General features: G+C 37.2%; 2 protein-coding genes across 2 annotated transcripts in view; both read right to left on the reverse strand.

Moving 5' to 3' along the window:
* Nucleotides 1-11,911: 11,911 nt before the first annotated feature.
* Nucleotides 11,912-46,040, reverse strand: LOC128653577 (pancreatic secretory granule membrane major glycoprotein GP2-like). Its single transcript, XM_053706959.1, has 11 exons — nucleotides 45,898-46,040; nucleotides 42,107-42,121; nucleotides 35,326-35,493; nucleotides 34,978-35,079; nucleotides 28,051-28,271; nucleotides 27,265-27,419; nucleotides 21,456-21,707; nucleotides 21,051-21,210; nucleotides 19,760-19,823; nucleotides 19,528-19,560; nucleotides 11,912-13,233 (listed from the first exon to the last, which is right to left on the reverse strand). Exons 1-11 carry the CDS (start codon nucleotides 45,944-45,946, stop codon nucleotides 13,172-13,174), a joined length of 1,281 nt encoding a protein of 426 aa, XP_053562934.1. The 5' UTR covers nucleotides 45,947-46,040; the 3' UTR covers nucleotides 11,912-13,171.
* Nucleotides 46,041-71,767: 25,727 nt separating this feature from the next.
* Nucleotides 71,768-72,089, reverse strand: part of LOC128651770 (pancreatic secretory granule membrane major glycoprotein GP2-like) — a 19,319-nt gene continuing 18,997 nt past the window's right edge. The window contains exon 11 of the mRNA XM_053704757.1: nucleotides 71,768-72,089. This exon is cut by the window's right edge and continues 301 nt beyond it. The gene's annotated coding sequence lies outside the window, so the exon portion shown is untranslated.

Below are 72,089 nucleotides of genomic sequence, written 5' to 3' on the forward strand. Positions count from 1 at the left end.
AGCACCCATAAAATACCTATTAACCCCTAAACCGAGGCCCTCCCGCATCGCAAATACTAAAATAAAATTATTAACCCCTAATCTGCCGCTCCGGACATCGCAGCCACTATAATAAACATATTAACTCCCGCATCGCAAACACTAGTTAAATATTATTAACCCCTAATCTGCTGCCCCCAATGTCACCGCGACTATACTAAAGTTATTAACCCCTAAACCTAACCCTAAGTCTAACCCTAACGTAACCCTAACCCTAACACCCACTAACTTTAGAATAATTAAAATAAATCTAATTAAAACTTACAATTATTACCTAAATAATTCCTATTTAAAACTAAATACTTACCTATAAAATAAACCCTAAGCTAGCTACAATATAACTAATAGTCACATTGTAGCTATCTTAGGTTTTATTTTTATTTCACAGCTAAGTTTGTATATATTTTAACTAGGTAGACTAGTTAGTAAATAGTTATTAGCTATTTACTAACTACCTAGTAAAAATAAATACAAATTTATCTGTGAAATAAAACCTAACCTGTCTTACAGTTAAACCTAACATTAAATACAATTAACTAAATTACAAAAAAAAATAAACACTACATTACACAAAATAAAAAAGAAATTATCAAATATTTAAACTAATTACAACTAATCTAATAGCCCTATCAAAATAAAAAAGCCCCCCCAAAATAAAAAAACCCTAGCCTACACTAAACTGCCCAGCCGGGAGAAGTCTTCATCCAAGCGGGCAGAAGTCCTCAACAAAGCCGGGAGAAGTCTTCATCCAAGCGGCAAGAAGTCGTCCTCCAGGCGGGCAGAAGTCTTCTTCCAGACGGCATCTTCTATCTCCATCCTTCCGACGCGGAGCGGCTCCATCTTCAAGACATCCGGTGCGGAGCATCCTCTTCCTACGGTCCCAGCCGTACACTGAAGGTTCCCTTTAAGGGACGCCATCTTGGATGAATTCTATCAGCCAATCGGAATTAAAGGGTATAAAATCCTATTGGCTGATGCAATCAGCCAATAGGATTGAGCTTCAAACCTATTGGCTGATCCAATCAGCCAATAGGATTGAGCTTGCATTCTATTGGCTGTTCCAATGAGCCAATAGAATGCAAACTCAATCCTATTGGCTGATTGGATCAGCCAATAGGATTGAATTTCAATCCTATTGGCTGATCCAATCAGCCAATAGAATTTTTTCACCTTTAATTCCGATTGGCTGATAGAATTCTATCAGCCAATCGGAAATCAAGGGACGCCATCTTGGATGACTTCCCTTAAAGGGAACCTTCATTCTTCAGTCGCCGTGGAAAGAAGAGGATGCTCCGCGCCGGATGACTTGACGATGGAGCTGCTCCAGGCCGGATGGATGAAGATAGAAGATGCTGTCTGGATGAAGACTTCTGCCGGCTTGGATGAAGACTTCGGCCCGCATGGATGAAGACTTCGGCCCACTTGGATGAAGACTTCTGCCGGTTTCGATGAGGACTTCTGTCGGCTTCGTTGAGGATGGATGTCGGGTCTTTAAAAACTGTAAGAGGATCTTCAGGGGTTAGCGTTAGGTTTTTTTAAGGGTTTATTGGGTGGGTTTTATTTTTAGATTAGGGCTTTTGAATGGAAAAAGAGCTAAATGCCCTTTTAAGGGCAATGCCCATCCAAATGCCCTTTTTAGGGCAATGGGCAGCTTAGGTTTTTTAGTTAGGATTTTATTTGAGGGGTTGGTTGTGTGGGTGGTGGGTTTTACTGTTGGGGGGTTGTTTGTATTTTTTTTTTACAGGTAAAAGAGCTGATTTCTTTGGGGCAATGCCTCACAAAAGGCCCTTTTAAGGGCTATTGGTAGTTTAGTTTAGGCTAGGTTTTTTTTTTATTTTGGGGGGGCTTTTTTATTTTGATAGGGTTATTAGATTAGGTGTAATTAGTTTAAATATCTGATAATTTATTTTTTATTTTGTGTAATTTAGTGTTTGTTTTTGTAATTTAGTTAATTGGATTTAATTTATTTAATTGTAGTGTAAGGTTAGGTGTTAGTGTAAGACAGGTTAGGTTTTATTTTACAGGTAAATTTGTATTTATTTTAACTAGGTAGCTAGTAAATAGTTAATAACTATTTAATAACTAGTCTACCTAGTTAAAATAAATACAAACTTGCCTGTGAAATAAAAATAAAACCTAAGATAGATACAGTGTAACTATTAGTTATATTGTAGCTAGCTTAGGGTTTATTTTACAGGTAAGTATTTAGTTTTAAATAGGAATTATTTAGTTAATGATAGGAATTTTTTATTAGATTTATTTTAATTATATTAAAGTAGGGGGTGTTAGGGTTAGACTTAGGGTTAGGTTTAGGGGTTAATAACTTTAGTATAGTAGCGGCAACGTTGGGGGCGGCAGATTAGGGGTTAATAACAGTAATGTAGGTTGAAGCGATGTTAGGGACAGCAGATTAGGGGTTAATAATATTTAACTAGTGTTTGCGATGCGGGAGTTTAGGGGTTAATATGTTTATTATAGTGGCGGTGATGTCCGGAGCGGCAGATTAGGGGTTAATAATTTTATTTTAGTGTTTTCGATGCGGGAGGGCCTCGGTTTAGGGGTTATTAGGTAGTTTATGGGTGTTAGTGTACTTTTTAGCACTTTAGTTATGAGTTTTATGCTACAGCTTTGTAGCGTAAAACCCATAACTACTGACTTTCAATTTACGTTATGGATCTTGTAGTTTTAGGCTGTACCGCTCACTTTTTGGCAGGACAGGCAGACTTGTAATACTGGCGCTATATAAGTCCCATTGAAAAATGACTTTTTGAAAGCTGCGGTAGTTACGTTGCGTTCCTGCCAAAAAAGTGTGCGGTGCAGCTAAACCTGCAAGACTCGTAATACCAGCGGTAGTGAAAAAGAGCCTTAACGCTGCTTTTTCACCCATACCGCAAAACTCGTAATCTAGCCGTATATTTTTAATCATCAGTATTTATTAATGAAATAATAGATATTAAACAAAACAACAACAATATATATATATATATATATATATATATATATATATTTATTATTTGATTGTATTGTAATTTTTTTAGATTTTATTAATGTCAGAATTTAAAATAAATTTTATTTGTTTTATTTTTTTACAGAGATTGACAAAATACCAGACTGCATAGTTATTGAATGTCTCAGTTCTACCAAAAAAATGAAGATCAAATCCTACTGTTTCTCTTCCTGTGTTTCCTAAAACACATGAGAGAATACGTATTTGACTTAAACAAAAAACAGTACAAATCTGACAAATTGGAAGTGATGGTGCAATTGGTCTATGATACCAATAAGGCTACTAGATATAGAATGTGTTTGTTACATTTCCATCCAGACTCTTATTATACACATGGAGTCAGTAGATATTTAAACAAAACAGCTATACCAACTATATTTCATGAATATTTAAATCTGGAGCATCTTCTCAAGCTTCAACAACATCTAGTATTACATCAGATACTTCTAACTATATCCTTCTACTTCAACAAGTTACCCGCTATATATATATATAAATATATATATATACACACACAAGACAAAGAAAAGACTTATGCCATGCGTGTGGAAAACATATCAATGTTAAAAAAAATAGATGCCTCAACAAATACAGACCAGAAAACCCATAAAGACCAATTGACAGATTTCAACCGTTTCCATGGAACCTTCAGTGCAAATGTCCAAACTATATCAATGTTGAAAGTCAAATCAGCCAATAGGATTTTAGTAGCTCTCATCCTATTGGCTGTTTTGAACAGCCAATAGGATTTCAGAAACTCTCATCCTATTGGCTGATTTGAATTGGAAGAATCAAATTAGCCAATAGGAATGCAAGTTACGCCATTTTGAAATGGCTACCTTGCATTCAACTTCAGTGTATGGCGGTGACCGTATGAAGAGGACGCTGCATGCAGGATGTCTTCCAGAATAGCTTCGCTCCACAACGCCGGGATGAAGATAGAAGACGTCCCCAAGATGGATGAAGGTGTTGCCGCCTGGATGAAGACTTCTCGCCGCCTGGATAAAGATGGATGTCCAGATTTCAGGAACCATGAGTAGATTTTATGGGGTTAGTGTTAGTTTTTTTTTTAGTTTTTTGGGTGTTTTTTTTTTTTTTAAGATTAGGGATGGACACTTGTAAAAGAGCTGAATGCCCTTTTAAGGGCAGTGTAAAAGATCTGAATGCCCTTTTAAGGGCAATGTCCATACAAATGCCTCTTTAGGGGCAATGGGTAGTTTAGGATTTTTTAGAGTTAGGTTTTTTTATTTTGTGGGGTTGGTTGGGTGGTGGGTTTTACTGCTGGGGGGACTTTGTATTTTTTTACAGGTAAAAAAGCTGTTTAACTTAGGGCAATGCCCTACAAAAGGCCCTTTCAAGTACTATTGGTAGCTTATTGTAGGTTAGGTTTATTTGGGGAGGCTTTTTTATTTCTATAGGGCTATTAGATTAGGTGTAACTGTTTTTATTTTTGATAATTTAGTTTATTATTTTTTGTAAGCTTAGTGTTGTTAATTTTTCGTAATTTAGTGTTTATTATTTTTTGTCATTTTAGATTTTTAAATTTTTTTCATAGTGTTAGTTTTTTAAAATTTTAATTTAGGTTTTTAATTGGTAGTATTTTTTTATTTTATTAGAATTGTTATGTTAGGTTAATGTATAGTTTAATGTTAGGTTTATGTTTAATAGTTTAATTTAGGTTTTTAATTGGTAGTATTTTTTTATTTTATTAGAATTGTTATGTTAGGTTAATGTATAGTTTAATGTTAGGTTTATGTTTAATAGTTTAATTTAGTGTTTTGTGATGTGGGGGTCCGACAGTCTAGGGTTTAGTAGTTAAGATGTGGGGGGATGGAGGTTTAGTGGTTAATACTTTATTATAGCGTTGGCGATGTGGGGGGCCGGCGGTTTAGGGGTTAATAGGTTTATTTAGGTGTCAGCTATGTTGGGGAGCGGCAGATTAGGGGTTAATAAATTTTATTTGTGTTGGGGAGTGGCGGTTTAGGGGTTAATATATTTAAATAGTGTTGTTGATGTGGGTGGGCGGCAGATTAAGGGTTAATAACTTTATTTAATAGTTGCGATGTGGGTGGGCTGCAGATTAGGGGTTAATAGGTTTAATATAGTGTTTGTGATGCGGGAGGGTGGTGGTTTAGGGGTTAATAGGTAGTTTATGGGTGTTAGTGTACTTTGTAATAGTTTAGTTATGAGTTTTGTGAAACATTTTTGTTTCGCAAAATCCATAACTACTGCTCTCAGATGGCGGTATGGATAGGCTGTAACACAAGCATTCTAGCTGGACTGCACAACCAGTAATACCGGCGCTATGAAAATCTCACACAAAAACGTAATTTTTTGAGTGCGCAATGGACGTTGTGTTACAGGCTAAAATGCTTGCAGTATAGCTATACCGACACGACTCGTGATATGCGTTCCTGGCCATTCCAGCATAATGGCCAATTTTCAGCATTAAAAGCCATACCGCACTGTAACACAAAACTCGTAATCTAGCCGATTGACTATAAAAAAGTATTTAAAGAAATATATATTATAATTTTTGCAATAATAATCAAAATATATATCTTTCTTTACCAGTCGACTGAAATAGGAATTCACCCTAAGCATTATTAATAAAAAAGTAAGTAGAAACGTCTGAGCATATTTGTTAGAATTACATAGAGGGGATATTGTGTATGCCTATTTATTTTGGTTAGTTAATAGGATGGGTGTTGAGCATTGGAAGACCATTGGTTTCATCTATTGGGTCACCTCCAAAACCCCGTCATACACCATTCACAATTCTGTCCTAGGCTTCACTACAACCCCACTGTATACATTTATTTCATGTAATTAACAAGAGTCCATGAGCTAGTGACGTATGGGATATACATTCCTACCAGGAGGGGCAAAGTTTCCCAAACCTTAAAATGCCTATAAATACACCCCTCACCACACCCACAAATCAGTTTTACAAACTTTGCCTCCAAGGGAGGTGGTGAAGTAAGTTTGTGCTAGATTCTACGTTGATATGCGCTCCGCAGCAAGTTGGAGCCCGGTTTTCCTCTCAGCGTGCAGTGAATGTCAGAGGGATGTGAGGAGAGTATTGCCTATTGAATGCAGTGATCTCCTTCTACGGGGTCTATTTCATAAGGTTCTCTGTTATCGGTCGTAGAGATTCATCTCTTACCTCCCTTTTCAGATCGACGATATACTCTTATATTTACCATTTCCTCTACTGATTCTCGTTTCAGTACTGGTTTGGCTTTCTACAAACATGTAGATGAGTGTCCTGGGGTAAGTAAGTCTTATTTTCTGTGACACTCTAAGCTATGGTTGGGCACTTTATTTATAAAGTTCTAAATATATGTATTCAAACATTTATTTGCCTTGACTCAGAATGTTCAACTTTCCTTATTTCCAGACAGTCAGTTTCATATTTGGGATTATGCTTTAATTATCTTATTTTTCTTACCTCAAAAATTTGACTTTTTTCCCTGTGGGCTGTTAGGCTCGCGGGGGCTGAAAATGCTTCATTTTATTGCGTCATTCTTGGCGCAGACTTTTTTGGCGCAAAAATTCATTTCCGTTTCCGGCGTCATACGTGTCGCCGGAAGTTGCGTCATTTTTTTGACGTTATTTTGCGCCAAAAATGTCGGCGTTCCGGATGTGGCGTCATTTTTGGCGCCAAAAGCATTTAGGCGCCAAATAATGTGGGCGTCTTATTTGGCGCCAAAAAATATGGGCGTCGCTTTTGTCTCCACATTATTTCAGTCTCATTTTTCATTTGCTTCTGGTTGCTAGAAGCTTGATGTTTGGCATTTTTTTCCCATTCCTGAAACTGTCTTATAAGGAATTTGATCTATTTTGCTTTATATGTTGTTTTTTCTCTTACATATTGCAAGATGTCTCACGTTGCATCTGAGCCAGAAGATACTACAGGAAAACCTCTGCCTGCTGGATCTACCAAAGCTAAGTGTATCTGCTGTAAACTTTTGGTAGCTATTCCTCCAGCTGTTGTTTGTATTAAATGTCATGACAAACTTGTTAATGCAGATAATATTTCCTTTAGTGATGTACCATTGCCTGTTGCAGTTCCCTCAACATCTAAGGTGCAGAATGTTCCTGATAACATAAGAGATTTTGTTTCTGAATCCATAAAGAAGGCTTTGTCTGTTATTTCTCCTTCTAGTAAACGTAAAACGTCTTTTAAATCTTCTCTCTCTACAGATGAATTTTTAAATGAACACCATCATTCTGATTCTTTGGACTCTTCTGGTTCAGAGGATTCTGTCTCAGAGATTGATGCTGATAAATCTTCATATTTATTTAAGATGGAATTTATTCGCTCTTTACTTAAAGAAGTACTAATTGCTTTAGAAATAGAGGATTCTAGTCCTCTTGATACTAATTCTATACGTTTGGATAAGGTTTTTAAAGCTCCTGCGGTTATTCCAGAAGTCTTTCCTGTTCCTAATGCTATTTCTGCAGTAATTGCTAAGGAATGGGATAGATTGGGTAATTCATTTACTCCTTCTAAACGTTTTAAGCAATTATATCCTGTTCCGCCTGACAGATTAGAATTTTGGGACAAAATCCCTAAAGTTGATGGGGCTATTTCTACCCTTGCTAAACGTACTACCATTCCTACATCAGATGGTACCTCGTTTAAGGATCCTTTAGATAGAAAAATTGAATCTTTTCTAAGAAAAGCTTATCTATGTTCAGGTAATCTTCTTAGACCTGCTATATCATTGGCTGATGTTGCTGCAGCTTCAACTTTTTGGTTGGAAACTCTAGCGCAACAAGTAACAAATCGTGATTCTCATGATATTATTATTCTTCTTCAGCATGCTAATAATTTCATCTGTGATGCCATTTTTGATATTATTAGAGTTGATGTTAGATTTATGTCTCTGGCTATCTTAGCCAGAAGAGCTTTATGGCTTAAGACTTGGAATGCTGATATGGCTTCTAAATCAACTCTACTTTCCATTTCTTTCCAGGGAATCAAATTATTTGGTTCTCAGTTGGATTCTATTATTTCAACTGTTACTGGTGGGAAAGGAACTTTTTTACCACAGGATAAAAAGTCTAAAGGTAAAAACAGGGCTAACAATCGTTTTCGTTCCTTTCGTTTCAACAAAGAACAAAAGCCTGATCCTTCGTCCTCAGGAGCAGTTTCAGTTTGGAAACCATCTCCAGTCTGGAATAAATCCAAGCCTGCTAGAAAGGCAAAGCCTGCTTCTAAGTTCACATGAAGGTACGGCCCTCATTCCAGTTCAGCTGGTAGGGGGCAGGTTACGTTTTTTCAAAGAAATTTGGATCAGTTCTGTTCACAATCTTTGGATTCAGAACATTGTTTCAGAAGGGTACAGAATTGGTTTCAAGATGAGACCTCCTGCAAAGAGATTTTTTCTTTCCCATGTCCCAGTAAATCCAGTGAAAGCTCAAGCATTTCTGAATTGTGTTTCAGATCTAGAGTTGGCTGGAGTAATTATGCCAGTTCCAGTTCCGGAACAGGGGATGGGGTTTTATTCAAATCTCTTCATTGTACCAAAGAAGGAGAATTCCTTCAGACCAGTTCTGGATCTAAAATTATTGAATCGTTATGTAAGGATACCAACGTTCAAGATGGTAACTGTAAGGACTATATTGCCTTTTGTTCAGCAAGGGAATTATATGTCCACAATAGATTTACAGGATGCATATCTGCATATTCCGATTCATCCAGATCATTATCAGTTCCTGAGATTCTCTTTTCTAGACAAGCATTACCAATTTGTGGCTCTACCGTTTGGCCTTGCTACAGCTCCAAGAATTTTCACAAAGATTCTCGGTGCCCTTCTGTCTGTAATCAGAGAACAGGGTATTGTGGTATTTCCTTATTTGGACGATATCTTGGTACTTGCTCCGTCTTTACATTTAGCAGAGTCTCATACGAATCGACTTGTGTTGTTTCTTCAAGATCATGGTTGGAGGATCAATTTACCAAAAAGTTCTTTGATTCCTCAAACAAGGGTAACCTTTCTGGGTTTCCAGATAGATTCAGTGTCCATGACTTTGTCTTTAACAGACAAGAGACGTCTAAAATTGATTACAGCCTGTCGAAACCTTCAGTCTCAATCATTCCCTTCGGTAGCCTTATGCATGGAAATTCTAGGTCTTATGACTGCTGCATCGGACGCGATCCCCTTTGCTCGTTTTCACATGCGATCTCTTCAGCTCTGTATGCTGAACCAATGGTGCAGGGATTACACGAAGATATATCAATTAATATCTTTAAAACCGATTGTTCGGCACTCTCTAACGTGGTGGACAGATCACCATCGTTTAATTCAGGGGGCTTCTTTTGTTCTTCCGACCTGGACTGTAATTTCAACAGATGCAAGTCTCACAGGTTGGGGAGCTGTGTGGGGATCTCTGACGGCACAAGGAGTTTGGGAATCTCAGGAGGTGAGATTACCGATCAATATCTTGGAACTCCGTGCAGTTTTCAGAGCTCTTCAGTTTTGGCCTCTTCTGAAGAGAGAATCGTTCATTTGTTTTCAGACAGACAATGTCACAACTGTGGCATACATCAATCATCAAGGAGGGACTCACAGTCCTCTGGCTATGAAAGAAGTATCTCGAATTTTCGTTTGGGCGGAATCCAGCTCCTGTCTAATCTCTGCGGTTCATATCCCAGGTGTAGACAATTGGGAAGCGGATTATCTCAGTCGCCAAACGTTGCATCCGGGCGAATGGTCTCTTCACCCAGAGGTATTTCTTCAGATTGTTCAAATGTGGGGGCCCCCAGAGATAGATCTGATGGCCTCTCATCTAATCAAGAAACTTCCCAGGTATCTGTCCAGATCCCGGGATCCTCAGGCGGAGGCAGTGGATGCATTATCACTTCCTTGGAAGTATCATCCTGCCTATATCTTTCCGCCTCTAGTTCTTCTTCCAAGAGTAATCTCCAAGATTCTGAGGGAATGCTCGTTTGTTCTGCTAATAGCTCCGGCATGGCCTCACAGGTTTTGGTATGCGGATCTTGTCCGGATGGCATCTTGCCAACCATGGACTCTTCCGTTAAGACCAGACCTTCTGTCTCAAGGTCCTTTTTTCCATCCGGATCTGAAATCCTTAAATTTAAAGGTATGGAGATTGAACGCTTGATTCTTGGTCATAGAGGTTTCTCTGACTCCGTGATTTATACTATGTTACAGGCTCGTAAATCTGTATCTCGAGAGATATATTATAGAGTCTGGAAGACTTATATTTCTTGGTGTCTTTCTCATCATTTTTCTTGGCATTCTTTTAGAATACCGAGAATTTTACAGTTTCTTCAGGATGGTTTAGATAAGGGTTTGTCCGCGAGTTCTTTGAAAGGACAAATCTCCGCTCTTTCTGTTCTTTTTCACAGAAAGATTGCTATTCTTCCTGATATTCATTGTTTTGTACAAGCTTTGGTTCGTATAAAACCTGTCATTAAGTCAATTTCTCCTCCATGGAGTTTGAATTTGGTTTTGGGAGCTCTTCAAGCTCCTCCGTTTGAACCTATGCATTCATTGGACATTAAATTACTTTCTTGGAAAGTTTTGTTCCTTTTGGCCATCTCTTCTGCTAGAAGAGTTTCTGAATTATCTGCTCTTTCGTGTGAGTCTCCTTTTCTAATTTTTCATCAGGATAAGGCGGTGTTGCGAACTTCTTTTGAATTTTTACCTAAAGTTGTGAATTCCAACAACATTAGTAGAGAAATTGTGGTTCCTTCATTATGTCCTAATCCTAAGAATTCTAAGGAGAAATCATTGCATTCTTTGGATGTTGTTAGAGCTTTGAAATATTATGTTGAAGCTACGAAATCTTTCCGTAAGACTTCTAGTCTATTTGTTATCTTTTCCGGTTCTAGGAAAGGCCAGAAAGCTTCTGCCATTTCTTTGGCATCTTGGTTGAAATCTTTAATTCATCTTGCCTATGTTGAGTCGGGTAAAATTCCGCCTCAAAGAATTACAGCTCATTCTACTAGGTCAGTTTCTACTTCCTGGGCGTTTAGGAATGAAGCTTCGGTTGACCAGATCTGCAAAGCAGCAACTTGGTCCTCTTTGCATACTTTTACTAAATTCTACCATTTTGATGTATTTTCTTCTTCTGAAGCAGTTTTTGGTAGAAAAGTTCTTCAGGCAGCGGTTTCAGTTTGAATCTTCTGCTTATGTTTTTTGTTAAACTTTATTTTGGGTGTGGATTATTTTCAGCAGGAATTGGCTGTCTTTATTTTATCCCTCCCTCTCTAGTGACTCTTGTGTGGAAAGATCCACATCTTGGGTAGTCATTATCCCATACGTCACTAGCTCATGGACTCTTGTTAATTACATGAAAGAAAACATAATTTATGTAAGAACTTACCTGATAAATTCATTTCTTTCATATTAACAAGAGTCCATGAGGCCCACCCTTTTTTGTGGTGGTTATGATTTTTTTGTATAAAGCACAATTATTCCAATTCCTTATTTTATATGCTTCGCACTTTTTTTCTTATCACCCCACTTCTTGGCTATTCGTTAAACTGATTTGTGGGTGTGGTGAGGGGTGTATTTATAGGCATTTTAAGGTTTGGGAAACTTTGCCCCTCCTGGTAGGAATGTATATCCCATACGTCACTAGCTCATGGACTCTTGTTAATATGAAAGAAATGAATTTATCAGGTAAGTTCTTACATAAATTATGTTTTTCTCACCCCTTATCTGCCAGTAACACAATCATTTAATGCCTATGTGGCAGCAACACACATTGAGCTGGGATTGTTACAGTGTGTTACAGTAACACAAACAGACCATTGATACTCCCCTAGTTTATAGTAATACACATAACAATAATGTAATTCCTTTATGCTGGTAAATCAGAAATCTGTGATTGTACACTTTGTTTTTAATGAAAATATCACACAAAGTACAATAACTCAACACATTTGTGCCAGCAACACACATGGAGCTGAAATGGTATCATCTCAGCTGACAGAAATGCAGATAGATCAGTGACTCCTATCAACTGAAGTACGCAAAAAGAGCAGTAATTTAACCCTCTTTGTATCCAAGAATACATAGACCAGTGATTTACCCTTCTTGATTTGCAGTAACAGAAATAACAATGATCTACTCTTTTATTTTGTGCAAGCAACACACACAAATCCCACTTACCCATCACAACACAGATTATGGATTTTACACATGGTTAAATGAGGGGGGATATGGGATGGGGACTAAAGCCTTACATGAAAGGCAGCATAGCTCTGAGTTTCATTAATGCACCCTTTATAACATCCACTCCAGTCTGTGCGACAGTACTAGGCTTCCACTGCAGACTGGATTAGGCATTGGCCTTCTTAGCATGGGGTGGGTACATTCAAGTGGTCCAGGAAATTGATGTAATTTTTCCACTGCTGCTGAAGCAGACATTGAGAGGGGAGTATGGGCATGTATTATGACATTTCTATGTTTTGTTTTTTTCTTCCGTATGTTTTCATATATGGAGAAGAGAATAAACTGTGTAGGAGGAAGTGCTGAGCTTGAGGAAATTGATAACCTTGGTGCTATTTGTGTGCGTGATTGTATTCCATTTGCTCTGTTTGTTGTAATGTCAGCCAATGGGGTAAACTGATTTCACTGTGTTACTGGCATACAGTGAGCTTAAAATCACTGCTAAGTACCAGTAGCAATAATGGAATAAAATCACTCTTCTTTGTTTGCTATTGGCAGTCAGTAGTGGTAAAACCACTGCCCTGTGCTTCCTGTTGGCACACAACAAGGGTAAAGTCACAACATATTATTTTTTATTTTAGACATATGTATTATAAATATAAATGAATTTATTTGTTACAATTAACACAAAACTCTTCTTAGTGGTAAATGATCTTATACAGATTTTGTAGCATATATCAAACAGATTAATATACATTGAATATAATCTCAGCAGTGTCTACTAATATATGATAATCGGTAGAAACCTGGCTTCATGGTCCGGAGCAAACTTTCTGGGGATCAACATTAATAATAGAAAACAAAATACTTTTTTCATTGTTAGGTAAATAAATATAAATTATTTAGGTAGCTAGGCTAAAAGGCTTATATAGTCCCTTTCCACAGTTTCTCCCATAAGATAGATGAGTCTTTTTCAGATGAGTCTGTTGGACCACAGTGCTAGCAAAGAGCTGACCAGAAGGGTCCAGGATACAGCTGGAAAGAAGAAAAAGAGGAAGTTATATTACTGAAAATGAAGTTGAAGAGATGCTAATAAATAAACATGCATAGACTGTATCATTACAAAGAGGTTTTATGTATCACTGCTTACTCGAACATAATACAAAAAAGGCAGCTGGTTAAAATCTAAAGGTTTCACACCTGTAGGCACCTTCATGAAAACACATACTAGGCTGTTTGTTAGGGGACACCTTCCCCATAAACACCAGGAATCACTGTAGGCCTAACCTCTAAATGGCCCTTGGTAGAATGGTTAAATCTCTGCTCTCTGTTTGTTACTGGATATAAAAGAGTTAACTCTTCACACAGTGTGTGTTTTTGGCTATATGAGTTTAAATCTCTGATGTATGTGTATTACTGGCAGAATTGCGATTAACGAGAACAAAGAATTGCAGTATAATGTCTGAGGGGCCTAGTTATCAAGCCGTCAACCTCAAATACGCTGGAATTCCGCAGCGTATTTGTGGCGAGGCTGATTCGCCTTAGTTATCAAAGGCTTGAGACCGGCAAAAGTAGAATTTTGTGACGTAAGCTTCGATCCGCCGGACTCAGTCCGACACAGATCGATTCTTACGTCACTCCAGATGTTCCGCACACAAGTGCGGCACAATCTCACTACTTTTGCTAGTTATCAAAAAACTAGCAGGTACGCTCGGCACTTTTCTGGCCCAGAGTACCTGGTTTTCAAAGCGCCAGCCTGGAGGCGGCGGATCCCATAGGAATCAATGGGAGTCTGACCATAGCGAAAGTACAAGTTCGCTGCTGCCCGACATCCCATTGATTTCTATGGGAGATGTCTGCACCTAACACCCTAACATGTACCCCGAGTCTAAACACCACTAATCTGTCCCCCCCTACACCGCCGCAAGTAAATAAAGTTATTACCCCCTAAACCGCCGCTCCCGGAGCCCACCGCAAGCTACTCTATACATATTAACCCCTAAACCGCCGCTCCCGGAGCCCACCGCAACTATAATAAATGTATTAACCCCTAAACCGCCGCTCCCGGAGCCCACCGCAAGCTACTCTATACATATTAACCCCTAAACCGCCGCTCCCGGAGCCCACCGCAACTATAATAAATGTATTAACCCCTAAACCGCCGCTCCCGGAGCCCACCGCAACTATAATAAATGTATTACCCCCTAAACCGCCGCTCCCGGAGCCCACCGCAAGCTACTCTATACATATTAACCCCTAAACCGCCGCTCCCGGAGCCCACCGCAACTATAATAAATGTATTAACCCCTAAACCGCCGCTCCCGGAGCCCACCGCAACTATAATAAATGTATTAACCCCTAAACCGCCGCTCCCGGAGCCCACCGCCACCTACATTATACCTATTAACCCCTATCCAGCCCCCCTATACCGCCGCCCTCTATAATAACGTTATTAACCCCTAAACCTAAGTCTAACACTAACCCTAATGCCCCCTTTACTTAAATATTAATTAAATAAATCTAAATAATATTTCTATTATTAACTAAATTAATCCTATTTAAAACTAAATGCTTACCTGTAAAATAAACCCTAATATAGCTACAATATAAATAATAATTATATTGTAGCTATCTTAGGATTTATTTTTATTTTACAGGCAACTTTCAATTTATTTTAACTAGGTCCAATAGCTATTAAATAGTTATTAACTATTTAATAGCTTACCTAGCTAAAATAAAGAGAAATTTACCTGTAAAATAAAAACTAACCTAAGTTACAATTACACCTAACACTACACTATACTTTAATAAATTATTCCTATTTAAAACTAAATACTTACCTATAAAATAAACCCTAAGATAGCTACAATATAATTAATAATTACATTGTAGCTATCTTAAGATTTATATTTATTTTACAGGTAACTTTGTATTTATTTTAGCTAGTTAGAATAGTTATTAAATAGTTATTAACTATTTAATAACTACCTAGCTAAAAGAAATACAAAATTACCTGTAAAATAAATTCTAACCTAAGTTACAATTAAACCTAATACTACACTATCATTAAATTAATTAAATAAACTACCTACAAATAACTACAATTAAATACAATTACATAAACTAACTAAAGTACAAAAAATAAAAAAAGCTAAGTTACAGAAAATAAAAAAATAAGTTACAAACATTTTACAAATATTACAACAATTTTAAGCTACTTACACCTAATCTAAGCCCCCTAATAAAATAACAAACCCCCCCCAAATAAAAAAATGCCCTACCCTATTCTAAATTAAATAAAGTTCAAAGCTCTTTTACCTTACCAGCCCTTAAAAGGGCCATTTGTGGGGCATGCCCCCAAAAGTTCAGCTCTTTTGCCTGTAAATGAAAAATACAACCCCCCCCCAACATTAAAACCCACCACCCACATAAACCTAATCTAACCCAAACCCCCCTTACAAAAACCTAACACTAATCCCCTGAAGATCATCCTACCTTGAGTCGTCTTCACTCAGCCGAGCAGCGATGGAACCCAAGTGGACATCCGGACCGGCAGAAGTGATCATCCAAGGGGCGCTGAAGAAATCTTCCATCCGATGAAGTCATCATCCAGGCGGCGCTGAAGAAGTCTTCGATCCGGGCAATGTCATCTTCCAAGCCGGGTCTTGAATCTTCCTTCCGCCGACGCGGAACCTCCTTCTTCACCGACGGACTACGACAAATGAAGGCTCCTTTAAGGGACGTCATCCAAGATGGCGTCCCCTCAATTCCGATTGGCTGATAGGATTCTATCAGCCAATCGGAATTAAGGTAGGAAAAATCTGATTGGCTGATGGAATCAGCCAATCAGATTGAGCTCGCATTCTATTGGCTGTTCCGATCAGCCAATAGAATGCAAGCTCAATCTGATTGGCTGATTGGATCAGCCAATCGGATTGAACTTGAATCTGATTGGCTGATTCCATCAGCCAATCAGATTTTTCCTACCTTAATTCCGATTGGCTGATAGAATCCTATCAGCCAATCGGAATTGAGGGGACACCATCTTGGATGACGTCCCTTAAAGGAGCCTTCATTCGTCATAGTCCGTCGGTGAAGAAGGAGGTTCCGCGGCGGCGGAAGGAAGATTCAAGACCCGGGTTGGAAGATGACATCGCCCGGATCGAAGACTTCTTCAGCGCCGCCTGGATGATGACTTCATCGGATGGAAGATTTCTTCAGCGCCCCTTGGATGATCACTTCTGCCGGTCCAGATGTCCACTTGGGTTCCATCGCTGCTCGGCTGAGTGAAGACAACTCAAGGTAGGATGATCTTCAGGGGATTAGTGTTAGGTTTTTGTAAGGGGGGTTTGGGTTAGATTAGGGGTATGTGGGTGGTGGGTTTTAATGTTGGGGGGGGGGTTGTATTTTTCATTTACAGGCAAAAGAGCTGAACTTTTGGGGGCATGCCCCCACAAATGGCCCTTTTAAGGGCTGGTAAGGTAAAAGAGCTTTGAACTTTATTTAATTTAGAATAGGGTAGGGCATTTTTTTATTTGGGGGGGGTTTGTTATTTTATTAGGGGGCTTAGATTAGGTGTAAGTAGCTTAAAATTGTTGTAATATTTGTAAAATGTTTGTAACTTATTTTTTTATTTTCTGTAACTTAGCTTTTTTTATTTTTTGTACTTTAGTTAGTTTATGTATATGTATTTAATTGTAGTTATTTGTAGGTAGTTTATTTAATTAATTTAATGATAGTGCAGTGTTAGGTTTAATTGTAACTTAAGTTAGGATTTATTTTACAGGTAATTTTGTATTTCTTTTAGCTAGGTAGTTATTAAATAGTTAATAACTATTTAATAACTATTCTAACTAGCTAAAATAAATACAAAGTTACCTGTAAAATAAATATAAATCCTAAGATAGCTACAATATAATTATTATTTATATTGTAGCTATATTAGGGTTTATTTTAAAGGTAAGTATTTAGTTTTAAATAGGATTAATTTAGTTCATAATATAAATATTATTTAGATTTATTTAATTAATATTTAAGTTAGGGGGGCATTAGGGTTAGTGTTAGACATCAGTTTAGGGGTTAATAAATTTATTACAGTGGCGGCGTCGTAGTGGGGGGCAGGATAGGGGTTAATAAATTTATTATAGGTGGCGACGGTGTAGGGGGGGCAGGATAGGGGTTAATAAATTTATTATAGGTTGCGGCGGGTTCAGGGAGCGGCGGTTTAGGGGTTAAACTATTTATTTAGTTGCGGCGAGGTGCGGGATCAGCAGGATAGGGGTTAATAATTTTATTATAGAGGGCGACGGTATAGAGGGGGCAGGATAGGGGTTACTAGGTATATTGTAGGTGGCGGTGGGCTCCGGGAGCGGCGGTTTAGGGGTTAATACATTTATAAGAGTTGCGGCAGGGTCTAGGAGTGGCGGTTTAGGGGTTAGTAACTTTATTGAGTTGCGGGAGGCTCCGGGGGCGCCGGTATAGGGGGTAGAACAGTGCAGTTTAGTGTGAGTGCTTAGTGACAGGCTAGCAATAAAGCTGGGAAAAAGCCGAAGAGCAGCGAGATCGGATGAGTGATAACTCTCACAGTCCGCTGCTCATCGCCCCGTGGCTTTTTGACAGCTTTATTTGATAACTTAGGCGAACGTATTCAAGGTCCGCGGCGGCGAAGGTAGGCGAGCTTAGGCGGACTTGATAACTACCCCCCTGAGAGTCAAGTAAATTAAAAAGATATACACAACGATTAGTTTCTGATCACTAGAAACTGAAATAATAGATATTATTAATTGCCCCAGTGCTGGGAACATAAAATGTACAGTGTTTTGTTTTTTTTCACCTTCTTCCCCTCATGTGGGCCCCTTTTTACTACTAGTATTGTGAATAAATCACAGCTCTGTGTGTGTTACTGGAAATATGGAAGTTAATTTACTGCTCACTTGTAGGTATCATTAGCCATAAGATGGTGAAAAAACTGTACTGTTTGGTTTAAGGGTGGAATGGAGGTTAATAATTTACTGCTCATATTTTTACCTTTATTATGGCCAGTTAGAGGCTGGGTGTAAATTAAATACTTCTCTGATCACTCTGCTAGATTCATTAAGAGGGCTCTCCAGCCTTATGGTCTCACAAGCCTTTCCGGCTTCATTAGTTTGTATGTTATTTTAGGAAAGTGATTCTGCATTTTTAATCAATCATCTACAAAGAATTGCATGGAAATTACATACAATGGTGAAGATACAGAGGCTGATAAAATTGATGAAACTGGTGTGTAGAGGCTCCCTATTAGTTGTAGACCACTGTGTAGCGTGTGCAGGATGTAGTTATTGAGTGGAGTGAAAAAAGTACGATATACAAAAGTAAATGACAAGAAATCAATACAAAATATCTAATGGAAACACATTGTATGTTTTGTGACTATGCAAGAAACATCTGAGGGCCACATATACTAAGTCTTACTGACTACAATAGTTCTGTGAGTTTTCTTTAAATTGATGGTAAATTTCAGACTTCAGAATGTTGCAATAAAAATATATTACTTTGCAAGTAAAACCACATAACTATTTTTTTAAAAAAGTGAATATATATTTTATAATACAAGATTTATAATCCTAATTGGTATTGTCTGTTCCTCCACCCTCTTCCTTTACTCTTTTGGCTGGGCTGTGATGTATAAAGCAGCATTATCCACTCTCTATATGGGCTTTCTAAGGGCTTTAAGGGGGCTGGACTTCAAGATTGTCATATGACACACACGCTGATTGGATGTTCACTGGAATTGTCATTACAAAAAACAGAGAGTTCATCCACGTGGGCCAGCATAACATTGCAATAGAAGCATTATTATATGCACTAATTTAACCATTTCACAGATGGATTAAAAACAAAAAAGGTATACACATACTTTTTTAATTGCAAAGATTAAATATATGGCCTTTGATTAGTTAAGGTTTACTATCACTTTAAACATGCACAACACGGAGATACCAACTTTGCATAAAATGTGAAATGCAACATCTCAAATTTAAAATCATATTTCTTAAAGTTTTGTTATATATAAAAATAAAAATAAACTCCACAGTGAATATAAATTATATTCATTGAGTGCAGTATTACTCTATGTTTGTCCTGTTATAATGTCTAGAATGTTAGGGAATGTCCTATATAAACAGCATTTACTTTAACAGGTTGCTTTGGAGGGACTCACGCTTGTGTTTTTAACCTTGTTAATTTTGCCTTTGCAGCCACAGTTTGAGTTACTGGGTCCATACTGTGTTAGGTATATATATAAAATGTTAAAATAAACATTATGAGTTATGTCTGGGACAAACTTACCTGTGTAGGAGCTGCTGCTGAAATCCACATTGTCTAAAAGTAGATATTAAAATTAGAATTGTTGACTATTATGTTTATATAATACACATAAGTATAGTCTTTAAAAACTAAAGAGAGAGAGTAAGAGATTAAACACAACCAAAAATAGAGTTAGATGATGATAAAATCACAGTTATAAATACTAAAGCCCAAATCATAATTAAACAGGGATGATACAGTGAACTGTACTTACTGTCTAGCTTCAGAGATAACACCACTTCTGCAGATTTTGGCTCAGTCGCTCGACTAGAATCACACTGTGTGAGGTAAAACAAAGTATGTCATGGTTTTCATACAGAAATACGTTAATGTAGAAGTTTACTGTAGAAAAACATTTGTTGTCCTACAGAGCAGAATAGAAAGAAATAAGACATCTCTATCTCTACCCCAAGCTATACCAGAGAATGCTCTTAAAATAAATGGAAAGGAAAAATATTAAATCCAATTATTACCGATGTTATTGATTATTAAATCCTGCTGATTTGTTGAAATATGTATATCTACTTTAATTGATGTTTTAATCTCCACTGGTATCCAGTTTAGTATATCCCACGTATATCGATGAGAGCAGAACACCCAACTGTTGAACATCTTGTAGAATGGTCCTGGGTTGGTAATTCTGTCCCACTGCCCATCATACCTCTTTCCTTTTCCTATGAATTCCCCAATCTCCATTTTATAATAACAACATAGAAGTCCACTATTGAGCCATCTTTGGCACAGGTGAAATGTATTAAAAAACATGCTCTTCATGTAGATTATGTTCAATATACATTTGTTTACAAAGATTGTTTAATTCTTGGTTTACTTCTTTTATTTCCCAAACTTTCACCTTCCCTATTTTAAAATGTATTTTTTTTTCTAGCGTTAAAAAATCAGTTTATCTTTTAAGTAAATAAAGTGTTTTTTAGGAGCCATACAAGCTAGGAAGGCTAATACTCCATCACATAACATAGGTTTGCCAAATTTAATGAACATTTATGCAGCTGTTGTGCCTGTAGCCTTGTCTAAAAATACATAAATACTCTTGTTTTATATTATATTTAGATGACAACAAAACTATAACATTTTTGTCAAATGCATTCATCCATTCAATAGTTATCCTGTTTTGAATTTAGCAATGCTTTCTAGATCAAACTACAGGTGCTCTTCTAATCAGCTATATGTATTGTATTTTATTTATTTATGTATTGTATTTTATTTATTTATTTATGTATTGTATTTTATTTATTTATTTATGTATTGTATTTTATTTATTTATGTATTGTATTTTATTTATTTATGTATTGTATTTTATTTGTGGTCTTCATCTATCAAGTGCCATTATTCTCTATTGCTATTGTACATTTATAAAGCAACATACTATGTGGCATTTTGACAACACATAACAATTATGGAACATAATTACACACTCTACATAGGACAGTGGCTAAGACCAATTGCCAAGAATAAACCAATGTTGTAGAGACAACAATATTACTTACCTGACTGCAGTTTTCTGCTTTTTTGTCACATAACCGAGCATTACAGAAGATGTACACTTCAGGCAAACCTTGAAATGCAAATGCACTGATTCTGATTCGGGCCTCAAGACCATCACCATTCTTCTCTACTACAGTGTCAACTTCATCATCAACGTCACAGCTGTTATTATCAATATGGACATTAACAGTAATTATTAAAATTATATGGTTTTCATAAAATTATTTTGTGATTATTTTTTTTCTTTATATGTTTTTGGTTTAACATATTTTGAGTTATCACTAATAAATCCCCAAAGAATTGGCATCTGATCCCTAATCACCTCTAATGATTGTTCTGGGGGGGTGTATTATTGCCTCAATGCAGAGCAAATCACAATTATAATCCAGAGTAAATGTCAGACTTACCCTCCACTTAAGAACACCACTTTATTGATATCATCAGGGTTTTTGGTTGGTGTAGCAAAGCACTGTACAGCTCTCAGAGCAAGCAAATCTCCATCTGCACCAGTAACAAACAAGCCTAGGTAGATGTATGATCCCACAGCCACAGATACTTCCTGATTCATTTCAATTGGTGAAATAAAATCTTTGTTCAAGTAAGCAGCCATAGTAAAGGGGTATACAGTTTCTCCATTAATTCCTGGAAGGTAGGTGGTACTATAAAAATGAAGCATCAGGAAAGACATATTAATGCATTTCTGTGTATGTATTACAAATAAGTATGCAGTGGATATAAAACACTGAAGCTGATTATATTTCAATTAAAAGATATATCACAAAATTTATATACAAAAACCTTCTTAGACTAAGGTTGTGTATTTTTTTGAAAAATTGTGTAGATAATCTTTCCTACTGTACTAAAATTTCGATTTCACCCTGGGATAAAAACTTATTGATACCATAGGCTGAACTTGATAATTAAAGGTACAATTAACCAATAGGACCAATGCAAAAATCTGGGGATTTATTTATGGCAAATGCTATAGCTTAGCTTGATTATGGGTGCCACTGTATACACGTGTGTGTGTGTGCAGCATAGTTTATTGCATACTTGTGTTTCAAAGCAAAAATAACAAATGATTGCCATTAAAGGGACATGAAACCCCATATTTTTATTTCATGATTTATATAGAGCATTTCATTTTAAACAGCTTTGTAATTTACTTCTATTATCAAATTGTCTTAGTCTTGGTATCTTTATTGAATTGCAGGGACATAAGCTCAGGAGCATAAACGTGTCTGGAGTGGAATATGGCATCAGTTTTGCAAGATTGTTATCCATTTGAAAGATGGCAGCACTATTTCCTACCAGAAACCTACCTAGGTATCCCTTCAACAAAGAATAGTATGGGAATGAAGCAAATTTAATAATAGAAGTAATTTGGAAACTTTTTAAAATGATATGCACTGTCTGAATCACAACATAGCATTTGAGTTTCATATCCCTTTAAACATGCCCTTTATTAAAGTAATACTTCATATGGAAGGACAAGCTCAATTATAACCTATAAAAAATAATCACTGAGGCGGGGTGGATGGGAGATCACCAGAGCTAATAGGCAGGGTACCTAATCTTGTATCATTGTGTTATATGCAGATACTGCATATTAATTAGAGTACCCATTTTATCTGAGCACCAGCTAATGTAAAAATAACTCACACTACTGAAGACTGAAGGCCTAGATTAATCTTTCTCTAATATAGAGCTGTTACCTTAACAAGTGGGTTCAGATTAAATGAAACAATCAGTATAAAAAGGCCCCGCTAGTATATAGACGCCGCATTTGCTTGGCAACATGATGTAAATAAGCATACATAGAGTCATTCTGTAGAAAAGAAGATGGCTGTCCTACACTGACTATTTATTTAACCCACCTCCCCCCCCCCCCCCCACGGCTTAACGTAAATCCCTGGGGGGTAATATTAATTATTCACCCAACATGGTGAATCTTTTTTTTAGCGGTACTAATCCCGCTCCTCGCTAACTGGACTCTATTTGTCCACCATGCCCAAGAATGGCGCTATATCACCCTAGCCCCCTCTCGAGATGCATTCAATTGGATATAGGTTTGGAAATGACCTATAATTTTGTTTGGAGGTATATTAAACTAAAAAACTGAGGTTCTATATCTATGTTCTGATGGATATGTGGATAACTTTGCTTATTTGTGTACTTTTACATCTGACATCTATGTAATGACTGTATATGTGAAAGAATATATTTTTGCTTATATATAAAAACCTCAATAAAAATCTTTGATTCCAAAAAAATAAAAAAATAATCACTGAACAAAAGCACAAGTACCATTACTGAATATATAAAACTAAAATAATTTGCACATTAATGGCCCAAAGAATATTATCACATTCCTGTATCTCACATGAGTGAATTAGTCCTGCTTCAATTGTTATGCTGTTCTGCTAAATATTTTACAGTGTGTAAATGTAGTCTGGTGAAAATGTATGTTTGGGTTAGGGGCATATTTAATCCTCCCTCCCCCTGATATAAGCCAATCCAAAGTTTCAGGATTCCAATCTACATGTAGGGGTCAATCACAATAAGAGAAAAATGTATCAAATGATTTATCTACACTCCCCATAGTCTTCAAAGGGTGAATTTCTGTAGAAGATCATTAGATATTTTTTTTCTTAAGGATTGTTATCAACCCCTTAAAGGGACATTAAACACTTTTAGATACACATAGACGATATCAGACAAGATTTGGTGCTGTGGAACTTTACATGTAAATATTTTTAGATGGTAGTATAAAATGATAAATCAATATATATATATATATATATATATATCAAAAAGGAAGGCACTCGCCGGGTTTAATAAGGATAAGGTTTTACTCCTTATGAAGTAACGTTTCGGAGTTTTACCTCCGTTTCAAACTGACAACAAGAATCAATGCTATACACAGCCTTAAATTCCTCTTCACCTTAATCACCTAACAACCTTAAGTGAACACCTTTCACTACAACTAATAATGAACGTGTAAAACTAACTTATTTAAAAGCAATTGAATTGCTGCAATATTACACCTATTAGCGCTAATAAGGTAACTAAATACAATAATATTATTGTATTTAGTTACCTTATTAGCGCTAATAGGTGTAATATTGCAGCAATTCAATTGCTTTTAAATAAGTTAGTTTTACACGTTCATTATTAGTTGTAGTGAAAGGTGTTCACTTAAGGTTGTTTGTTGTTGGTTGCTAAGATACGGCACTGTCTGATGATGCATGCTAAGTGTTGTGCAACACCTGCACTAGGTGATTAAGGTGAAGGGGTATTTAAGGCTGTGTATAGCATTGATTCTTGTTGTCAGTTTGAAAACGGAGGTAAAACTCCGAAACGTTACTTCATAAGGAATAAAACTTTAGCCTTATTAAACCCGGCGAGTGCCTTCCTTTTTGCGATATGTTGGATCTGTGAATTATGCAGGATCTCTTTGATGTGCACCCCGGTGGTTCAAAGGTTACCGTGAGTACTAGGCCATGCTATAAAGACTATATATATATATATATATATATATATATATATATATATATATAATATATATGTTCATTATTTCCTCTTTTCCTGTAATTCCATTCTGAAATTGTGAGCTTTTCAATTCCTGTTCGAAATGGAAGTGCAGAACACTGTTGTATTCCACACAGCCATTGGCTGCACACTCTAGTGACCTATTTATAACTGTCCCTAATTGGCCACAATACAGAAGGTAACCTAAGTTACAACATGGAAGCTCCCATTATTTTATAGACACTAAAACTTTACACTTATTTTGTCAACATTTAAAAAGTTAATACAACTTTAAAAATACATCTACGTGTTTTTCTCATACTAATCTTTTTGTTGAATTCATCATTCATATCTAGAATTTATTTACTTATAATGTCCCTTTAAGATTCTGTGTTGAAGAGTGGGCATTTCATCTTGTGACATCATCATGTTCTACATGATGACAGAACCTGTTTTGCCAGGCACAGGCAATACTTATAAATGACAGAGGACAAGCTCGCCCCTTATCCCTTACCCTCTAGTACAAAACCAGTTAGGGGACTACAAATCAGGGCTTATACATATCTTCCCTATTAGGCAATTCAAGCGGAGAACAATGCATATCCTAATTGTTTGTTGCACTAAAGCAGTTAAAATAACATTAAACACCTCTTGCTCTTATGTAAAAATTATATTTTGTACTATACTCTCTAGAGGGGACAAAAAAAGCAAAATCTGTAAGGTTTTCAAAATGTTGATAATAAATATTTCAGCTGCTTTTTTTGCAGCATTTGAAAGTTATAGAATTTGCTTTTTTTAGCCTTCTAGCGAGCATGGGGAAAGCACAATTTTTATGCAAGAGGTTTTAATATTTTAAACATTAGCACTGCTTCAGTGATACAGCTACAAATACAGGAGAACTCAGACTCCTATGGTGTGGCTGAGAGTCCAATGATCACAATGTTGTTGCTACCATCATGTTATCTCATAAATGGGGAAATCTTTTTTTTTTTTTTTGTGGCAGACACACGATTGTAGCTGATGACCTATGTGTAGATTTAGTTATAAGGGTTAGATTTGTGGAAAGGGATAAAGGTTGGTGTTAGCACCCCAGTGCCAATGTCATAGATAATGATGACATTGCTGTCAAGGACCACAATATGTTGGGAGGCAACACACAATTGCATTCTCCACCCAATCAGGCCTACAGTAATGTTTTGTGCACACAGAGCATGCATAGTCAGAGGATGAGTACACACAATCTAACACCGTATCAACAACTGATCTTGTTCATGACAAAGGTTATCCCTAAATCAGACATAGGCAGGGGCATAACAATGAATGTATTAGGATAAGGACTATGAAAAATATGAAAATATAGTGATTGTTTAAGGCATATTAAGTGTGGAACGAATTTAAATGAGCATCAAAAGGAATTAAATCAATAGATAAGGCATATAACCATGAAGGAGTGTACAGGATATATTGTACTGGTTATTAGAACTAAGAGCAGAACTTTAGAGATGGCAACATTTTAGTGTGCCTTAGTACTGTAAACAGGAATTGAGAAAGTATTTGAGGGTACATTGCAGACAGGAAAGGTAAGAGACTGGCGTGCCAATTAGGCAGCTGTTGCCATAGCTTATCCATAATTTGTGCAGTGATCCTCCATAGAAGATAAAGAGATATATTATGTGTCCATGCATACATAGATCTCCATGTTTCAAACGCTGTGCGGACAAGGTTCTCAACTTGAGAACCTGCCCCCACGGCTTTGCGATGTACACACAACTGACCCTCTTGTTCCGCTGCCCGTATGTACCATTACACACTCAAACAAGTGGGTAATGCTGCAGCCTTTTCTTACGCGACCAATACCATGAGAGAAGGGCTTGTCAATCACCCTGAGAGAGCTTGTTTGGGGTGATTTCTCTGTGCCAACTGAGAGGTGACCGCTGCTTCTTGCAGGCTTGCATGTGCGAACTTGCCCCTCAAGGGCTCCAAAGCAGCATACATTGCTTAGTATATGGAGCCCATATTATATGTGCAGATGTGTATCTGTGTGTGTGTGTTACAGTGTGTCTGCATATGTATCTGTGGGGTAAGAAGAGGGGGGTATGGAGTGAGATTGTGAAACAGAGACGGTGTAACTATAAGGTTAAAGGGAGACATTTCTTTAGAACTTTATAGGTCTACAGTAGATTACAAAACCTGTTGTAACCAGAACCCCTAGTAAAGATTCTCGCTGGTGACTATTTTTAATAGTGAGACCCTCTTTAACCAACATGCTCTTGTGTTAATAGTAGCATTCAAAAGGTAACCAGAGATCAACTTTAATATTATTGCAAATTGTGTCTGGTAATGTTAAAAAGGCAATACTAAATAATTTGTTAAAAACAATGCTACACCAAGTTTTTTTTTAAACATATTGTAAAACTTTACAAATATAATACTAAATACTGTGTGCGCACTTAAGCCCCAAAATATTTTGCACTAGAAGATCCCTTTTACCCAATTTGGATGTCATTTAAACACTTAATTACCCATTCTCATTTCTGTGTCTAAGTAGTAGAAGATGAGGCCCCTACATTACCACCTACATATTTATCTTGGGGTTCAACTTTTTGCAGCACAAAATGTTATAGCCTAGAACTAAGACTTGCTCAAAGATATTCAGCTTTATTCACTAAACTCTTTTGTTCTCACCTTAGTACAGGATTGAGAGCGAAGGCGAGGCTGGTCTGCATGGTTATGTTAAAAGAGCAGGTAAAGTTCATTTTGATTGGATTTACAGTAATGAGGGTTTTATTCTGAATACCAACGTTAAGAGTATTTGTAATATAGTACTTAGCTGAATCATTCTGCACAAAAAAAAGTAAAATGTTAATGCATAATAAATATGAATTTCAACATAAAGAAACTATAATTGGATTGTCTACCTATACATCCACCATTTATATTAGTTGTATTAATCTTTATTTTCCCTAGATTTAATTGACTGCTTTTATCATACAGCTTTGGGTCATACAGTCTAGGCCGACTCTATATTGGGACCATGGGACTCTTGCAACACTTAACAGGGGAAGTACATGAGGAGAATACGTTTGCCTTAAATAATATAAAAGGACCCAACTCACTTGTATATATGTATCTCTATTGCCTTTAGGATGCAGGGGAATGGTTGGGTTTGTACCACTGGTTTTCAAACCTATCCTCAAACCTCCCCAACAGGCCAGATCTTCCAGATAACCTTGGATGAGAGCAGGTAAAATAACCAGGTTTACTAATCATCTGATTGTTTCACCTGTGCTTTAGTTCAGATATCCTCAAAATGTGGCCTGTTAGGGAGTCCTAAGGACAGGTTTGAAAACCGGTAGTTTAGACTATAGTAGAAAGAGAGTTGGGGGGCATATTTTATTCTCAAACCCAAGCAGCATATTATCAGTGCAACTCCCTGAGCAGGCCCGACCTACAATACTACAATTATCTCACCGTGGCAATATTTCCGCACCATCCAGGTTTTTGTACGACCTGAATAGACTGTAAACTCTGATTATTAACAATTTCCCTATAGCTGTACTTGCAGGCAGCAGAGTTTTCATTAAGCCGAAATGTGTTGTAGTCATATCCAAGGGCATACAGAAGGCATCGGCTGAGAGAAACAATTGTTATGTTAATCCCACAGAAAAGTATTGGCTTCAAATCGGTGATATCTGATAATAAAGAATTGAGTATTAGAAATATAGGAAATACATTTTTATACTTTGCTATGCTCTAACAATATAAATATATAAAATCATTTACACAATAAGGAAAATGCCTAAAATTACTCTGAATTGCTTCCTCGCTTTATAATAGCTCAGGGATGGCAAACTTCCTAACACATGGGGGCCACAAGTCAATATTTTAGAAGCCTGGAGGGCTATTATACCCACAAATAATAATATATCCCACTAAAAATGTACAATGCACAGGGGATACAGCTAAGGTTGCAGGGTACCCTCATCTTCTGTTTTCCCCTTTAGATGGTCTTTTGAGTTTTGGCCATCCAAAATATTTCTGCCTTTTCCTTGGCCCAAAAAAAAAATGCTGGCCCTCTCTATAATAGTTCATAAACAAACATCTGAGCATGTGAAACCATAAAAAAACAGAACAAACTAGTAGGCTGAGAGATAAGTTAAGGGAAATGGTTTCCTAATGCAATAATCATATGTGCAGAATTAAGGACGAACAAATTGGCGATTTTGTTGGTTTAGTGATTAATATCACAGATTGGATTGACCCCCTTAATAGTATTTAGTGACATTGATAGGCTACAATGTGCAATTAACCTGTTGTGCTCCAAAATCAGTGATAAGTGTGTTTGTCTATATAAGGGTTTTAAATAGGGACATTATAGGTACTGCAAAAAATTGCTTATTATTTATTTATTTTTTTACTTCAATTGACTGAGCACTTAGCATTTGTATATTTTTTCATGACCGTGCTTCCTAATGTTATCCAATATGGTGGGGGTAAATTTGTGTTTGCCAAGGCAATCATTTTTGGGATACTGGATACTGTTGTCTATGGAGTTTATCAAGTGAGTTTGGCTGTGAAATTCCATAAGTCAAAATTAGCTCTGTAAATGTGTCATTAAAGGGACATTAAACACTTTGAGATGTTAACATAACATGATAAATCATATACTGTGTATATATATATATATTTAAAAAAACTCTACAATATAATTTAATTATTTATTTTGTCCTCTTTTCCTGTAACTCCATCCTGAAATTGTGAACTTTTCAGTTCCTGTTAGAAATGGAAGTGCAGAACACTGTTATATTCCACACAGCCATAGGCTGCACACTCTAGTGACCTATTTATGACTGTCCCTAATTGGCCACAGCAAAGTTACAACATGGCAGCTCCCAGTGTTTTATAGACACTCAAACTTTACACTTATTTTGTAAATATTTAAACAGCTAATGAAACTTTAAAAAATACATCTACATGCTATTCTCAGACTAATCTTTTATTTGAATGCATCATTCTATTTAGCATTTATTTAGTGTTTAATGTCCCTTTAAGGTTTCCATTTTAAGACACTACAAATGTAGCTTTGGAGCACCTTCGGCTGCAGGCTTGCACGAGCAAGCATGCAGCTGAGAGTTAAGAAGCAAGAATCATCAGACCGCTGCTTCTTAACCTGTACGCAAACTATAAAGTGGTGTTTTACATTCCCCCCGGACTTATCCTGACTGGGGGGGTTGACAGCCCCTCCTCATGCATATTGCTGCCCGCTAGCTGTTATGCTGGGTCGACAGGGCAGAGATTTCTGCTCATGTCTGTCCGGATGTTAGTAAATCTAGCCCTAAGTATCAAGAATTTGACTACTACTTGTTTAGTATAGCACCGTTTTTAAGCTATACCGATAATAAAAAAAAGCTGCCTATAAACAATAAAAATAGATAATTGCAATCACATCTTCATAGAAAAGGGCTCATCTTCAGATGTTAACATGCAGATAACTATCATACAATATATTGTGATATATCTACACAGTCTAAGAACACAGAAAAAATCACAGACCTTCTCACTTAACAGAAATTGCCACATAACTTTCTACAGTCTAAGAACACAGAAAAAATCACAGACCTTCTCACTTAACTGAAATTGCCACATAACTTTCTACAGTCTAAGAACACAGAAAAAATCACAGACCTTCTCACTTAACTGAAATTGCCACATAACTTTCTACAGTCTAAGAAGAACACAGAAAAAAATCACAGACCTTCTCACTTAACTGAAATTGCCACATAACTTTCTACAGTCTAAGAACACAGAAAAAATCACAGACCTTCTCACTTAACTGAAATTGCCACATAACTTTCTACAGTCTAAGAACACAGAAAAAATCACAGACCTTCTCACTTAACTGAAATTGCCACATAACTTTCTACAGTCTAAGAACACAGAAAAAATCACAGACCTTCTCACTTAACTGAAATTGCCACATAACTTTCTACAGTCTAAGAACACAGAAAAAATCACAGACCTTCTCACTTAACTGAAATTGCCACATAACTTTCTACAGTCTAAGAACACAGAAAAAATCACAGACCTTCTCACTTAACTGAAATTGCCACATAACTTTCTACAGGTAGCCTTCTGGGAAACAGCTTCATTATATTTTACCTGCTAAGTTGTTTATTGTATGTGTTTGTATATTTAGTGATAATTCCTTTTGTTTTGTTTTTACTTTAAATGTATATATTACAGGCTGTGCTAGTCATAATTTGCATAGTTTAAGCAGCTGTTGTACATTTATCTGTCTATGTGTCTTAATGGTTTTATTTCACTCTTATATGTCTGTCTTATCTAATATTTTGTTTTTTGGTTTCTGCATGACTGACCCTTAGCTTAAAATGTCCATAAATGTACCCTCCCACTCATTTTAACACACTTTCTCTGGACCATCATTAACCAATTTATCTCTCTCCCTTTACACAGTCTAAGAACACAGAAAAAATCACAGACCTTCTCACTTAACTGAAATTCCCACCCACCCCAAGTTCACTTCCTCATTTATAGATAGTCTCCCACACAACTTTAACTCTCCTGAAATGACAGGTGCACACACTGATCAGCACATCCTTCCATTCCCTTAACCCCATAGAATACACAGTACTTTTATTATATTATGTTTCATATACCTTTCATTCCCTTATGCAATTGTTACAGTAATTCTGTGTCTTATGTTTTTAACTGGTTCCCAATTCTGTAAAAATGCTCAATATATTCATATTCCTTTTTGCTACCCTTTGTCTCTATAACAAACTACACTATTCAATTACTCCTTCTCCCTCTCCACCTGCACTGTTCATTAGCCCATCTCTCCTAAACTCACCTTACTTTTCTACTCATGAACTTTACCTATTCCTAAACACTCTCTCTACCCCCTCCACCCCATCTCAAAAGCAGTCTCACTACTGCAAATCTGTATCTCATCTCATGTCACTCTCCCTCTTGCTTCTACTTACTGCTGGTGACATCTCCCCTAATCCCGGTCCCCAACCACTGACAAGCCATGCACATCCATGTGTACCATCCCATAGACTCAGAAAACAAAACTCTGCACACCTTTCTCACATTCCTCTTGCATCTAAAGCCACTACCCCTTTCACCTGTGCACTCTGGAACTCTCGCTCTGTTTGCAACAAACTCACTTCTATACATGACCTCTTCATCTCCCGCTCCCTCAACCTTCTGGCCCTAACAGAAACCTGGCTCTCTCCCCTAGACACAGCATCCACTGCTGCTCTGTCACATGGGGGTCTACACTTCAGCCACACTCCTAGGTCTGGTAATAGACAAGGAGGTGGTGTAGGTATTTTACTTTCCTCTCGTTGCACCTTTCAACAAATACACCCTATCTCTTCCCTCACTTTTCCCTCATTCGAAACCCACATGATTCGCTTATTCTCCCCTCTCTCTGTACGTGTTGCAGTCATATACCGACCCCCTGGCTCCGTAACTCAATTTCTAGATCACTTGGCTGCCTGGCTACCCTACTTCCTTTCCTCTGACACCCCTGCCCTCATTCTTAGCGACTTCAACATCCCCCTTAACAATCCCACTGCCTCATCTGCTAAACAACTTCTGCAACTCACTTCCTCCTTCAGTCTGTCACAATGGACTGATTCTCCCACTCACAAAGACGGTCACTCCCTTGACCTGATCTTTAGCTATCGATGCACTCTCTCAAACTTCTCAAACTCCCCTTTTCCTCTGTCTCACCACCATCTCCTTACCTGCAACATTTCATCCCTTCCTACAACTCTCCCACCTTCTACTCCTCACACCAAACTTCACAGAAGCATTAGGTCTTTAGATCAGCAACAACTTGCTAATTCCCTTCAACCACTCCTCTCATCCTTCTCCTCCTTTTCCTGCCCTGAACAATCTATCTGCCACTATAATTCCACCCTTATATCCGTCCTTGACAATCTCGCCCCTCTTACCACTGCTAGGAAATCACACACTCATCCCCAGCCCTGGCATACTCCTCTGACACGGTACCTACGCAGATGTTCCCGTACTGCTGAACGGCATTGGAGAAAATCACGGAGTTCTGCTGATTTTCTTCATTACAAACTCATCTTGAACTCCTACTACTCTGCCCTTCCACAAGCAACACTACTTCTCTACCCTTATCTCTAATCTTTCTTCAAACCCAAAACGTCTGTTCTCCACTTTCAATACTCTCCTCCGCCCTCCCCCACTTCCTATTACAACTTCTCTGTCAGCCCAAGACTTTGCCAGTCACTTCATTAACAAAATTGACTCCATCAGAAATGAAATCAGCTCTCAACACAATTCCATTCTCTCCCCCCCTCAAATACTCTCACCCAACCACAACCCTCATAACCTGAAACTTAGTTCATTCTCCCCTGTTACTGAGGATGAAGTTTCAGCACTTATACTGCGCTCTCACCTCACTACCTGTCCCCTTGAACCTATCCCCTCACAGCTGCTCCCCTCTCTCTCTGCTACCCTTACCCCTATACTAACACACATTTTCAACCTCTCCCTCAGCACTGGTACATTTCCCTCATCATTGAAACATGCGCTGGTCACACCTATCCTCAAAAAACCTTCCCTTGATCCTACCTCCCCATCCAACTACCGCCCAATTTCCCTCCTCCCTCTTGCTTCAAAGCTTCTCGAAAAACTAGTATATGCAGGCCTATCCCATTTCCTTACGTTAAACTCCCTTCTTGACCCGCTGCAATCTGGATTTCGTCCCTATCACTCCACAGAGACAGCTATTGTTAAGGTCACCAACGACCTACTTACAGCCAAATCAAAAGGCCACTTCTCTCTGCTTATCCTCCTTGATCTGTCCACAGCCTTTGACACAGTCGACCACCCTCTTCTGCTCCAAACCCTCCAATCCTTCGGCATCTGTGACACAGCCCTTTCGTGGCTCTCTTCCTACCCGTCAAACCGTACCTTCAGTGTAGCCTTCTCTGGGGCCTCCTCTGCCCCGTCACCACTTTCTGTCGGAGTACCGCAGGGCTCTGTCCTCGGTCCCCTTCTCTTCTCTATCTATACGTCATCACTAGGTTCCCTAATTAAGTCCCACGGTTTCCAATATCATTTGTATGCCGATGACACCCAAATCTACTTCTCTGCACCAGAACTATCTCCTTCCTTGCTAACCCGTGTCACTAACTGTCTTTCTCACATCTCTTCCTGGATGTTTTCTCACTACCTCAAGCTAAATCTCTCCAAAACTGAGCTCCTCATTTTCCCCCCTTCTTCCAAAATCTCCACCCCCAATATCTCTATAACTGTCGACAACTCCATCATCACCCCTACCCCGCACGCCCGATGTCTCGGGGTCACATTCGACTCAGATCTTTCCTTCACTCCTCACATTCAGTCATTGGCTAAAGCCTGCCGCTTTCACCTTAAAAACATCTCTAAAATTAGACACTTCCTTACACAAGACACAACTAAGATTTTAATCCACTCTCTTATTCTTTCCCGCCTTGATTTCTGCAACTCTGTCCTCTCTGGTCTCCCCACCTGCCGCCTAGCTCCTTTACAATCCATAATAAATGCCTCTGCCAGACTCATCTTCCTTACACGTCGCTCTTCATCTGCTGCGCCTCTCTGCCAATCCCTTCACTGGCTTCCTCTTGCCTCTAGGATCAAACACAAAACCCTCACTCTGACATACAAAGCACTCAACTGCACTGCTCCCCCCTACATCTCAGACCTTGTCTCCAGATACTCTCCCTCCCGTCCCCTTCGCTCTGCTCATGACCTCCTACTCTCCTCCTCTCTTGTCACCTCATCACACTCCCGTTTACAGGACTTCTCCAGACTGGCTCCCATCTTGTGGAACTCTCTGCCTCGCTCCATAAGACTCTCTTCTAGTTTTAAAAGCTTCAAGTGCTCCCTAAAGACTCTACTGTTCAGGGACGCATACAACCTACGCTAACCTTTCCTAATACCAGTTCTTCTCCTCCACTGCAATCCCCTGAACCCTCTTAGCATGTAAGCCTAATAGTCCAGCTGTTTGTGGATCACCTTCTTAAGAGCTGACTACAACAGTGCAACTCTTGGCAGGGCCCTCTACCATATAATTGTTTTGTTGTATTCCCCCTTTGTTTATAGCGCTGCGGAATCTGTTGGCGCTCTACAAATAACCGATAATAATAATAATAATTGTGATGATCAGTCCCTTGGTTTCTATAGTCAGTGATGCTACAAACACCTGATTTAAGGAGCTGATAAATAACAAAAAATAATCAGTACAGATATGCATGATATGATTTTCTGTTACTATAAAGATGTAGACAAAATATTTCAGACCTGTTGAGAATAAAATGACTAATTTATGGGCTTTAAGGAACAGAAACTCACTCTTTTTCTTGTAAAAGTTTGGATCACAAAAACAGGTTGCTTTGTTGTTAATAGTAGCACAAGTTTCATCACTTGCACATGGGGAATCACAGGTCACGTTAGCTGCAAAACAAAGAGTGAGATAAGAAAAGAACTCATAGGTAGGGGAAGTACTGCATTAGAATATAACTTCTGACTAGGGCCTAGTTTCCATTGAGGTGATAAATTTTGGAAACTGGTGGTAACCTAAAAATTATCCATAGACTTTAATGGAGATAAATGTTTTTATCACAAGTTTCCAAAATGTACCACATCAATAGAAACTAGGCCTCTATTAGGTATACATATATCATCTTGTCTATACCTTACCTGTACAACAGGTTTCATTCACCGACCAAAATAAGCCAGGAGGGCAACACTCATTTGAATTCATGCTACAATCGTCAGGGACACAAGTGTTAAAATCGGCGCACATACATCCATTTCCTTGTCCACATGACCCGGCACATGACTCACACACCTGATATTCGGTGCCATCTACACAGAGAAAAAGAAAAATATACATGCAGTAAGGTATTTCTAGTATAATAGGTTAATACAACGAATACTCTATTTTTATGCCATTACACGTTTGCTGTAAAAATGAGCTTTTTTCTTATGGATGTTCACAGGCCTTAATCAAAGCAAAAGATAAGTGGCCAAAGTGAAAAATAAGGCAGCTAATTAATTTATTTATTTTTAACCATTAATATAAATTCATGGCATGTTCAATTAATAATTTCATATTATTTTTACTCCAAATACTTTAATAAACATTTTGATTTTTGTATTCTATTTTTGTACAAGTGTCATAGTTTAAAAACTGCTGTGTCGCCAGGTAAGAAATGCCATGCAAAATAGGTTTTCAACAAGAACAACGGCTGCTGGAATAGTGTTTTTATAATAGACTGGAATACTGGCATTGAATTGTAGACACTTGCAAACAAAATCTCAGATTTGTTTGTCAGAAATTATTTTATTAAAGGGACACTGAACCCAAATTTTTTCTTTTGTGATTCAGATAGAGCATGACATTTTAAGCAACTTTCTAATTTACTCCTATTATTAAATTTTCTTCATTCTCTTCGTATCTTTATTTGAAATGCAAGAATGTAAGTTTAGATGCTGGCCCATTTTTTATGAACAACCTGGGTTGTTCTTGCTGATTGGTGGATAAATTCATCCACCAATAAAAAGTGCTGTCCAGAGTACTGAACCAAAAAACTTAGATGCTTTCTTTTTCAAATAAAGATAGCAAGAGAACAAAAAAATTCATAATAGGTGTAAATTAGAAAGTTGCTTGAATCATGAAAGAAAAAAATTGGGTTCAGTGTCCCTTTAACTAAACAAATGTTGTTAATTAACTAAACAAACTAATTAACTAATAAAACACATTAATTCATTCAGTTTCCCCTATCTTTTATATGGTGAATTAATGAATAGTATATTGGTTCAAAAGTTTGTTTAGTTAATGAACTTCTTACAATAAAACGTTCAAATGTAATATTCATTTTGCAAATGCATAACAGAAAAAAAAAAATTCTAAGATGACTATAACATTTTCTCCATATAAGATATGGAGGGGCTAATGTTGTGCAACAAATACATTTGAAAACATTAAAGGAGAAAACATAAAACCCAAATATTTTCTTTCATAATTTAGATAGAGAATAGAATTTTAAACAACATTCCAATTTACTTTGCTTAATTCTTTAGATATCCTTTGTTCAAGAAATAGCAATGCACATGGGTGCAGTCACCAATCAGCAGCTACTTGAGCCTTTTTAGATATGCTTTTTACCAAAGGATATCAAGAGAATAAAGCAAATTAGATCACAGAAGTAAATAGGAAAGTTATTTAAAATTGCATGCTCTTTCTAAATTATGAAAGAAAAAAAAATTGGGTTTCATATCCCTTTAAAGTGAATGTAAAGTCAGTCTGAATGGTAAACACAGCATTAAAATTGAAGTTAAGATACCTGAACTTTAATTCATAATTTTTTTTTACAAATTTGTCATTAACGATTATTTTAACTTTATTTCAATGCGATCCTAATTTTCATCATCCGCCCGACCATCTTGGATTATTGATTGACATTGTAGGCTCGATCTTGTCAACCAATAATTGAATCCCCCCGAGGGGGGCGCAAACCCCTTTTGCCGACGTCACACGTCCGTAATGCCCTTGCATTAGAAAGCTGTTATAACAATGATCTCTGACGCACGTTCACATTTTGCGCATGCGCTATTTAACATTTGTTGGACTTAGTAATTTATTCCACAACTTACTATGTTGCTAGTCATCTGCATCGGTGTGTAACGCATGCGCGATGGTTCTCATAGCCAGGAGCGCGCATTGCCTCTACGTAAACAACGGGTGGGACCGCTGTATACGTAAGATTGAATGAAATCAGGAAGTTGCGGGTGGGAGGAGCTGGTACATAAAATGGAGGAAAATTGGTCATATAAATATAATATTTATTTTACATTTATTAAAAAAAATAAAGTGGCGGTTTAATTTATATACTAACAAGCAATGAAGACATATGTTCAAATGAGAGAAAATTGACATTCACTTTAATGATAAATGACCATGTAATGCATGGGAAATCTGATGGAGTCCTCTGAAAGAAGTGCAAAATACAGATCTCATCTTTCAGTTAACAAGTTATTTATTTTTCGATTGATACTTGTTTCTTTCAGAAGATCATTAGAGTTATTATCACTAAAGAAACTATTTTGGATTCATCCCAGTTTTGAATAGAAGCATTCTTGCTTCTAATAAAAGCTATAGCTGTTTCAAAAGTGTACTTAGGTATGCACTGTGCACCAGCATTTTAAATAGAGCTCTTACACAGAGAGTCTAAGGTGCTTGTACCATTTGGCAATGACTCAATTTGTTAATTGCTGACATGTTACAAGCCCCACTGATGCTCTGAGCAGCTGCAGTATTTAAAATGCTGGTGCACTGAGAATATCTAGCTATGCTTCACATGCACGTGCAGAGAAAAATGTTAACACTAAAACGTTGACAATTTTACTGGAAGCATTTTTACCAATACATCCAGGAAATCCTCTGCTTGAACTCTGTTCCCTGCCGCCTCATTACATTACAGGATAACTATAAAAGATTACATCTCATTACGTTATACCTTATGATTTAGCAACAAGAGGGTCACAGTTTTGTCTGAAGAGGTTATAAGTGACTATTAGTGAACATTTGCAGCAAAGGAAGTTCCTGTCTTTTTCATACGAAACCCAAACTTCTTCTTCCGTGATTCAGATAAAGCAGGCAATTTTAAACAACTTTCCAATTTACACTACTGGGAGCTAACAGCTGATTGGTGGTTGCATACATTCTGTATATCTATCTATCTATCATTTTGTTTATAAAATCTGCATCTATTTATCTATTATTATATCTAAGAAAAACACATTTTTAAACATCAATTTAGTTTTTTATTAATTATTACACCAATTTTAATTTAGGGAGCTTAGCACTAATTCATTTTGCCATTAAATTTGCACAATTCCCTAGGTTCATTATGACTTGATCACCTCTAAATTCTCTCCACCTCACAAATTTTTCAGATCTCCTTTGAAGCTCATACACAAGCCCCTATTTAACAAAGGTCTGTCGGACCTGATCCGACAGTGCGGATCAGGTCTGACAGACCTCGCTGAATGCGGAGAGCAATACGCTCTCCATATTCAGCATTGCACTAGCAGCTCTTGTGAGCTGCTGGTGCAACGCCGCCCCCTGCAGATTCGCAGCCATTCGGCCGCAAGCAGGGGGGTGTCAATCAACCCGATTGTACTCGATCGGGTTGAATTGCGGCGATGTCTGTCCGCCTGCTCAGAGCAGGCGGACAGGTTATGGAGCAGAGGTCTTTAGACCGCTGCTTCATAACTGGTGTAGACTCGCCAGAAACACGGGCCCTCAAGCTCCATCTGGAGCTTGATAAATGGGCCCCACAGTCTTGTTTGCAATCTATATTCTGTTGTCTGTTTTATATCTGTCCTCAGCAGAAGAGAGAAGCAAATAGAAGTTTAAGTTCAAACATTGCTGCACCCATGTTTTCTATCCCTTTAAACAACTAATATAATTTAAAAAAAACATCAACATACTATTTGAAGGCTAATCTTTGCTTTGAATACATGATTATGTCCAGAATGCATTTACTGTTTAATAACCCTTTAGGGGAAAAAAATAAGTATGGTTAGTAGTTATAGAAGGTCATTAACAGGTTAACAGGTGTGGCAGAAAACTTCCCATTTTCATTAGTTTTACATAACTAAGATATATCAGCCTTGTTTTAAGATAAAGATTTGAGCAGAAACAATTTTTTTTTTTTTTTTTTTTTTTTTTTAAAATAGCACCTGAAACATTTTTACCTTTTGTAAAAAAAAAAAAAAAAGTATCTAAAGGACTGCATGAATGTCTGGAAATATTATATTCCATATGTAGAAATAGTTCTTTTGAAGCATAAAACTTTATTGATCTGAAAAGGCAATCTAACAGTGGTTAAAGGGACAGTAAACGGTAAACCTTGATGCATGCATAATGAAACAATTTAGGAATATATTTTCATTAATTATTTTGTCCCTTTTCTTATAATTTAGCTCTGAAAATTGAGCAATTTCTAATTCTCAAAACTTGAAATGGACCCTGCTGACTTCTCAAGACAAACCCTGAGATATATATATATATATATATATATATATATGTCCCTAATTGGCATTATCGGATCGGATGCAAAACAATGCATTTTATACTTATTGGCTAGTCTTGCTGTCTGCAGACTAAAGCCCAAATTGACTCCTCTAAATAAGGCAAATGGTGGGCAGGGTTTGGTAAAAATAATTTAAGTTAAAAGGGTGTTAATTTGTTATAAAAATGCTAAGACTTGGCTGATATGTTATTCTATAGCAACACAACATAAATGTCTTGTAATTACAAGGAGGCCCATTTATCAGGCTTCGTAGGGAGCTTGTGGGCCCGTGTTTCTGGCGATTCTTCAGACTCGCCAGAAACAGCAGTTATGAAGCAGCGGTGAAAAGACCGCTGCTCCATAACCCTGTCCACCTGCTCTGAGCAGGCAGACAGGAATCGCCACAATTCAACCCGATCGAGTACGATCGGGTTGATTGACACCTCCCTGCTGGCGGCCGATTGGCCGCGAGTCTGCAGGGGGCGGCGTTGCACCAGCAGCTCTTGTGAGCTGCTGGTGCAATGCTGAATACGGAGAGCGTATTGCACTCCGCATTCAGTAAGGTCCGCAAGACCTTTGAAACATAGGCCTCAAGGTGTTTACTGTCATTTTAATATCATTTTAAAGTAAACTCTGAGGCTTTCTTCAACCCAAGTTATTTAGAATGTGTCCCCTGATCTAAGTTAAAGATTATGGGATTAAATTCTATTAATGTACCATATCTACTGTGAGGTATTTTCTGAAACCACTACTCCTTCAGTGGCCTAAATTCCCTATGAGATTTTGCTTGTTAGCCTTACCAGCCTTATGAGCCTCCTCAGAATCACCATTTACTATGTTATTCAATGCGGTTGATTCACTAAAGAAAATAAATGAATAAACATATATATATAGGTACAAGGGGGTAACAGCGCTTAAAAATTCCTAGCTGAGAAAAGGCTTGTTTTTTTGCTTGTGGGCTCCATCTTGTTGGTATCTCTCCTCTCAGCTAGGCCTTAATAATTGAAAGGAGGCAAAATTAAAGCTACATACTCCAAGAGGTGGATGGCATATTTGAATATCCTGGGAGGAAACTACTGGATGTAAATCATTTCGTCACTACATACTCCAAAAGGTGGATGAGATCATTAGGACATTCCTCACCACACCGGACCTACCTGTACCAGTACCTGAGTACCCCTTTCAGTGCGGCAACTTACCTCATTAGATTAAGGTAATTTCTGGTAAGGGGATTCACATTACAAAAGAATATTTGAGTGGACTTTTTCCATTTTGCATATTTTGCACTTGATGACACATTAGACTTTATAATCACATTTATAACTGATTTTTTACTGATTTATCTAGCTACCGTTTTATGTTTTATGTTTTAGATAAGGAATTTTAGATAAGGAATTTGTTACCCCCTTGTACCCACTTTTAACTCTTACATTTGCTGCATAAATTTGGAGGTCATTAAGTAGGAGAGGCTGGTACATTTAGCAGTGTATTCCCTTTTTTCATCTTAAAGGCATAAGAAACCCAACTATTTTTTCCACTTTACTTCTGCATTTCATTTTCTTGGTATCCTTTGCTGTAAAGCAGGAATGTAGACTCAGGAGCATGCACGTGTCTGGAATTTGACAACCATATGAGAGCAGCTGTTATACACTTTTGAGCACAAGATGGCAGCAGTGTTTGTACAATGTATAACACTGTTAAAAGCTGCCATATAGTGCTCCAGATCCGGTAGGTATGCATTTCAACAAAGGATACCAAAAGATTTAAGTAAAATTGATATTAGAAGCAAATTGGTAAATTTTAAAATTGTATGCTCAATGTGAATCATGAAAGAAAAAATGTGGGTGTTAAGTTCCTTTAATCCTCCACCCAAAAAATGTAATTAGAGGGACATTAAACACTAAATACATGCTAGATAGAATGATGCATTCAAAGAAAAGATTAGTCCATGAGTAACATGTAGATGTATTTTTTAAAGTTTCATTAGTTGTTTAAAAAGTGACAAAATAAGTGTAAAGTTTTAGTGTCTATAAAACACTGGGAGCTGCCATGTTGTAACCTGTGTTACCTTCTCTGCTTTGGCCAATTAGGGTCAGTTATAAATAGGTCACTAGAGTGTGCAGCCAATGACTGTGTGGGATATAACAGGAACTTAAAAGCTCACAATTTCAGAATGGAATTACAGGCAAAGAGGACAAAATAAATAATGAAAGTATATTGCAGAGTTGTTTTATTATATACAATTTATCATTTTATATTACCATCTCAAAGTGTTTAATGTCCCTTTAAACTATAACCCTTAATAGCTACAAAAATATAATTTGAAAACTTTTAAAATGGTTTCCTCTATTTTCTTGAAACATAAAAATAAGAAAACAGTATGGTTCAAAAGTACTTACTATAGCAGGCAGCCCCTGTAAAAGAGAGAAAGAGAGAGACATTACTATATATTATTTCAAAAATACATTTTGCCTGAACAAGACCTGATTACAAAATGGTTTTATGAGAAATAGATCTTGTCAAACTAATCTAATTAGATTCTATGAGGAAGTAAGTAAAAATATAGATAAAGGGGAATCAGTTGATGTGATATACTTAGATTTTGCAAAGGCGTTTGATACAGTGCCACATGAGAGATTAATGCACAAAATTAAGGGACTGGGAATAGCTGAAAATGTTAGCTCATGGATAAATAACTGGATAAAAGATAGGGAGCAACGAGTAGTAGTAAATGTCTCATACTCAGATTGGACAAAGGTAATCAATGGAGTCCCCCAGGGATCAGTACTGGGCCCTGTTCTTTTTAATATTTTTACAAATGACTTGGAGCAAGGATTAAATAGCGACATCTCTATTTTTGCAGATGATACTAAGTTAAGTAAGGTCATTAGCTCAGAGCAGGAGGAACTTTCGTTACAAAGGGATTTGCAAAAATTAGAAGTATGGGCAGGTAAATGGAAAATTAGATTTAATACAGGAAAATACAAGGTTCTACATTTTGGAAGTAAAAATAAGCAGGCAACGTATTATTTAAATGGGACAAGACTTAGCCAAACAGAGGAGGAAAGGGATTTGGGAGTAGTAATAGATACCAAGCTAAATATGGGTGCACAATGCAGGGCAGCGGCTACAATGGCTAATAGGATACTAGCATGTATTAAAAGAGGCATTGATTCAAGGGAGGAAAGCATAATTCTTTCACTATATAAATCCCTGGTAAGACCTCACCTTGAGTATGGAGTGCAGTTCTGGTGACCGATCGCAAAAAAAATATTGTACAACTAGAAAAAATTCAGAGAAGGGCCACAAAGCTAATAAGGGGATTGTAGAATTTAAGCTATGAGGAGAGGCTAGCCAAACGGGTCTGTTTTCTTTAGAAAAAAGGCGCTTGAGAGGTGACATGATTACTTTATATAAATATATTCAAGGCCCATATTCAGAGATGGCAGAAGCTATGTTTATTCCAAGTAAATTGTTTGTGATAAGAGGTCACAATTTAAGGTAGGAGGAAAGGAGATTTAATCTCCTGCAACGGAAACGTTTTTTCACTGTAAGAGCAATAAAATTGTGGAACTCATTACCAAAGGAGGTAGTGAATACTAATACCCTAGATACATTTAAAAATTGTTTGGATACATTTCTGTCTATAAACAAAATTCATAGATATGATTGCTAGTATTAAATGGGTCACCTTATAGTGGAATTATTTAAGATTAACTGGAGCTTTTTGTAAATATTTTAGATTTGTATAGGTTGAACTCAATGGACTTTGGTCTTTTTTTCAACCTTATCTACTTTGGTCTTTTTTTCAACCTTATCTACTATGTTACTATGTTACATTTACTGTACCTTGAAACTACAACTATATCAGTCCAAAAAATATATATAATATCAATAATTTTTTTACTAATCCTCACTCAAAGAAATATAGGTTTAGACTTCAACATTTCTTATCACCATCCATCAAGTACTTAATAGCCAATATATAAAAAAAATATTCCTTATTACTGTGGAATATTTTATAGTAAATTAACACACCTGTGCTTCAGTGGGAAACTAACTTAAAGGGACACTGAACCCAAAAAATTTATTTGTGATTAAGAAAGAGCATGCAATTTTAAGCAACTTTCTAATTTACTACTATTATCAATTTTTCTTCATTCTCTTGGTATATTTATTTTAAAAGCAAGAATGTAAGTTTAGATGCCGGCCCATTTTTGGTGAACAACCTGGGTTGTCCACCAATAAACAAGTGCTGTCCAGGGTCTGAACAAAAAAATGGCTGGCTCCTTAGCTTAGATGCCTTCTTTTTGAAATAAAGATAGCAAGAGAAGGAAGAAAAATTGATAATAGGAATAAATTAAAAAGTTGTTTAAAATTGCATTCTCTATCTGAATCACAAAAGAAAAAAAATTGTGTTCAGTGTCCCTTTAACCACATCAGAAATACATTAAAGGATTAAAGGATTTTTTTATTGTCCAGATATAGTAGTAGACAATGTAAAACAAAAAAGTCAGTTTACTTCTTTTATGAAGTTTTCCTCATTCTCTTATTAATCTTTCTTCTCTTTTGAACTCCTTTCCATGAGGCTCAGGAGTGTGCACATCTCTTGAGCTCTATATGTATAACAATGTTGCAGATGCTGCAGTCATAGTGCTCAAGACACATCTATGCTCTCGAGGCTTCCTACAATGCTTTCTTGGAAAGGAACTATGTTTCAACAAAGTATTTAAAAAAACGAGTAGATTTGGTAATAAAAGTAGATTGGAAAAATTTGTACTTTATATCTGAATCGTCAAACTTTAATTTCGATGTCCCGCTAAGGAATGAAGTTCAAATACACTTTTATAATAGATGAATATCACTATTTTTTTGATGCACAGAAAAAGTAAAATCCAATGAAGTGTGGCACCGCATGTGCATATAAAACTAAATTTGTGTACAAATGTATCAAGCTTTATTTATTTGTAAATAAGACAAAATGGCTTCTAAGTGGTTAAAGGTTCTATGGATATAGAAACTATCCAATGATGTTTGTTAAATATAAAAACTGACTGTTGAAGTATATTTGCAGTATATCATCTGCTGACACAACCATTTTGACCAGCCTCCATTTTATCTGTTTCTACAAAGTAATTAATCTTTTCTTGTTTTTTGAGAGCCCTATTAAAATGTAACATCCTATATTATAAAAGACAAGAGTTTGTCTGAAGCCGTCATGCGCAGTTCAGACAAACTCTTGCAGCTGATCAGCTGATATATTCAATGCCTTACTGACAGCATCATTGTTTCCATAAAACCAGATTGGTCATTATATTAATTTGGCAGTTATCTATTTTACTCCAAGGAACCCCAGACCAGAAATCAATATTTCTCCTTAAACTTAACTTTATATAATTTTCAGTGGGTAAAATAATGTGGTCCTGGTTTTAAAATGGCCTGCTCATTCTAGTTACCTATTTTGTGCACCTAGATGGATTGAGCCTTTATTTTTATCATTAGGACATCTATCTCATAAAAGTATATCAGCTTGAAATATCTCTATGGGGATTGAGTTTTTAATAGCCCGGTCGCCAGCATCGAGGTGGCGCTATTTCTGGTGGCCAGCAGGAAGGATATAATAGTGTGTCACCCGGTTTGCTGTGGGACCTGCGCTTTTATACCCACGAAAACAGCATTGTGGTTGTTAAGAGGGTTAAAATAACCTTGATGTTAATGAAATATGAGTTTGTGTTTTAACTAATGTTCTCTTTACACTATTAAATCTTAAACATTATCATTCTTAAAACTGCTTCACAAAATACATTGGAAAACCTAATAATAATCTATATAACTATCATTCTTAAACCATGTTACATTGTTTTATTTATCTAGAGAAAAACTCAATAGAAAAACAATCCTTAAAGAAACAATAATATGTTTACAATTTTAAAATCATCTGTGTTAAGTTAATCATCACTTCTTTCATCCAAATAAATGTAATTCATTGGCTACCATATTAGTTATATACTGCATTTTCTGTCTTACGGTCTCCAGAACATATTCATTTTAATAGTGTCTGATTAAAATAGACACATAATTTGGTGAACATCACTAGCTACTGTGGAAAAGTAGATCTGGTCAAAAAATTGCTACTGCTGATTGCATTTAAATGAGCTATATATACTGTATATAAAAACTATGACCTTACCTGCGTATTTGAGTAGAGTGACACAAAAAAAAACTAAAATAAGTTTCATATCTGGTTGTTTCTAGTATATGGTCCCCCACACAAGATGATAATCTCCTCAGATGAAACTGGACTGAAGTATTAGCATCATCTGCAACGGTTTCCTTTTATAGTAGAATTGTAGGGTGTGCAATGTGCCCAAAGGGTTTCATGAAGGAATCTGAAGCAGTGGCTGTAGTGATTATGGACATAACATACAGCATCCTACACTCCCACATGCATTATGTACAATCCAAAATATTAAGCAATACAGGTATGCATAGACATATTTCTTAGAAGAATTATGGTAGCCCTGCCTTAGCCCTGCAGGACATATTTACACTCAGAATGTCTATTTATTTTTCTCTTTTGTATCACACAGCATGTGATTTACTATTTTCAACCATAGACTGCCTTTATGCAATATTATCTATAGGTAAACTTTTCTTAAAAATATATATATATTCTCTACTAGAGGAAAAAATATGTAGATGTGAAATAAGCTCTGCCTATTACAAGTTGAGCAAAATCATGATTGTATTAGCAACATTTATGCTACAATTCGACCTTCAGGGGAAAATTTTACTATTACTGTTGACCTATAGTTTTAAAAAGAAGGCTTTACCAAAAAGGCATCTACTTATCTAACTAGCCAACCTCCCATGTTTCATACACTGATCCATACATTGCAACAACAGGGCCTGGCTACTTTAGGTGAAAAGAGAACTCCCAAAACTACCCTCACCTGGTTTTTTCAAGGTAAGATAATTCTACTAGGCTTGTCAGTTACTGAGGAACATATTACATTTTGCATTTGAGTTTAACTGTTGTAAAGGTTACATTTTTGGCTTGAAAGTGACATTTTAGTGTAAGACATCATGCTGAGCTGCAATAATTATATGATAAAAACAAAAACTGTATGCTGTTTAGTTACAATGATCATACTGTTTAATTAATTTTAACTCATTTATGGTAGAGGATAATCCAAATATAAATTTAGCTTACTTTAAAGACAACTAGACAATGATTCATACCTCCCAACATTTCCCAGCTAATATCGTAAAAAGGTGTGACTGGTTTTGTATAATCTGCCCCCTGTAGAGGGTGCCGCATATGCCAGATTGACTCCCTAATAACTAATTCCACTAACTAGATAGAGCCCGGTCATTAGTTTCAATACTGAGTCAGCTCTAGGATACAGCACACCTGACTTCTCACCATGATACTTAAAACAGCTGATGTTCTGACCTGCTGGCTAATGAAATACACAAACATCTTCTCTTTTTGCATTTTGTAGCAGATACTTCAACTGCTGATACTGGCTTGGAATAATATACTTAATATACTTAATATTGTGCTTTAATGAGATACATTCTCTTGAGCTAATATATCCAGTTAGATAACTGTGTGGGTTGTTTAGGTAGCTATTACCAGCTGTGGGTAAATGGACTGGTTTGTTGTAAATATATGTGTATATGTTAATCTCATCCAGATTGCATTCCTAAATGCAAAAATGGACGAACTCTTCAGTTGTGTTTTTATTATATAGTAGTCTTTTATGTGTAATCCGGTTTTAAGAGTTTAACTATAAAATAGTATTTAGTGAAAAATACCACTGATAATGGCTTTCCTTGTTCCTTGTGATGTTACCACACCCACATGTGTTTACATCATGGGGAGTTCTGCCTTCACCTGGGGATTGACTCCAGACTCCTTTCCCAGCTGCATTAAGGGTGTTTATAGAATTCAATTCAGAAGGGGGGACCTCCACAAGGAAGTCAAATCATGTTACTTCGCACTTAGGGCTTAGTGTGGAGGACAACCATGTGTGATCCTTCACACTCTAGTGGTTAAACCAAACTTCACCAGAAATTGTATACAATGTTTTTTAAAAATAACTTCTGATGGATTTTGATGGGTCCAAAGATGGCTAGGTCATGTTTCTCACTACACATTGTAATGTTCATGGGATATTTCTTTATCAGACCAATCCTGGCCAGTAGTCTTGTTATCCCGGTGTCAAGTGAAAAGATAGAGAAAAATCATAGAATTAAATGTACCGGTTAGAAAGAACGAGGTAGCACAGGTACAGCAGCAAATAGGTAGCCCAGAGCAGAGACGGCAAAATCAGGGCTGAAGCGGTTGAAATATGACACACATTTTATGTACTTACTCATGTTGCACATGAATGAAAAACACTTTTCAAACAAACCTGCATCCAGCAAGGCCTTTTGTCACCTTTCAGTATAGCATTTCATATTTTAGCTTTTCCAACACTTGCTAAATCAACTACAAATTTTATTTTAACTTCACTTTTTATTTTATTTTTAAATAGTGTGGGCCAGATTACAAGTGGAGCACTATTTAACGCTCCCGCTCGAATGTTAACTGCGCTAGAAGTAAGCTTTTTGTGCGTGTCTGGTTGCGCTCGTATTATGAGTTGAAAGTAAGCTAACTCGACACGCTCACAAAGCCGAAGTTAGAATATCATGTGCCATTCATGTATTCCCCCATAGTAGTCAATGGAGCAAAAATAGTGTGAGCAAACCCGACATGAAAATATGAATATTTAACATTCCGATGTTCTGCACATAGCAGAATGTTCTATTTATTGTTCTATTTATTCATAAATACACATTTCTACCTATGATGATTAGAGTGGATAGAGCGAATGCACCACTAGCAGACAGGCTCCCTAATATAATTACAGTGATCAAATAGATTGCCTATTATTTCCTGATGTAATATGATAGGGAGGGGTGCTTCGCACAGTTAAATTATTTCAATGCAAATTGTAGGAATACAAGGGAGATTCCCACTAAATAATGCGATTCTAGCACTCGCAGTCCTGACTACAAGGCGGATGTGTTAGCAACTAAATTAAAACATAACTTTTAATATTGTTATATAAAAGAAGGGATGAAAAACATATTAAAACCAATGGCAGGAGTAGTTACAATGGGATAACCTTAATATGTGGATATAATACTAATAATAGGCCTTTGAGGTATGATAGCCTTAGTCAATATTAAGGTAGGTAAACAGCATCAGTTTATAAGTGATCATATAGTGTCATATAAGTGACATTCGTTCCAACTAGCTTGAATGGCAGTGGGGGATAGATATTTAAGTACTTTTAAATAAAATAAGTGTGACGTAATGGCTTTACTAAGTATCAATCTTACATAGTTTACAGGCTTTTATCCATTAAACCCAAAAAATATAGTGTTGTGTTTTGACACGTGTGTCTAAATACAGGTCCAATAACAGCGTCTTGTGAAGCCAGAATACTCAGGATTGAATCATATTTTAGTACAAAGGTTAAGTTCACTACTACCCTGTAGATAGTGTTTAAATAGGACTTATATGTTTTTATGGATTACTGCTACTATTTATGTAGATTTATGTACATGAGTGGTAAATATCCACTCCAATAGCAATTACTGTAGTATTTAATGTCTTAAATCAAAGACTATGAAAAAATCATAATTATTAAGATAATGAGACTCATTGATATATATCTTTGAGTTATTTTTTTAATAAAGGTCAGGGCTACCTGTATGGAACCCTCAATATAAAGTGTAATGCTTTAACACATAAGTCTGAATATCATTTCAATAAAATTGTCTTAATGGAACCTGAATACTGCAGAGTTGAGAGTTGCTATTGTTATTTGCTAGCATCAGATAAATATGCAGTGGTATCCACCTTATAAATAATTCCTCTAGCAGTTAAGCGTATGTAGTCATTGTAATGCAATATCCTTTCCGTGGGTCATTAGTCATTAGACTATCTGGCTTGCGATTTACACATCAAAAAGTGTGGGCAGCTTTACTTAATCTTGAGTAGCCATCCTGAGGGTTTGTATAGTATGCCACGGTAAAAGCCGTTTGCAAAAGGGCTAGGATTTGTTACAGTTATATTGTTGCACCTTAGTCTCTTAACTCCAAACTACTATTATTGATGTCGTCAGGATATCAGTTTCAAACAGATCTCCATAGTAATATTGTATACACTACTAATTCATGGGATTCATAGGTCACGTAGGGCGGGCATAATATACTGTGTATCGTCTGTATAATAAGCTACAGTGAAAGCCGATTGTAATAAGGCTAGATTTTAATACAGTTATATTTGTTGCAACAAAGTATCTTTGCCACACATAGCTATTATCAATGTCGTAGGATATATAATTCACACAAGTCTAAATTGCTAGTTAGTAAGTATTATAAGTCCCGTAGTGCAGTCATGGTTAACTGTATATTCGTAGTACGTTTTCCAGGATGGATACTGCTCATTAAATAAATTGTAATACTAAGTAACTATTCAGCGTGATGTAAAATTATACTAAGATTCAGAGTGTCATGCTGCTCAGTTTAGTACTGCAAGACTGTTATGAGTCATAAATCTCTTAGCAAACTTAACTCTGATAGTTGGGGACGCTACCCAGCTCAAGTGAATAAATACAATCTGAGCAAATTGGTATTGGATCAATTATATAATAAATGTAATGCTATAATGACAACTACTCCTGTCCTTTAAAAAAGAGCTCCCATATGCTCTTTGTGAACTCCTAATGCGTTTCGCCCGACTGGTCTTTATCAAAGGCGGCAAGCCGCCCATATTTGGGAAATATAAACCCGGTAAAGACTAGAAGTACCACCTCTGTATAGATCTGATAGGGGGACAGGGCTGTCCATCATTCGAGAAGTCATCTCCGTATTGGATAAACGGACTTACACTGGAAATTTCCTTTAAGGTGGGAAAAGTGTTCCACTCCTACTGTTAAGGGGGAATTGTATCTGAGTTAGATATATATGATATCTAATTACAATTATTATTCAAAGTATCCGTTTTCTGTGGACTAGTTAGTATGATATCATATGAGTACTTTTTCTATCAATTAGACTCTTGTAATCTCGTGATATAAATTGTATATAGTGAATAAATATAAATTGATAGTTTATAGTATCTACCATATTAATTATAATATATCTCTAAATGTAGGGTATGGGTAATTCATGTATGCAGACATATCGCCAGAGTGGCCGTATAGATGTGTATATACCTTATGCTTGGTTGGTCAATCTCCTGACGTTAATACCCCTTATACAATCTAACATCAGTTCTAATTTTACATGAGTTGAAAATTTTAGATTGAGAGCATTCCAGTATTACATAACGTTATATTAATATCCACTGAATAGATGTATAATAGTTACTACTTATGTGATTCATCATTTGGTTAAGTTATCTATTGTATATATCTCCTATTGACATATTAAACCATATGTATCCGTGTAAATAGTTTCTATTGATATTAGTCATATTATCTACAGGGGAGTAGTGAAATTGACCTGTGTACTAAAATATGATTCAATCCTGAGTATTCTAGCTTCACCAGACGCTGTTATTGGACCTGTATTTATACACGTGTCAAAACACAACTCTATATTTTTGGGGTTTCATGGATAAAACCCTGTAAGTTATGTAAGATTGATACTTAGTAAAGCCATTACGACACACTTATTTTATTTAAGAGTACTTAAATATCTGGCCCCCACTGCCATTCAAGCTAGTTGGAACGAATGTCACTTATATGACACTATATGATCACTTATAAACTGATGCTGTTTACCTACCTTAATATTCACTAAGGCTATCATACCTCAAAGGCCTATTATTAGTATTATATCCACATATTAAGATTACCCCATTGTAACTACTCCTGCCATTGGTTTTAATAGGTTTTTCATCCCTTTTATTTTTTATAACATTTCTACCTATATCTGATGTTTTTTTGGTACAATAGAAATGTATACATACATATATATCCTGAGGATCGGAAGCTGAGCAATATTATTTCACAACAAGTCTACAGGTGCCGAGTCCTGGGGAGTCTGTGACCAATGTGCTATTCGGAACGAACAGTTTATTTGTCCAGATGGTGTTGAGTCTATCCTGACATGGTTCTACAGTAAAGCACTCTTTTTTCTTGTTTTGCAGATTTGAGTCATTGCACACGTGTATTTAAGAAGTGTTAGGAGCTGAGCTTACTAGTGTTTGTCTTTTTCTTTTGCTATATATATATATATACACACACAATGCAAACATTTGCAGCTACCAGGGTGCACTTAAAAAAATAGCATACAACTGAATAAGATCAGGAAGGCACTCTCCATTTTACAACTTTAATCAAGTTAATATTTTCAGGGTCTCCCCCGTCCTCAGAGTTATACAAAACATAACGGGTGAGATAGTGTCCAAATGTTCTCTACAAAAAAATACTGGAAATCCAGATTGGCATTTAGTCCCTTAGGATACAAGGTATCCAAATTAAATATCCTCTAGGATTCCCTTTGTAGCAAACAAATGGCCCTGTTACCCCCTCTTGTTAAAATTGGGATATAATCTATCATAATGTACTTAAGATCTGAGACCCCATGCTTGTTATCCAAGAAATGCCTAGCCTTTGGCTGCTCTGATTCGCCATTTTTAATGGCCGTGCGAATGACAGACCGGTAGTTAGCCACTCTTGTTCTGAGATCATCTTGGGTCTTTCAAACATAAAACCTGCCACACGGACAGTGTAGCAGATAGACAATGTACTTTGTAGTACGTCACCCTATGCCTAATGTAGAATTTTTATTGTATGTATGCATTGGGTACTTGTAAAGCGCGGCTAATCACCCGTAAAGGTCTCAAGGCGCTACTCATTTTATCGACCTCTGAAGGATGAAAGGCTGAGTGGACCTCGGCGGGGAATCGAACCTGCAACCCTTATGTTGCTACAGAGCTCAGCCACAGTGCCTTAGAATTGTTATTGGTCCACTGATGTGCAACAAATTGCTCTGGATTAAACCACCACAGGTCGTGCAACCACTACAATGGAAACAACCATTCTTGGGGGTATTTAACCATGTTTTCTGTGTATAGCACTCTTTGTAATCTGGACACAGCAGTAAATCTTTCAAAGAGCACCCTCTTTTAAAACCAACCATAGGAGCTCCCATCTGGTTAAATTGTAAAGTTTTGTCAGTAGAGACAATATTCCAGTGCTCTTTCAGGGATCTAGGAAAGTACATCCTTTCAGGAGTAAAGGTGATCGTGAAAATCATCATGTCCTTGTCCTTCTCCCTCTCTACTTTAGTCAATGCCTGTTCCTGTGTCATGTTAATGGTTTCAGCCAAAGCCTGGTGAATCTGGGCCATACTATAACCCTTTCTTCAAATCTCAGTTGTATTGCCAAAAGCTGCTCTTTCTTTTTCTCATCCTCTGTATTGTTGCGGACCACCCTCTTAAACTGTGACTTGGGTAAAGCCCGTTTCAAGTGGGGTGGATGACAACTTGTCACCTCTAACAGCGAATTCCTGTCAGTATCCTTTTGGAAAATTGTAGTAGAGAAGCCAGTCTTCCCCTTATATATTCTGAGATCAAGAAAGTCAATTTGTTCAGAGTGGTGGGAAATTATAAATTGCACCTGAGGATTAACCCCATTCAATTCTTTAAGCCAATGTAGAAGCTCCGCTGTACTTCCACCCCAGACGAGAAAAAGAAAGAGAAGCTTTAAGTTTAAACTTAGGGGGTACCCCGCCGACTTGATTGACAAAGAAATTGTATAGGTGTCATCTACACAAAGATTTTTGACCATATAGCTGTTACCAGGAGGTAGGAGATAGAGAATTATACCCAAAGCAAATAGAGGTGTTTTGGATAAATACATTAGAGACCTGTAGTTTAATGGGTATGAATAAACAATTTCTTTCTATAACTAATAGATATTAACTATGAACCAAATTTTGCTTCAGTGTTGATTGGGGTACTATTGTGAAATGTACTCTGTATCTATATTGAGGTTTATTGTATTTTTTGTAAACGTTACTTTTTTAAATATGTATGTATTTTGTATTAGACAGCCACTAGGTGGTGTAGTTTTTCATTGCATCTGTCTATCACATTGAATATAGTTGTGATTATGACTAGAATGGGTTATGGTTAGGAACGTGGTTAATTATAGCTACCCCTATAAAAAGTGTGATATTTGCATTTTGTGTATTGACACGACTAAGGACTAGAGGTCCGAAACGTTGTCTTTAAACCTTGGTATCCCAATAAACCTGGCATTTTGAGAGTTGGTGAGTGCTGCTGTTCTTTTTGGACTTTGTTGACTTCTGAGGGTATTGTGTGGAACCCTCAACAGATTGCACCACTATATTAGACCACTGTGCTTTACTTCTTTGAACAAAAAACTTTATAATTTAACCAGATGAGAGCTCCTATGGTTGGTTTTAAAAGAGTGCGCTTTTTGAAATATTTACTGCTGCGTCCAGATTAAAAAGAGTGCTATACACAGAAAACATGGTTAAATACCACCAAGAATGGTTGTTTCCATTGTAGTGGTTGCACGACCTGTGGTGGTTTAAACCAGAGCAATTTTTTCACACATCCGTGGACCAATAAAAAAATTCTACATTAGGCAACAGGTGAAATGTACTACAAACTATCTACTACACTGTCCGTGTGGCAGGTTTTATGTTGGAAAGACCCAAGATGATCTCAGAACAAGAATGGCTAACCACCAGTCTACCATTCGGACGGCCTTTAAAAATGGTGAATCAGAGCAGCCGGTGACTAGGCATTTCTTGGATAATAAGCATAGGGTCTCAGATCTTAAGTACATTATTATAGATCATATCCCAATTTTAACAATAGGAGGTGACAGGGCCAAGCGTTTGATACAAAGGGAGTCCTAGTGGATATTTAATTTGGATACTTTGTATCCTTAGGGACTAAATGTCAATCTGGATTTCCAGTGTTTTTTGTATAGAACGTTTGGACAATATCTCACCCTGTTTAGGATTGAAAACTCTATGCGGCACTGTATATTTGTAACACCAGTTACAGTGGGGCATGAAGGTAACTAATGTGTTCAGCTTACACAAACAAAGTCAAAACAATGCCAATTAATATTGGCATGGATTAAGGCTTGGGGTGTATTGGTATTCTCTATTATGGGTCCAGTATTATTAGTAACTGAAAAGTATTTGATAAACTAAAGTATCATCTGAGAAATAATTTTTTTGCTATGTCAGCAAAGCTAGTGTAGTAATTTTAGCATAGTCGTGCATGAATATGATAATAGTTTAAAGGGAATTGCATTATTCCATTTTATTATTACTGAAGTTGTTAGGAATATGTTTGTCTCTAGTTGCTAGGTGATACGTTCAGGTAAGAATATGGCATGATAATTTTTTCCACTTTTGTTTTTTAATTTATTTATATATATATAGGAACATCAATTCTCAACTCATTCTTCAATTTAGCTGAGCCTGCCACACCTCCTGCTGTGGCTTCTCCTATACTCCCTCATCCTCCCTCATTTAAATTCCCCATCACTGACATCAAAAATGGATGATAATGAAGTGGCAGACACAGTTTTAATACCTAAATTATTGTTGCAATCTATTCAATCTAAGCAAGACCTCAAAGCCTTGTTAGGCCAAGTACGTAGCTGTAATAAGGAGGAAATCTCCACCCTGCCTAAAGATATTAATGAGATTGAAATAAGGTAGAATATCTAGAAGAAGTGCAGGAAAGCAATGAGGAGGAAATCTCATTGCTACACCAACTTGTCAAAGGACAAGATGCCTCTATGATTCAACTCCATGACAAATTAGAGGAGAGGAGACAATACTTGAGAGTGAGAGGCATTCCAGAGGAAATCCAAACTACTTCCTTGAATGAATATCTGATTGATCTTTTTACCAATATCAAAGGATCTCCTTTTGACCCCCAGCTCTCATTCGACAGGGCTCACAGGGCGCTACGCCCTAAACCAGTAGGCATGGCAAACCCGAGAGATGTTATTATAAAATTTAAAGATTATCACCCAAAAGATGAAATAATGCAACTGTTTCGAAAGTACAAGCAACTAATGTTTCAGATTAAAAAAATCCAGATCTCTGCAGACTATGCACCCAGAACCTTACAAAGACGGCAAGAATTCAAGGAAATTACAGCCCACATACATTCTAAAAATATCACCTACAGATGGGGATTCCCATGCTCCCTTCAAGTTATCCGTCAGGGCCAGAGAATCACCTGCAAAGACCCTTCAGAAGCAGAATCTTTCTACTCAGATCTGAACATAGATCCTTCTCCAAATTCTACACCTACCACATCATAACCACCAGAATCTTCATCAAGAGACTACGCAAAAACCCAAAGAGCCAAGTGGCAAACAGTGCCGAACAAGAAACAGAAAGCAGACTATGACACATACTTGGCCCACTCTTAAACTTTTATCGGGTCACTTAAAGGGGTCCTGCATTTTTGACTAATGCTGTTTGTTTACTAGAATCACCTTTGCCTAAATGTTGTTTCTTCACCCTAATATAGGCATAGTTTGTTTTACCAATGTTTTGTGACTTAAGTATACTATTGTTTTTATACTAATATGGGATAGGGTTACCTCCTTATTGTTTTGAACAATGTTGTTAAATTCTTTTGAGTTATTAGACGCAAATGCATTTCAAGATTCAAGACAGTCAAGTACTGCATTACAGTTATTGTTATGTTTTGTTATATTCTATTTATGCAATTGTTATTTGTATGCTCTTGGACACACTCTCTTCCTGACTCATACTACTACTAAAGCGCCTCCCTATAACTCACCTTACCTTCTTGACTCATGACTAACACACAGACGCCATCCCTAACGTTCTTAACTCAGAATGTAAAATGCTTCAACACATCCCCAAAACGTTCCATAGCCTTTATCGATTTTAAACACACACATAATGCCATAATCTTCTTACAAGAAACTCACTTTAAAAGAGGATCAGAACCCTCTTACTTTTCTTCGCACTACCCTCTACATTTTCACAACAGCCATCATCTAAGAAAATCAGTGGGGTCAGAATCTTTTTTCCACAAAGCAATTCCCTTTCAAATCCAGCACACAGAAAAAGATAATAAATAATACATAAATAATAAAATAATACTTGCTATTATTTTAAAATGTATAGCTGTCTTATGCCATAGTTTTAACCTCCTCCAAATTTTATTGTCTGTTTACTAACCTCACCCTGACCAGACCAGAATCTCACTTTCAAATTGGCCCTTCATTTGTCTCTGATTTATCAATCAAGTAATTTAGTGGACACAGCTGACTTCCCTGCCAATAAATAAATAAATATATATATATATATATATATATATATATATATTAACATCAGCTTGGGATGTGCATTGCACTGGGCTGTGCATTGCTACAACAACATATGTTCACATTTTCAAAGTGAACATTTTATAAGTGAGGCATTAACAATTGAATTATACAAGAATTCAACAAGGATTGGGCAAGGGGCAAGAACACAAGGCAAGTACTTCTGTAATATTATGTTTTATGTACCTCATTGTTTCCTTATACAACTGCTACTGTAATACTGTGTCTTATGTGATTAATTGGTTCCCACTTTTGTAAAAATGCTTAATATATTCACATTTCTTTTTGCTGCCTCTTTTCTCTATAACAAACTACTTTATTCAATTACTCCTTCTCCATCTCCACCTGCACTGTTCATTAGCCCATCTCTCTTAAACTCACCTTACTTTTGTATTCATGAACTTTACCTATTCCTAAACACTCTCTCTCCCCCTGCACCTCGTCTCAAAATCAGTCTCATTACTGCAAATCTGTATCTCATCTCATGTCACTCTCCTTCTTGCTTTTACTAACTTCTGGTGACATCTCCCCTAATCCTGGTTCCCAACAACTGCCTAGAAGTGTACATACATGTGTACAGCCCCATAGACTCAGAAAACAAAACTCTGCCAACCTTACTCACATTCCTCTTGCATCAAAAGCCACTACCCCTTTCACTTGTGCACTCTGGAACTCTCGCTCTGTTTGCAACAAGCTCACTTCTATATATGACCTCTTTATCTCTCGCTCCCTCAACCTTCTGGCCCTAACAGAAACCTGGCTCTCTCCCCTAGACACAGCATCCACTGCTGCTCTGTCACATCCACACTCCTAGGTCTGGTAATAAACAAGGAGGTGGTGTAGGTATTTTACTTTCCTCTCGTTGCACCTTTCAACAAATTCAACCCATCTCTTCCCTCACATTTTCCTCATTCGAAACCCACATGATTCGCTTATTCTCTCTTCTCTCTATACGTGTTTCAGTCATATACCTAGCCCCTGGCTCCTCAACTCAATTTCTAGATCACTTGGCTGCCTGGCTACCTTATTTCCTTTCTTCAGACACCCCTGCTCTCATTCTTGGTGACTTCAACATCCCTCTTGACAATCCCACTGCCTCATCTGCAAAACAACTTCTGCAACTCACTTCCTCTTTCGGTTTGTCACAATGGACTGATTCTCCCACTCACACAGACGGTCACTCCTTTGACCTGATCTTTAACTATCGATGCACTCTCTCAAACTTCACAAACTCCCCCTTTCCTCTTTCTGACCACCATCTCCTTACTTGAAACATATCATCCCTCCCTACTACTCTCCCTCCTTCTACACCTCACACCAAACTTCACAGAAGCATTATGTCATTAGTTCAGCAACATCTTGCTAATTCCCTCGAACCTCTCCTCTCATCCTTCTCCTCCTTTTCCTGCCCTGACCAATCTATCTGCCACTCTAATTTCACCCTTACATCCATCCTTGACAATCTGGCCCCTGATAGCTCGGAAATCACACACTCATCCTCAGCCCTGGCATACTCCTCTAACATGGTACCTAAGCAGATGTTCCCGTATTACTGAGCGGCACTGGAGAAAATCTTGGAGTTCAGCTGATTTTCTTCATTACAAATTCATCTTGAACTCCTACTATTCTGCCCTTATTCTTCAAACCCAAAACATCTGTTCTCCACTTTCAATACTTTTCTCTGCCCTGCCCCACCTCCTAATACAACTTCTCTGTTAGCTCAAGACTTTGCCAGCCACTTCATTTACAAAATCGATTCCATCAGAAACTAAATCAATCAGCTCTCAACATAATTCCATTTTCTCACCCACCTCAAATGCTCTCAATCAACCACAACCCACATAACCTTAAACTTAGCTCATTCTCCCCTGTTACTGAGGAAGAAGTTTTGGCACTTATACTGCTCTCTTACCTCAATACCTGTCCCCTTGACCCTATCCCCTCACAGCTACTCCCCTCCCTCTCTGCTACCATTACCCCTATACTCACACACATTTTCAACCTCTCCCTCAGCACCGGTATATTTCCCTCATCTCTGAAACATGCACTAGTCACACCTATATTCAAAAAACCTTCCCTTGATCCTACCTCCCCATCCAACTACCACCCTATTTCCCTCCTCCCTCTTGCCTCAAAGCTTCTTGAAAAACTAGTATATGCACGCCTATCCCATTTCCTTACATCAAACTCCCTCCTTGACCCACTGCAATCTGGATTTCGTCCCCATCACTCCACAGAGACAGCAATTGTTAAGGTTACCAATGACCTACTTACAGCAAAATCAAAAGGCCACTTTTCTCTGCTTATCCTCCTTGATCTGTCTGCAGCCTTTGACACTGTTGACCACCCTCTTTTGCTCCAAACCCGCCAATCCTTTGGCATCTGTGACACAGCCATCTTGTGGCTCTCTTCCTACCTGTCAAACCGTACCTTTAGTGTAGCCTTCTCTGGGGCCTCCTCTGCCCCGTCACCACTTTCTGTTGGAGTACCGCAAGGCTCTGTCCACGGTCCCCTTCTCTTCTCAATCTACACGTCATCACTAGGTTCCCTAATAAAGTCCCACGGTTTCCAATATAATTTGTATGCTGATGACACTCAAATCTACTTCTCTGAACCAGACCTATCTCCTTCCTGTCAAACCGTACCTTTAGTGTAGCCTTCTCTGGGGCCTCCTCTGCCCCGTCACCACTTTCTGTCGGAGTACCACAAGGCTCTGTCCACAGTCCCTTTCTCTTCTCAATCTACACGTCATCACTAGGTTCCCTAATAAAGTCCCATGGTTTCCAATATAATTTGTATGCAGACGACACCCAAATCTACTTCTCTGAACCAGACCTATCTCCTTCCTTGCTAACCCGTGTCACTAACTGTCTTTCTCACATCTCTTCCTGGATGTCCTTTCACTACCTCAAGCTAAATCTCTCCAAAACTGAGCTCTTTATTTTCCCCCCTTCTTCCAAAATCTACACCCCCTATCTCTCTATAACTGTCGACAACTCCATCATTAAACCTACCCCGCATGCCCAATGTCTCGGAGTCCCATTTGACTCAGATCTTTCTTTTGCTCCTCACATTCAGTCCTTGGCTAAAGCCTGCCCCTTCCACCTTAAAAACATCTCTAAAATTAGACACTTCCTTACACAAGACACAACTAAGATTTAAATCCACTCTCTTCTCTTTTCCCGCCTCGATTACTGCAACTCTGTCCAATCTGGTCTCCCCACCTGCTGCCTAGCTCCTTTACAATCCATAATGATTCTAAATTGGCAGCAAAATTTGGTGGTGCTTTACAAATAAATGATAATAATATTGAATGCCTCTGCCAGGCTCATCTTCCTTTCACGTCGCTCTGCCAATCCCTTCACTGGTTTCCTCTTGCCTCTAGGGTCAAACACAAAATTCTCACCCTGACATACAAAACCCTCAACTGCACTGCTCCCCCCTATATCTCAGACCTTGTGTCCAGATACTCTCCCTCCTGTCCCCTTCGCTCTGCTCATGACCTTCTACTCTCCTTCTCTCTTGTTACCTCATCACACTCCCATTTACAGGACTTCTCCAGACTGGCTCCTATCTTGTGGAACTCTCTGCCTCGCTCCACAAGACTCTCCCCTAGTTTTGAAAGCTTCAAGCGCTTCCTAAAGACTCTACTGTTCAGGGATGCATACAACCTACTCTAACCTTTCTTTATACCAGTTCCTCTCCTCCATCGCTATCCCCTGAACCCCCTTAGCATGTAAGCCTAAGAGTCCAGCTGTTTGTAGATCACCTTCTTAAGAGCTGACTACAACAGTGCATTTCTTGGCAGGGCCCTCTACCCATTTGATCCATATAATTGTTTTGTTGTACTCTGCCTTTGTTTATAGCACTGCAGAATCTGTTGGAGCTCTACAAATAACCAATAATAATAATAATAATAAAGAGGGCAGGTACCTGGGCCTGCAAGGTGTTCTCTATGGTAGACCTATAACACCAATTAACATCTAATCTCCAAACTCCCATCAAGCCACCTTTTTTAATCAGTTAGTTGAACTGACAATTCCTTTATTAAATTGAACACTTCTTGTAGCAGGTGATATCAATATACCCCTGAATCCACCCCACAATAGCTCTAACCTCTCATTAAATGTTCACATGGCGCTTAGATGAAACTATTCTCCTAGACATCTCATTGAAAACTCCATTAACAACTTTTTTCAAGAGAATTTAACTGATAATGGGTCTGGTCTGGGAAACACATACATGCACAATTAGAGGAGAACTAATAAAACTTAAAGCAAGCAAGTCCAAACAACAGAGAGAACAATATTCCCAACTGTCACAGGACATACTACACCTAGATCATTTAAATAAATTACTCAACACAGACAACTCTATCCTTAAAGCCTTAACTGATCTCAACTACATAACCTATTTATTTCTAGATCCCAAAAACAATCTTTGTACCTGAAACAAAACATTTTCATAGAAGGTAATAAAGTGGGCAAGTTTCTTGCCAAAGCTCTCAAACTAAAACATAATTCACTATATATAGTTATATTGTATCAAAATCAACCAAAACACTGTAGTATAAGACTCGATTACTATAGCAAAAACATTCAGGGATAGCTATGCAACTCTGTATGACCTCTTTCCCATACGGTCTGAAGAGACACATACTTCAACATTGGAAATACTGTACCTATCTTGTCTTTAATTATCATCTGTACTCTGTATAGTGTGATATATATATATATAGACATATTTTGAATTTATGTTTAGACTAAGGTATGTGCATAATAAATTGGGGCTTTATGCCCATACATGTAGGCATGTTAAATTTGCCCTTGTGAGATATTGGCTTTATGTTTATAAATTAACATTGATTAATGTATTCCCATTAATGCACTGCTCTATCTTCTCTTCCTTCCGTTTTAGTAGTATTTAATATCCTTCTTTGCTAAATTATTGTCCTTTGTATATATGCATACCTAATTTTGATGTATTTGTACCTTTAAACTAATCAATTTACTTGTCAGTGGTTTTAATTAATCAGATTGAGGTTTTTACTCTTTAAATTCTGTATACAAATGTAACACATTATGTCTATGATTACGGTTCTTGTGACCAAAACCGGTCAGACACGTTGTTGGCCTGGAACGTATCTTGCACGCCAAAACTAACACCTGAGATGGAGGCTTTCCTAAAGCAACCGATCATACCCCAAGAAATTGACTTAGCAATACGAGCTTTGAAATTGTCCAAAAGCACCGGCCCAGACGGGTTTAGCGGAAGTTACTATAAAGCATATTTAAAAAATACTTATTCGTCATTTGCTCACACTTTTCAAATTAGTTGGAAATAACTACCCCTTGCCTCAGAGAATGTTAGAAGCCCATATCTCGGTTTTACCAAAACTGGGGAATCTCAAGACCTCCCAGATAATTATTGGCTTATCTCACTACTCAACATAGACTTGAAGCACTATGCCAAAGTGTTAGCAAATCGATTAAATTTGGTCCTCACTACCTTAATAAACACGGATCAAGTTGAATTCATACCGAACCGAGAGGCAAGGGATAATACCACTAAGATTCTCCACCTCATACAATATGCAAAATTACACTACATACCTTCAGTCCTCCTGTCGGCGGACTCGTAGAAGTCCTTCGACAGGTTGGGCTAGACATTCTTACACCTTACCCTGCAAAAAATTGGCATTCCAGATGAATTTATTCAAAAAAAATTCACCTTATATTCCAACCCATCGGCTAAAATAAAAGTCAATGGTATTCTGTCCAATTCCTTCCCCATCAGAAATGGAATGAGGCAAGGCTGCCCCCTATCCCCTTTTTATTCATATTATCTATGGAAATTCTAGCTATCAAACTAAGAACTTACCCTGATATCAGTGCTGCGGAATCTGTTGGTGCTTTATAAATAAATAATAATAATTATAATAATAATATCACAGGATTCCAAATAGGTAACCATCACTACAAGCTAACATTATTTGCTGATTACTTATTACTATCCCTGACCAATCCACAAATATCTCTACCAACAGCTCAAACATACCTAATGAATATAGTACAGTATCTAACTACACCGTAAATTTTTCTAAATGGGAAATACTTCCACTAGAACTACCCACCCAAAAATCCACAAAATTATGAAATGACACCCCATATAGGATACAGGATAAAGCCTTAAAGTACTTTGGTATATACCTCTCCTCAGATCAGCACCAATTGTACAAACTAAACTATCAGAAATTCTTACATGAATTTTCACACCTTACTACTTCTTGGACAACTAAAAATACTTCCTGTATAGGCAGAATTGCAATGGTCAAGATGAAATTATTGCCAAAACTACTTTATGTATTTCAAATGGTCCCCATACTATTGCCAAAATCTTACATCCCCAAACTACAATCTATCTTAAACTCTTACATTTGGCGTTTAAGACCGCCTAGGATAGCCAAAACACATCTACCCATGCAAAAAAGGAGGCCTAGAAACCCCAAATATTCAATTATATAGATGCACAGCAATCTTAAATAGGATAATTGACTAGAGTTATAACAACCCCCAAACAAAACATGAATCACACTGGAACATGACTTATTATCTACTTCTTAATTGGGTAGCATTGTCTGGCATCCCGCCATCAATAGACCCTCTAAACTATGTAAATACCCAATATTTAAGGAAACTTATAATACTTCTCCTCAATCCCCTCTCCCCTGACACCCACACTACAAAACCCAGACTACATAATGGGACAGATTCACCTAAAAATGACTGATCTTGACATAAACTGACTACTCCCAATTTACTTACTAACATACTCTATCAAAATATTACCTGAAAAAATCTTGGGTATTTGCTATCCCATACGTCACTAGCTCATGGACTCTTGCCAATTACATGAAAGAAAACATAATTTATGTAAGAATTTACCTGATAAATTAATTTCTTTCATATTGGCAAGAGTCCATGAGGCCCACCCTTTTTGTGGTGGTTATGATTTTTTTGTATAAAGCGCAATTATTCCAATTCTTTATTTTTGATGCTTTCACTCCTTTCTTATCACCCCACTTCTTGGCTATTCGTTAAACTGAATTGTGGGTGTGGTGAGGGGTGTATTTATAGGCATTTTAAGGCTTGGGAAACTTTGCCCCTCCTGGTATGAATGTATATCCCATACGTCACTAGCTCATGGACTCTTGCCAATATGAAAGAAATGAATTTATCAGGTAAGTTCTTACATAAATTATGTTTTTGCGCTAATCCCGGTGTGTAAATAACGCAAAACTTTTAGCGCTATCACACTCTCCATAGCGCTGCCTTTACAAGTTACAGAAAAACCTTCTTGTGCTTTGCGTTATGGTGTGTTAAGCTCCATACCGCACAAAAGCCAAGGCCTGACTTTATGTGCTCGTGCACGTATCCCCCCATAGACATCAATGTAAAGAAAGTGTTAGAAAAAAACTAACACCTGCGATTGCGGAATGGCGATCGCTATAACGCATTCCCCATTGATGTCTATGGGGACAAGAAGATTATGTAAAAACATAACACCCTAACATAAACCCCTAGTCTAATAACATCTAATCTGCTGCCCCCCGACACTAAATAAAGTTATTAACCCATAAACCGCCGCCCCCGACATCGCAGACACTAGATAAACCTATTAAACCCTAAACCGCCGGCCCCCCACATTGCAACTACTATAATAAACCTATTATCCACTAAACCACCGGCCCCCCACATTACAAATACTAAACTAAACTTATTTAACCCCTAAACTGCCGCCCCCCCACCGCAACACACTTAAACTATTAACCCCTAATCCTAACACCCCCTAACTTTAAATTAAAGTTACAATATACTAACTACCTTAAAATAAATAAAAACTTTCAGGTGAAATAAAAAAAACTAAGCTTAAACTATAAATTAACCTTACATTACTATTTTAAAAAACTAAAACAGATTAAAAGTAAAAAACCTAAGTTAAAAATTAGAAAATCCTAAAACTATGAAAAATAAAAAAATCTAATATTAAAAAAAAACACTAAAATTACGAAAAATAAAAAAATCTAAGATTACAAAAAATATTAAATGAAATTAACCAAAATAATAAAAATTAAACCTAATCTAATACCCCTATAAAAACAAAAAACCCACCCCAAAATAAAAACACCCCCTAATCTAACAATAAACTACCAATAGCCCTTAAAAGGGCCTTTTGTAGGGCATTGCCCTAAGTTAAACAACTTTTTTATATAAAAAAAATCACAAAGTACCCCCTAACAATAAAAACCCCCACCCACCCAGTCTGAAAAAAACCTAAGCTACACATTGCCCCTAAAAGGGCATTTGTATGGGTATTGTCCCTAAAAGGGTTATCAGCTCTTTAGTGGCCATTAAAAAATCCCTAATCTAAAAAAAAACACACCCCAAAAAAAACAAAAACCTAACACTAACCCCAAAAAATGTACTCACAGTTCCTGAAGTCCGGACATCCATCTTCATCCAGGCGGTGACAAGTATTTATCCATACGGCCACATCTCCATCCATCACAGGGACATTTTATATCTCAATCCCGGTGGCGCGGAGCTGAGCAGGACCGGTGGCGAAGATGACGACACCCAGCGCGGAGCCTCCTCTTAATACGATCTCCGATGCACACTGAAGATTGAATGGAAGGTATCCCTTTTATATTTGGGGTACCTTGCATTCCTATTGGCTGAAATATTCAAATCAGCCAATAGGATGAGAGCTGATTAAATCCTATTGGCTGATTTAAACAGATGAAGATGTCGCCACCTGGATGAAGACTTGTTGCCGCCTGGATGAAGATTGATGTGTGGACTTTAGGAACTGTGAGTACATTTTTGGGGATTAGTGTTAGGTTTCTTTTAGGTGTTTTTTTTTTTTTTTAGATTAGGGATTTTTTTTAATGGGCACTAAAGAGCTGATTGCCCTTTAACCCCTTAATGACCACAATGTACCCTGTATGTCACTGGTCGTTAAGGGTTTTTTCAGGACATAATAGCACAAGTCTAGCAAGAACACGCAATTAATGCCCTCCCTCCAGCAGGCTTTATGGAATAGAACAGTCTCAACGCTGGTGGCAAGACCGCGCTATAAAACAATCAAGTCCCAAAAAAAGGCCAGTGACATACAGGGTACGTCGCTGGTCCTTAAGGGGTTAAGGGCAATCCCCATACAAATGCCACTTTAGGGGCAATGGGTAGATTAGTTTTTTTTAAACTTAGGTTTTTTGTTGGGGGGGTTTACTGTTAGGGGGTAATTCTTTTAATGTTAAAGAGCTGTTTAACTTAGGGCAATGCCCTACAAAAGGCCCTTTTAAGGGCTATTGGTAGTTTATTGTTAGACTAGGGGGTGTTTTTATTTTGGGGTGGCTTTTTTCTTTTTAAAGGGGTATTAGATTAGGTTTAATTTTTATTATTTTGGATAATTGTGTTAATTATTTTTTGTAATCTTAGTGTTTTTTATTTTTCTTAATTTTAGTGTTTGTTTTATTTTGTAATGTTAGGATTTATTAACTTTGAAATTTAGGTTTTTTATTTTTTGTTTATTTTAGTTTTTTTAAAATAGTAATGTAAGGTTAATTTATAGTTTAAGCTTAGTTTATTTTTATTTCACAGGTCATTTTTTCTTTATGTTAAGGTAGTTATATTGAAGCTTTAATTTAAAGTTAGTGGGTGTTAGGTTTAGGTGTTAATAGTTTTATTTAATGTGTCGCGATGTGGGGGGGCAGTGGTTTAGGGGTTAATAGGTTTATTATAGTAGTTGCGATGTGGGGGGTCGGTGGTTTAGGGGTTAATAGGTTTATTTAGTGTTGTTGATGTGGGGGGTCAGCAGGTTAGGGGTTAATACTTTATTTTAGTGTTGGCTATGTGGGTGGGCGGTGGATTAGGGGTTAATATGTTTAATAAAGTGTTTGTATGCGGGGGTGGTGGTTTAGGGGTTAATAGTGTAGTTTATGAGTGTTAGTGTACTTTGTAACATTTTTGCTATGAGTTTTAAGAAACATTTTTGTTTCACAAAATCCATAATTACTGGTCTCTGATCGCGGAATGGATCGTGGTGGTATAAGCTATAATGCTAGCGTTATAGCCGGACCGCACAACCGGTAATACAAGCGCAATGAAAATTGCATGCTCAAAATCCATTTTTTGAGTGTGGAATGGAGAGTTGCAGTACAGGCTTAAATGCTAGCGGTATAGCCATATCGCCGTGACTTGTAATACGGGAGACCTGCCATTCCGCGTGCAACAGCCAATTTTTCAGCGGTATAGCCATAACGCAAAACTTGTAATTTCTCCCTTCTTTTGCTAACACCTGGGATCGCATAACTTTGAGTACTTATAACTTTTTTATATTTTTTTTAAAATCATTTTTATTAGATAGTGTTATTATGAGTGTAACTGTACATTGTAATGTATTTTTGATGTGTTTTGTGAGACTTTTTGGTTTTGCAAAACAGTTAACCAGAGCTCTGAGTACGCACTAACCCGATGAGCGTTAAATTGAATTGCGCTCAAGTGATCGCGTTTCCTTTCAACTTGTAATGCGAGCGATAAACCCTTTATCACTCGCGCGCAAACGTTAGTGATCCACTCGTAATTTGGCCCTGTGTGTTTTGTTGTAATGTCTGAAAAAAAGAATTTGTAGCAACAATTTATTTAATTTTCCCCTCCGCATATTTTTTTTTACCACTATTTGTGGTATTTTTCTTTAAGCAGTTCTTGTCAAAGAAAAATTACATTCCTTGGGTAGAATTGAACTAGAAAAATACTCTCAGCAGTAATGGCAGCTATTTCATTTATTTCTTTTGCCTTGAAGCTGTCCATGTTATATATACTATTAGAGCCAATACTTTCTCCCCTGATCAAAACCCCTCTGTATTATATCAAGCCAGTCAATTTATACGGTCCTCTTGTGGAAGTATCCTGTCGTTCAGTCATACATGGAAATAGGAGGAAAGTTTGTTTAGTTGCTATGGCAATATGCAGAGGTGTAACTAGAAACCACAGGGCCCAGGTGCAAGAATCTAAGAAGGGGCCCCCCCATCGCCCCTCCCCCCTCCAAAAAAAGGTGAATTTAATACATTTTTTTTTTTTACATTTAACACAGAAAAAAAATGTGAATCAGATTACATGTCTGCAAAAGGAGGTACCCTGTGCCCACAGTCTGCGAGATGGTCTGACCCCCTATTACTGTATATATATATATATATATATATATATAGTGACACTATTTAACCCCCCAGTACTGTATATAGTAAGTTAGTGACATAGTCTGTAATCTGCCGGTGAGATGGCTGGCCTGACCCTACCCGCCCAGTACTTTATAAAGTGACCACAGTAGTCAGTGACATTCTCCACCACCCATACTGTATATAGTGACACTGTTTACCCCCTACCCCCCATACTGTAGTAATAAGGTCTGTAATTTGCTGGTTCCACAAACATACACAAACACACATACATGCATAAATACACACACAGTCACATACATACACACACACACACAAACACCAATGGGTAAAACAGAAACACTAACCCCTGTAGTCATGTCACACTCACATGATATCAGTGCAGGCAGTGGTAGGTTAACGTTTTTTTTATTTAAAAAAAATTATAAAAAAAAAATTATAAAAATTTTTTTTTTTTTTTTTTTTTAAAGCTGGGCCCCCACCCTCAGGGGCCCAGTCGCACCTGCGACTTCTGCACCCCCTGTAGTTTTGCCCCTGGCAATATGTATGTGAATGTGGCCCTTCAGCACTTCCTGTCTTATGTTTATTTAAGCATTTTTGTTTAATGGGCTACCTTAGTTCCTTGCAGTTTCTGGAACTTTCTGAGTGTAAACAGGTTGATGGAGGTCATGTCACACTTTTTACCCTCAACTAGCAAGAAATCTAGAGGCCAGGAGCAGGCAGGAACATCACCTCCTACCACAGACACAATCATATTGTTTGTCATGAAATTTTGACTAAACCTCCACTTTTAAACTTTGTTTAAAGGGACACTCAGGTTAAATTAAATTTTCATGATTCAGATACAGCATGTAAACAACTTTCCAATTTACTTCCATTAAAAAAATGTGCACAGTCTTTTATATTTGCAATTTTTGAGTCACCAGATCCTACTGAGCATGTGCAAGAATTCACAGACTATACGTATATGCATTTGTGATTGGCTGATTGCTATCACATGGTACAAGGGGAGTGGAAATATACATAACTTTGAAATTTGTTATAAAAAAATCTACTACTCATTAGAAGTTCAGACTAAGTGCTATTGCATTGTCTTGTTATCTTGCATTTGTTGATTATGCAAATCTAATGTGTTGACTGGTCCTTTAAATGACCTTCTATTTAAACAAATGGTCAATATAAAAAAGTATAGTTTCTTAATTTGTTATACACCAGGTTTACAGGGTGCTGAAAAGTAAAACCATGTCTTTTTATTTGACAAAAATTTGAATCTTTATTACCTGAGTCCCACTGCAAAAGATAAGAGACTACTTTTTCAATTGAGGGGTAACATAGCATATCATGAAGTTGCAGAAAATGGCAATTATTCATCTACTAGATACTTGCTTTAGGGTCAAAAATATTTTTTGTTTACACTAATGATGCACTTAGCTGTGTGTGCAAACACAATGCATATAAACATTCAGTGGCTGTAACTGTGTTTAACCCTTGTAAATTATTTTTGACTAGGTGATAAGCCTGCCCAGAGGGCCGTCTATTTAAAACTACTGAAAAAAATAAACGAAATTATCAAAAAGTCTAAAAAACCTAAGCTACCCATTGCCCCTAAAGGGGCATTTGTATAGGCATTGCCTTAAAATGGCAATCAGCTTTTTTGCTGCCCATTAAAAAAAATCCCTAATCTAAAAAAAACACCCCAAAAAAACAAACCTAAGTCTAAAAAGAAACCTAAGTGTAACCCTGAATAGGTACTCACAGTTCCTGAAGTCCGGCGGAGAAGATCTTCTTCCAGGCGGTGAAGGTTTTCTTCCATACGGCTTCATCCAGCGCAGGGACATGTTAGGGGGTACTTTGTCATTTTTTAGGTTAAAGAGCTGTTTAACTTAGGGCAATGCCCTACAAAAGGCCCTTTTAAGGGCTATTAGTAGTTAAGTGTTAGATAGGGGGTGTTTTTATTTTGGAGGGGGCTTTTTATAGGGGTATTAGTTTAGGTTTAAAAAAAATATTTTGGATAATTTTTTTTTGTTGTAATTTTTGTAATATTAGTTTTTTTTTTTATTTAATCTTAAATATTGTAAAATAATTGGGGTTAATTTATGGGGTTTTAGGTTAGGGGGCTTAGTAATTAGATTGATTTTTTGCGTTGTGGGGGGTTGGCGGTTTAGGGGTTAATATTGTAATTAGGTAGTTTGCGTTGCAGAGGTTTTTGCGGTTTAGGGGTTAATAGTGTAATGAGGTAGTTTGTGTTGTGGGGGTTTAGCGGTTTAAGGGTTAATATTTTAATTTTCGGATAAGGGGTTAATTACTTTATTATTTTGCAATGTGGGGGTTTGTGGTTTAGTGATACATTTTACGCATGCGTTAGGTGTTCGTTAGTTTTTTTTTGTTAATACTTTATGCGGGTGGTTAGGTTTTTATTTGTTAATACTTCGTGCAGGCGGTTAGTTGTTTTTTGTTAATACTTCGTGCGGGCGGTTAGATGTTTTTTTGTTACTACTTTGTACGGGCATTTTTAATTTTTTTTGTTAATACTTTGTGCGGACAGTTAGGTGTTTTTGTTAATACTTTGTGCTGGCGTTTGTTTGGTTTTTGTTACTACTTCATGCAGGCGGTTAGGTTTTTTTGTTAATATTTTGTGCGGGCGGTTGTTTTTTTTTGTTAATACTTCGTGCAGGCAGTTAAGTTGTTTTTTGTTAATACTTTGTGCGGGCAGTTAGATGTTTTTTTGTTACTACTTTGTGCGGGCGTTTTTTGTTGTTTTTGTTAATACTTTGTGCAGACGTTTGTTTGTTTTTTGTTAATACTTCATGCAGGCGGTTAGGTTTTTTTGTTAATATTTTGTGCGGGCGTTTAGGTGTTTTTTGGTTAAATGCTTCTTTTGGCTGCGCGCGCAGCCTACATTCTTTTGGCTGTGCGCGCAACTGACAACGGCGACGGACGCGCTACAAACGCGATTATAGTATAGATGATTCAAGAATAAGCTGAAGTTTTTTTGCCAAAATTTTCTGTGTCTGTCTGATTGGTTCCGTTCTCTGAATGTCAGTCAATGACAAATATACACAGGTGTAGCCTGCAGTACTGGTAATGCCTTAAGGTAGAGTAACTTCTAGGTAAATGCAATTGGAAAAGGGAGAGGTGATTGTGCATTACTTGCCAATATTCTTATGTGAATGGATTATGCATGGAGTAAGTTGCATTTTTAGGGTACCCCTGTTAACAGAACCAACAGTTAAACCAATCCATACACTTTTGAGCCAATTACTTTATTTACATGTCTTCTGCTCTACCAAAACAAGGAGAAAGATGTCTAATGGAACTGAGTGATACATAGTTTACAATTATGGCTCACCCCAGCGCACAAACTTTAATAATGAATGGAGAAAACAACATGCTTTATGTGATATAAATACATTTATTATACAATAAAAGTTAAACAGACTCTGCTTGGAGGTATAGACTCCCATTATATACACTGTACAGTGCAAAGCAGACAGCATTCCAGTCAGAATCCAAGGAGCTTATCTTAGCAGTACATCCTCAGAAATCAGTTTTGTGTTTGTGCGCAGGAAGAGGAAATGAAGAGACCCATCTGTCAGGTGATAGTCAAATACCAAATAGAGAATGCTGTATTCAGCAGTGAGGCTCCTCAAAGCTCATCTATAACTAGGCTGACCATATTGCCGCTTTAAAAAGGGACACATATGAAAAATACAT

Source organism: Bombina bombina, chromosome 3 (genome assembly GCF_027579735.1).
Source record: "Bombina bombina isolate aBomBom1 chromosome 3, aBomBom1.pri, whole genome shotgun sequence".
Classification (NCBI taxonomy): Eukaryota; Metazoa; Chordata; class Amphibia; order Anura; family Bombinatoridae; genus Bombina; species Bombina bombina.

Bases quoted from the DNA above. Each gene is read 5' to 3' on its own strand.
- LOC128653577 (XM_053706959.1), bottom strand. From the start codon at position 45,946: ATGAAACTTATTTTAGTTTTTTTTTGTGTCACTCTACTCAAATACGCA. The intron at 27,420-28,050 runs GTGAGATAATTG...TTTTTTGTGCAG, and splicing joins GGTGCGGAAATATTGCCACG to AATGATTCAGCTAAGTACTA. The intron at 21,708-27,264 runs GTGAGAACAAAA...TCATTTTTATAG, and splicing joins GCTCTCAATCCTGTACTAAG to TACCACCTACCTTCCAGGAA.